Source organism: Manis javanica, chromosome 11, assembly GCF_040802235.1.
Source record: "Manis javanica isolate MJ-LG chromosome 11, MJ_LKY, whole genome shotgun sequence".
In the NCBI taxonomy this organism is placed as follows: domain Eukaryota; kingdom Metazoa; phylum Chordata; class Mammalia; order Pholidota; family Manidae; genus Manis; species Manis javanica.
Genome location: NC_133166.1, coordinates 26,978,048 through 27,046,710, shown reverse-complemented (window position 1 = coordinate 27,046,710; position 68,663 = coordinate 26,978,048). Strand labels below are relative to the sequence as shown.

The following is a 68,663-nucleotide window of genomic DNA, read 5'->3' as shown; positions in this document are numbered from 1 at the left end:
CGATCCATTACAATCCAGGGCCCTGTCCGTTCCCCATCACTGTTTGGACATTTGTTCCCCAGGTCCCTAAGCTTTAACTGCCAAATCCAAAGGTCTCTTAGCCTATCCTAGTTGACCTTCTGGTAGCATTGACACTGCTGACTCCCCACTACCTTTTGAAAATACAGGTCAGATCATGTCCTTATTGTCTAAAGAAACCCCCTTCACCTACTCTCTACTCTTTGCAGTCCTTTAGATGTTGTCCAGACTATCAGAGAACTGCCCTCTTCCTCCTCCCCTTCCTCCCTGCAATGCACCCACTTAGGCCACTGGATGACTCAATGACTTGAAGGCATCTTGCACACCCATGACTCCCTCCCTTGCTCATGTCAGTTTCTTAGCCTTGAATGTTTTTCACCAGCCTCCCACTGATAGCATCCCCCACCCCTCAAGTCCCAAACTTGTCTTCTGTATCTAGTGTCCTTCGAGACACAGATCAACTGCCCCCTTTTCTGTAAGACCATTCTGTAAGCTCATTGGAGTTAATCTCCTCTTGCTTTGACCCATGCATGTACGTCCCTTTCACATCTATTAGAACACTTTTTGCTTTCTGCCGTGTATTTTAATTATCTCCAAACATTCACTCTCACTCAACAAACATTTACAGAGGACTCCCTTTATGTCAGGCACTGGGGACAAAGAGATGAACCAACAAATTCCCTGCTATCTGAGAGCTCACAGCTTAGAGGAAAATTAGAGGAAATAAATAGATAATTGCCACATCGTGTGATAAGGAGTGAAGCTGAGGAATACACAAAATGCTGGAGGGACATTCGCAATGTCAGGCTAGACAAAAGGCTGACCCTACTCATTTGTGTCATTGTTTATTGGGAGATGGATTCTTCTTTTGGCCTTCATATCACAGACAGGTGGACCAGACAAAATTTAACTGAATTAAACTAGATTTAGTCACCCAAACCCATGGCCTCAGTATGAGGGAGACTGGAGCTTAAGACAGAGAGGGCAGGGACAGAGCCCTCAAGGTGGTGGGGAGGGAAAAGCCCAGGGCTGCAGCTCCCTCTTCCGCAGCCCCATACCTTTGCTGACTCTCGCCTTACCCTCTTCCTTGTTGCCCCTCCCCAAATTAAACTGTTTTCTCATAACAATAACCAATTTAATCAGAAGCTGTGGAAGGCAGTAAGTAAGTGCTATTTACAAGAGAGATCCCCAAACTAAACCCAGCACTGACGTTATTTGCAGAGCACAAAGCCAGTAAGGAGCTGGTTCAGAATAGAAGCCAAGTCTCCGGATCTGTAAAAGGCTTTGCCTCCTCCAGCTCCCTTGTCCCTCTCTCAGTCACAGGGCTGCCTCCTTCTCCCAATCAAATCTCAGTCTCAGTGCCTCTTCCTCCCTCTGTCTTACTCTCTCATGGCCTTTCTCTGTATTACTATGTTTAATTCTATCTCTCCCACCAGACTGAGCTTCCTGAGGACAGGGGCAATGTCCATCATGTTCTCCAGCATATCCTTACCGCTTGGCATAATGTCCCTGCATGGGAGGTGTTAATACATGCTTGCTAATGCATCTTGAATGAATCTCTGTCACTCTCCACACAAATGCACCCGCTTTGTCCTTCCTCATCCATCCTTCACCTCTGTGCCTCTGAAGCTACAGCATGTGCTCTCCTCTCTTCCTCTGTCTCTTTGGAGATACATGTTGGAGAGTCCTTAAGGATTTCAATGACAGGCTGTGATTTGGAGTGTGTTACTTTACTATTATATACAAACCATCTGAGTCTCATTTAGAAGCTGGGCCCCTCTGCAGGAAGGCTTATATGTGGCAAATTTGAGGGGCGTGTATATAGGGGAAAATCAAGAAACTATGGGAGGGAGATCTCTGTCAGAGAGGTCCTTGGACCCAGAAAAATAGAGTTGGTGGTCTATCTTGCACTCTGTGCCTCCTCCCAATCCACTGGCTGGCCTCCACACCCAGCCTCTCTCAGATCCTACTCTGTATGTCTCTCTTCAACTAGTTCTTGATTCTGTACTCAGACCTCAACTTAGTATAGCACTCTGAAGTGTTAAAAGCACATTTCTTATTCATTCACCCAGCTGATATGTCCCATGTGTATGTCCTTGAACTTGGTGGAGCACAAAGGTGAAAACCATGCCTATCTTTATGAAGTTCCCAGTCTGCATGGGGCTCCTGAAAACCAGAGGGCAAAGTTCCAGTATAAAAGGCCAGCAAATGTACAACACTTTGCTGTTTTACTGGGCATTCCCAGCTTTATCTTATTTCCAGCCACCACTGTCTCTCTGTCTCTGCTGTCAAATAGTTAGGAGGTTTGAAAAAGGCTAATTAAAAGCAATCTTAGAGCTAGGAGTCTGGGGAGAGGGTGGGAGGAATGAATAGGTGGAGCACAGGGAAATTTCAGGGCAGTGAAACTGTTTTGTATGGCACTTTGATGGTAGATAGATGCCATTATGTATTTGTCAAAACCCATAGAAGAGACAACACAAAGAGTGAACTCTAATGTAGACAGTGGAATTTGGTTGATAATGTATCACTGTTGGCTTATCAGTTGTAACAAATGCACCACACTAGTACAAGATGTTGAGAAGAAGGGAAACTGTGTGTGTGAGTTTGCATGTGGGAATTCCCTGTACTTTCTGTTCAATTTTCCTATAAACCTAAAACTGCTGTAAAAATAGTCAATTAATTTTTTAATAAGTCACCAAAAGCCCTCTCAGAATGAAGACTTGTATGTGGATGTGTGGGCATGTGTTTGCATGCATCCATGAGTGTGTGGGCATGTGTTTGTGTGCATCCATAAGTGTGTGTGTGTGTGTGTGTGTGTGTGTGTGTGTGTTTGTTGTGGTGGAATATGAGTCACGACAGTGGCTTCAGTGACTAGGAACCTAAGACAGGGGTGGAAGAATGGAGATGGCACCTGCTGGGGCACAGCCACTGGTACCCTGACAGTCTATCTGTGGGCACCAACCTGCTGAGGATGACAGGAGAGCAGAAATAAGACCAGGGGGCTCAGAAGACCAGGACAGTTCACTTCTGCTTTTAGACTCTAGAAGATCTGCATTTGTTCTGTCCAGAAGATGGCAGAGAAGTATGCGCACAGGAATCCAGAAAATGGACATGAAACAAAAAGGTTTTCTAAGACAGGACTCCATAGAGCACTGCCACTGCTGATGCTTCTGAGCCTGCCTCCCAGTGTGGGTTGGATCTGGTCGCTTATGGACACAGATATCAAAGCGGTAGCCGTGTCTCTGTGGTGAGCCAAGTGCATCCAGCTGATTGTAGATAAGGTGAATGGGGACGCCGACATGTCATTAGGTACTAACTGAGGGAGCAGAAGCAATAGGTAGGGAACATCCGAGGGAATACTGGGTAATACTTTAGTCTTTGAGATAATACCTGGGTGGGTGAGAGTAACACTTTGGTGGGCAATATCTGGAGAAGGGTAACAGCTATGTGTGTATAGGTAATGTCTGATTGAGGGTGGTTTATGTGTCACTTTAGGTAATATTGGAGGAAGTGTTGTAAGATTTGTTCCAATTTTAGTATATGTGCTGTGGAGTTGGGCACTTGTAACATTTGAATGAGCAAGGGCATTATTTGTAGATGTATCTGCAGTTAACATCTCCTTTTGTAGGAGTGGGTTACACTGAGGCCTGAATGTGAATGGGGGAATATCCAAATGATGATGGTAGTAACTGAGTGAGTGAAGTAATACCCCTATGAGTGGTATGGGTAAATTAGGTGAATATGGATGTGAGATGTTAACAAAATGTTAAGCAAAATGTCAGTCTGACTGCACAAAATAACTGAGCATGTGAGTGAACATAAGGAATACTTGGGTCTTTGTGAGTAATATCTGAATGTGTGAGAGTAATATCTGTTATTTTATGGGTAATATCTGGAGAAGGGTACTTAAGTGAGATGGGTAATATCTGATTGTTCATGGATAATAAAATGAAAGAGGGTGTGTTTGGTAACATCCAATGACTATGGGCAATATTAAGATGACTGTGAGTGACATCTGTTTTTTTGAGTATCATCTGAGTGAATATGGGTAACACTTGTGTCTGTGTGGATCATATCAGAATAATGTGGGTAACATCCAAATTTCTACCGGTAACACTAGACTAAGCCTTGTGCATGTTTCTGTGAATCTACTGTCTGAGTGAATGCGGTTATCAGAGTCTTTGTGGGTAACTCCTGACTGCTGGCTAACTCCTTACTGCTGGGTAACATCCAGCTGTGTGTGGGTAACAACATCCCGATGAGTGAGGTCACTGCGCATGCCTGTGCTCTGAATTATTCCATGTTCTGCTTCCTCAGGATCCTTCCTCTACTGACTACTGTCCCCACTGTCGCCTTTGCTTTAAGTTTTCCTCCCTCTTGGCCCACTCCCCGTCAACACTGAATGAATGAATACTTGTCTGTACTACATGTACACCCAAGAGGCAAAACCACCACACACACACACCCTTCCCTAACCCCATGCTGTCTCTGGAACTATTTTCTCTTCCTCTCCCTACCAAACTTCTGGAAAGTTTTGTCTACACACCCTGGTTCACTTTTCATAACCTCTTCCCCACAGGCCCAAACTTCAACCTATTGTAGTCAGGCCTTAACACCTACACCTCCTCCTGAGGACTCCCTTGTTATTGAATAGAAGAATGCTGTTCTGTTCTTATCTGACCTACATTGGCAGCATTTGACATCACTTTTCTCACTCGGCTTCAAACCTTTCCCTCACCTCTTGTCTCTCTGATGGCCTCATCTGGGTCTCCTTCATGGCTCTCCTTCCTCAGCCTGGCTCATAAACATTGGTCTTCTTCAGCTTCCTGTCCCAGGACCCCTTTTCCTTTCATCCTACACAATCTTTATATGATTTCAGCTATTCCCATGGTTTCTCTTACCTCTACTAGCAAAGACCTTCTAAGTTTGTATTTCCAGTTCAGACCTCTGCCCTAAATTCTAGACCACTGAATTCGGCAGTTTACTGGGCGCCCCCTCCTGGATATCTCACCAGCATTTAAACTCAGTGGGTTCCAAATTGAATTTATAATCTCCAGTTTCAAACCTGTTTCTGTTCCTTTGTTATCTTCTCATTATACAGCACCAACATCCATCTAATTATCCAGGCCAGAGTCCTGGATGTCATCCCTTGACCTCTTCCTCTCTCTCCATTTCTATTAAATTGCCAAGTTCCGTTGATTCCATTTCCAGGGGTGCCTCTCAAATCCATCCACTTCTCTCCATATCCAATGCCAGTACCTTGGTCTAAGCCAGCATCATCTTTCACTGAGAACAGTGTAATACAATAGCCTTCTAAAGTTTCCCACGAGCCCCAGGTCTTGTCCTCCAACCATCTTCTATACTACTGAACCAATCCTCTCAGTAACTCCCACTGCCCTCGGGATAAAATCCACACTCCTTAGCAAGGTCTGTAACACTCTTCATGAATCCCCTCAATTGCACATTACCCTGCGTGCTCATTTTCCTCTCTAACGGTGTATGATTCAGGCGCTCAGATTTAAACTTTGGACCCTTACACATACTGTTCCTCTGATTGGAATGCTTTTTGCCTTTTCTGACCCTTTACTTGGCTGGCTCTACCTCATCATTTCAATTTTTATTCAATTTATACTTCACCTTTTTGGGAGGCCCATTTTGATTCCCAAGGCTAGGCTAGAGAGGCTCCTTTTCTGTGTTCCCACAGCCCTCTCAAGGTACTCCCTACTTTGCTCTACAATTCCCTGCTTGTGTGTCTTCCCCACTAAATTGTGAGCTCCATGCAATAGGAACTGTGCCAGTTTGGGTGCTTGGCGCAATCTCTGGTTCAAGAAATGTTTCTTGAATGAAAGAATCGAAGTGAGAGTATATAATGACTGGTCTGAGAGAGCCTGCTTTACTTTGGGGGGTAAATAAAATTTGAATTACAATTTATTCCCATTTTCCCTTCTTGAACTTGGAATATTTTTCTTCTGCTTAACACTGTTCCCTCTCTTGGAATCCCACTCCATCCTTTTCTGCTTACTGAACTCCAACTTTAAGATCCAGCTCCCAGGTTCCCTCCTCTGTGAAGTCCTCAGACTCCATCTCCTTTGGGTGCCCACGACTGGAAACTTCTTGTGGGACTTCCCAAGCTAACTGTGATTTTTCCACTGGTTGGTTTCCCCTTTGCACTTGAATATAGATTGATAAGGGTCCACGCTGGGTTTCTTTCATCCCTATGCCTCAGCTACTTCCCAGATGCTACAATAGCTGGTGTCCAGTATGCATTTAAAGAATAGAAAGGTGCAGGAAAGGGACAAAATATATCTTGAGCCGATCAAGAAAATGCAGGTGTTGGCAGGTGGGAGGAGTGAAAGTCATTTTGGGGACTGGATGAATGGAAGTAGTCTGTGGGGGTGGGGAGGACATGGTGGCAAGGCTTCATGTGAGTAATGAAGGGGCGGCCAGGTTCTAGGAGGACGAAACCTAAGGAGAGGCAGGTTGGAGGGGGCTCAGAAGGGACTTGGATACATTAATTGGAGCCACAGAGAGAGAAGAGAGAGCCTTGAGGAGAATGCCAACTTGGAAGGCAGGGCATTTAGGAGGGAAGTGGGGACAGGCAACTCTAGGGAGTGGCCCCCAACATCTGCCTAATGCAGGTTTGAGGATCTCGTTTGGGGAGGCTGGGGGATGGGATGGGGGACACAGGGGATTTTAACTCTGATTCCTCATTCAGGCCTTCCAGATGCTCATCTCCCAACCAACCAGGCCCCTTCTTTTACCCAATCTTGCCTTCTTTTCTCTCTTTCCTTTCCCGCTGTGGCTCCGTGAACTGGATGGCAAAGGAAAAGAGGGACCTGGAAGGCCTGGCAGAGGAGGTCCTTGCCTCCCCACTGTCTGTGGGTTGGGGAGGGTGATGTGTCTGGGGGGGGGGGGGTTACCAGGAGCTCTGGGTGGGGCCCGGGACCAGGGAGCGAAGGGGCTCTGACCAGCTATTGTGTGGCTGTGAGGGAGTTCTACTAGCTGCGGGGACAAATGTGTTGGGGAGCTGGGTGGGGACTGGGGGACTACTATGAGGGGAGGGTGTGGGCGTTTGTGGGCGCGGTGGGGGCCCTATTAGTGTTGTGGGGTGCGGTTTGAAGGAGCTTGTGGAGGGGGGCTGAGGAGGCACCCACCTCGTGTCCCGGCTCCGCGGATGCGAGGGGGCTCGCAGCTGAGGTTACCGGTGCCGCTGCTGTTGAGAAGGGCCCCCCGCGGGCGGCACAGGAAAGCCGCCGGCCCGGGTCCGGACCCGTGCTCGCTCCGGTTCAGCTTGAGCAGCTCCATGGCCCCAACCCAGCGGCCGGTGCCTCTGCGCGGCCGGGCGGGCTCCCGCGGCGGCTCCACCTGCTCACACCGCGATTCCGGCTGAGGCCCCCGCCCCGCCTGGTCCCCGCCCACGACCGCGGCCCCGGCGCCTCCACGGCTCCTCGCCCGCCCCGCCTCGGCTCGCGCCCCTTCCCAGCGGGGGGCCGCCTCCGTCCCACCAGGTGACTCTCCGCCCCCTCCCCCGCCCAGGACTTACTCGCCCGCCGTGTGACCGACTGCCCAGGCTCGCCCCTCCCTCGGTCTCCGTCTCCTCTTAGAGATTTCCTTCCCGCCCCCTCCTCTCCACCGCGGTCCTGGGTTCCGCGGACTTCTTGCGAGTGTGCGCGTGTGTGTGTGCGCGCGCTGGTGCGGGTGGGGAGAGGGGGGAAGAGGGTGGGGTACAGCGAGGCTGCCGGGGGTCCAGCATCTTTCCCTGGTGGGTCAGGGGGCATGGAGGCGGCAACCGAGACGGGGGACGCTTGCAGGGTCACTGGCTGCAGCGCCGATGCCTTCGCCCGCGCGCGGTTCCCATACTGTGCCGCAGCAGCCGCAGTGAGCGCGACACTACCGCTACCGTAGTTCCTTGCAGCTCCTCGCCGCGGGGCTGGGGCAGCCCCTGCCTTGTCTCCGCACCCTCCAGCTCCTGCCGCAGGCCCAACACCCACTTTTCCATCCAGTGCTCCCAAGGAACCCTCCGCAGCGAGCAGGGAGAGGCGGGCAGCATTCGTCTCCGGGGAGCCCTGGCAGGCAAAAAAGGCTACGGAGAGGAAGAGTAAGACTTGGGTGTGAGGGCGGCCGGGTTAACGGCGAGAAATGCCTAGGGTAAACGCGGCAAGGTGCGGTGAGGGTTGGGTATGGTTGCAATCCCCGCCCAGCGCAGGCAGAGGAGCGGAGCAGGCGGCTGGCTTTCCTCGTGGTCTCCAGGCAGCACCCACCCTCACCTGATACACTAACTTCCCGTTTGCTCTCAGCGCAGGTGGAGCAGCCTGTGTGGGGCGTCAGGTTCCCACGGGTGGGGGCCAGAAGGGGGCTGGATCACTAGGATGCGGCGGGCATAAAGCCGAGGGGGCCATGCACTGGACACTAAGGTGCGTTCAGCCACTGCTAGTATTTCAGTCCTGTTCGTTATCCATTCTCCTCCATTCCAAGCAAACTCCAGTATGACCCGAAATTCCGTTTTCTGGTCCTCAGCTGCAGCTGCCAGAGGTGGGAGCATCAGTCAAAGAACAGATTAGGGTGGAGATGAGGTCTGAGCTATGGGGAATTCAGAAAGCACTATCTAATCAGTCATTTGGATAGGACCTAGTCCAGCTAGCACTGAGTTTATAGGGGCTGGGGTGTTGAGGGACGGTTTAAGTCTGAGTCAGCCACCTCCCCCTGTCCCCTTCCTCCTGGCACTGTCTGCCTTCCCCATCACGGAGCCCTGGACCAGAGGGGCCTGGTTTGCTGTTTGCACAACTCCAGCACAGGTGGCACCTTGGATAACCTGATGGACTTTTCCCACACTGGATGACGGTAGAGTGGGGGCCCAGGGAGCAAAGGAAATCTAGGGTAGAGGTAAGTGGAAATAGGAGAACTAGACAGGCATTCACTTATTCAACAAAGTATTTGCCAGGTATAGGGGCTGTGTGGCATTCAATACAGTCTGTGCCTGAGTATCTCCTACTCTAGCAGGGGGCAATGACAGGTAAGCTGATAATTACAACATAAGGTTGTAAGTGCATCCACCAAGATTCACAAACCAGAAATTTAGGAATCATGCTATATGCCTTACTCCCTTATGTTCCTTCTTTCCTGTGGTGGAGGCTGTGATGAAAATCCCAGATGCTTTTTTAAAAATGAAGGATTTATCCTCCAGGTGCCGAGAACACTGCTGGGAGACAGGCCTCAACTGCAGCCCCTTTCAGAGTTACCAGAGCTGAAGAAAGCTGGCTCATCCAGGTCATGTTCCCTTTCTGGGGCATCCTGCAGCCAGTGACTGCTCAGCACAGAGGTCTAAAGGTACAGCCCTCTCATCCCAACTCTGAAAGACATTCACGGCTTGTCATGGGGGCGACTGAGGTCTTTGTCAGGACTGAATCACTACTCAGTTTCTCCCTTCATCCTCTCTTTTGCACAGGTGTTGACTTTGGGAACACCCCTTAGTAAACATCCTCCACAGTACTCTGTCTTAGGTCTGCTTCCTGGGGAATGGAACTGCCTCATTCCCAAATTCCTAGACTTTAATCCTGAAGTCCTGTTGATTTTAGCTATTGAATGTTCTTTGTATCAGTTGGCTTGTCTCTCCACTGACATTCCCTACTGTTCCTTAGTTTCCCAAGTGGTCCATCACATTTTGCTGATGCCTCTTCACGTACATCCTCTACCTTATAGCCAGAGTGATATGTTCAGAATACAAATCTGATTATACCACTGTTCTGACCTTTGCTTTTGATATGGAGAAAATCTTTCAGCACGGTCTATGAAGCCTGCCTGGTCTGGCACTTACTGACCTCTCTAACCACCTTTTTTCAAGTTACTATGCTTCTTCTTCTCTACACTGTAGACACACTGGCCTTTTTTTAGTCTATTTTTTTGTATATACATCTTCCAGTTACATGGCTTTTGCACATGCTTGCTGGAAGCTTTCCTTGCTCATTTAATTCACTCCTACTCATCCTTCTGATCTTAGCTCAAGGTCTCAACATTTCTCAGGGATGTTTTTTCTGGCTTCCCCTCCTGTGGTAGGCAGAATTATTTGATGACCCACAATGATTCTCTTATATAATCACCATTCCTTGAGGGTCAGTGGAACCTCTAAATAAGGTGAGGTGCTACTTCCATGATAATATACCAGAAGGGATTTTGCAGATGGAATTAACGTTACTAATCAGTTGATCTCAAGATAAAGAAATTGTCCAACTAGTACTAACTCAATCATATGAGTTTACTCTGGTTGGCAGCAGAAGAGGAAATCAGAGGGATCTGAAGAATAAACAGGATTTGACACTGTTGCTAGCTTGAAGATGGAGGAGGCCATGTCACAAGGAGTATGGTTGGCTGTGGCTGACTTGAGGAAGGAGGGGGACGCAGAGCAAATACCTGAGAGTAGCTTCCAGCAGAGAGCAATCTCTGGCTGATAGCCTGCGAGAAAAAAGGGGCTCTGGTCCTACAAATCCGAGGAACTAGATTGTGCTAATGGCAAGAATGAACTTGGAAGCAGATTTCCCTCCCAGAGTGTCCAGAGGGGAATTTAGTCTAGCAGACATCTGACTTCAGTTTGGTGACACCCTTGATGGAAAACCCAGATGCCCTGTACCGGACTTCTGGCTTACAGTCTGTGAGGTAATAAATGGATATTGTTTTAAGCCACCAAATTCATGGTAATTTATTATAGTAGCAGTAGAAAACTAACATGCTTCTTATCTCAGGAGGTAGCAATTGCACACCATTGCAAGACAAGCAAGGAAGAATTGGGAGCATTGGAAATTGGTTAGGATTTAGAAAGATCTGGAGAGATGGCAGTGGCAACTGGTGTGGAGAACGATTTAAGGGGTGAGACCGAGTGAGAATCCATGACAGTAATTCAGGTGACTGATGACAGTAGCTTAAACTAAGTCATGGAGGTAGTGGAGAAGAGGGATCTAAGAAGGATTTAGAAAATAGACAGAATATAGAGACTATTCCCATGTGGGAGGTGAGGCAGAAGGGTGAGATTAAAATGAATAAGGTTTCTGGAAACTTAGGATAGGAACTGTTTGATGATCACTTAGTATGTTCCAATCACGTCACATTTAATCTTCACAAAGAACTGTACATTTAAGTCCAATATTATCAATCACTGTTTTTAGATTTTTAAAAAAACTGGCTCAGAAAGAGTTTAAGTAACTTGCCCAAAGCCACAAAGTTTTTAGGCAAAAAAGCCACAATTCAAAGCCAGGGATTTTGCAAATCAGAATTCAAGTGCTGATACTATGCTGCTTCCTGGAATGAGTGGAAGTTTTAGTAATTTCTCTGATCTCTTTTTTTTTCTCATTTATACAATATTCTTTTCAAATTTTCTTGACCCATAAAATCTCTAATCTCATTTCCCATGATGCACACACACACACACACACACACACATACACACACACCCCATCCTTTACTCACAATAAATAACCCAGCTTCCCACTTCATAGAGAAAACAGTCATCTTCAGACAGCAACGCCCACCTGCGAATCTGTTCCATTTTGGACATGCTAAATTTCAGATGCTGTTAAGACATCTAAACAGGAAGTAGTGTAAACCCTAGAATTAATGAGAGTGTTAAGTAAGAGGAAATGAGGAATCAGGTCAGAAGTCAAGAAGAGACCATTATTTGAAGGCTGGCTAGAGAATGACCAGCCTGTTAAAGAGACCAAGAGGAGCAGACAGAGGTGGGAGGAAAAAAGGCAAGCAAAGTATCCTAAAAGGGAAGGCAGAGGAGGTTGAAGGAGAACGTGTTAAACGGGTTCAAGTGCTTCCTCTGCATCAAGAAAAATGAGGACTGAGAAATGTACAGAGTTCAGTGACCTGAAGATTGTAGGCAACCTTGGAAGGAGACTTTGGTGAGGTTGTGGAGGCAGAGGATAGACTGAGTATTCTGAAAACTAAATGTGGTGGGAGGAAATGAAGCAAGTGAATTTAGGCAAGTGTTTTAGAAGAATAGTTATTAAAGAAAGGAAACAGGTAGTAACTAGAGGGAGATGCAGAATGACTTTTTTTTAAGATATAGGAACTAGAATAATTTTTTTGGGCAGATGGAATTACTCCAATATATTGAAAAGACTAAAGGTATAGGAGATAAAGAGAGAGAGAGAAAGAAAAGTTATTTATGAATGCAAGATTCCTGAGAAGGCAGAGAGGTATGGAATCTGGAACAAGCAGAGAGGGTTCTAGCTTAGGATAGGAGTAGAGATGCAATGTAAGAGGGAGTAAAAGAGAATAATTATAGATGAAAATAAGTCATGGCAAACCAGATAATTATTTTCTATACTCTTTTGCAGTTAACTGTGGCTTTATGACTATCTTCTGAGCAGTGGTTGTGGCTGGAAGTGCTAAGTGCAGTTTCTAGATCAAGCTCTTAAAAGGAGAGGAGTGGATTCTTTCTTCCTCATTGCCCTTTCCTGCAAGCTAAACATGAATGTGAGGGTAAGCCATCTTCAGTCATGCAGTGAGGGTAACACACTCGGCATGGTAGATGACAAGATGAAAGGAACCTGGGTCCCCTATGCTTTCAGGCCATTTTACCACCCCATGTTCTCCTGCTTGAAAAATAAGGAAATTATGATTTTAAGGCCCTACAGTTTTTTCTCCCTCTTGTCCTAGCAACTTGATCTGTATTTTAATTAAGACAGTGGATGTGTAGATTTGGTGGGAACTGCTGTCTGATAGCTTCTGTTGTCTCTATGATGTTGGAGATCAGGTTATCAGTGAGTGGGATGTGTATGTGTGTGTGTATGAGTGGGCAGGATTGACATTTTAGGAGTGAAGATGGTTTAAGAAAACCATGTAATGGGAAAGTGGACACTGCAGGAATGTAGTAAGATAATTAGGAAAGTATTGAGGGCCCACTTAAGTGTTTGGTGCCCTTGAATTTCTAGTGGTAACAGTTTCTCCAGAAGAGCTCAGATATTTGGATACAAGCATGGAGAATATTGATGGTTCAGTTCATCCAAAGTTGAGACTTTACAGACTGGGTGGGATGGAAAAACAAAGGGATTCGGGTGATCTCATGGGTCATGAAATCTCAGCTGGACATGGAGAAGACAGAACTGTGAGGTAGTGAGAAAGTCTAACATGACTCATAGGCAGGCTTCAGAAGATCGTTGGTTGTCACAATGAGAAGGGAAGGAGCTAGTGCGCTGAATGTATGAGTGCCCATTGAGCAAGGGGTCTGTGGGGAGTGAGGAAGCAGCATCGGTGAGTGCAGGGGACCCCAAGTCTGCATGCATGCATTCTGAGAGGATGAGAACTCACCCCTTTCTGCAGAGGGTGTACTGTCCTTAAAGGACTGCTGGTTTTAACTAACACAGGAGTTGGGAGAGTGTTCAAAGAAGTTGCGGCTTTAAGAGTTGGCTTATGTTGGAAAAGGAGTTAGAGAGGACAGAGGTCCTCTGAGCTTTCCTTAACCATGGTAACTTTTACAAGTACTTGGCCTATAATTGCCCTTTTGCTTGTTTGTATTCCAAGGGCCTGGCTCCTGTCCTTTTCTCCAACAGGTTCTCAAACCACTCTCTGCACTACTCACATTACTTACTTTCTCTTTTGTGTATGTTCAAGAACCTTGAGTTGCTTATAATTCATGGTTCATTCCATATAGCTCGTCACCCTTGTATCTTGCTCACGTTCTCCCCTCTAACTAAATGTAGATGGGCAGTGGGAGGTGAGGGACAGGAGATGGTGGGTATAGATTGTTTCAAGAAGGTGGCTTATAAAGAGGAGAAAAAAAGCAAATAAAAGGTACCATGAGGAAGGGGGACATATCATGAGCAGAGGAGGGGATGAAAATGCTGTGCTAAGAGGGTTGAAGCTCATTTCTCAAAATCAGGAAATTCCATCTATTCCAGGGGTTAAGCCAGCATTTGGAGAGAATAGGATTGCTCAGGACCAGGAAACTGGCAGACTCTAGATCAGAGCAAGGAGAGAACTGCAAAGTCAGTGTGGGAAGCCAGAGGAAGGAGACCTGGACCCTTGTCCCAGAGCAAGAAACCCAAGGGGCCCAGAAGGCAAATGCAAGATGTCCTGAAGCAGGGATGAGCTCCATCCCGAGTGAAGCTGCCTCTCTTACTCCAGCTGGACTTGCCAAGGTTGCCAGGTTTTTGTGTTTTGGTGTGTGTGTGTGTATTTTGCAGGTGAGTGCCAGCCCACCTAGCTCAACTCTTGTAGGTAGAACAATTTACCTTTTCCTTGGGGAAGTCTCATCACCCAGCCACTGCCCCACTGGCCCTTACATGGGCACATGATCCTTCTTTCAATATTCTGTATCACAGCTGAGATAAGAGGAACGTTTAAACAACATTTCAGTAAATGTTCAGGGGAAACAACGTAAGAGGGGAATATAGTGCCTACCGCACAGCCAGATAACCTGCTCTATTAGGTATTACTCATTCTAGGTATCCACAGTGGTCACACACACAGTGGTGTGGGGGCCATGGGACAGGCTCCTCCTCCAGCGCCCCTGGCTCTGGCACACTCCCTCCCTGATGTTGGGAGGGAGACCCGGCACAGGTTAGTCCTTGGGGTGCCCGCTCACCCGCCAGCTCAGTGCTCCCTCTGTGGCCGATTAGGTTGACTTCTCCCCACATATTTCAAGGCCTCCTCCTGGTGTTTCTGTCATGTGTAGATAGGCTTCTTCGCTGAGATCCTGCCCACGTACTCCCTGCCCACATAGAGGCCCTTTACTTGGGATCATTAAACAAAGAGGGAGCAGGCTGCGAAGACAGACGTGCCAGAGCCAGAGCAGGCAGAGATAGTGAGCAGTGGAAAGAAACCAGGAAAAGGCCTTGTCTTCCAGAGCCTGGGTCCAGAGTGGGTAAAGCAGAGCCCATACCCAGCAGCTGGTTCCCCCTGGATGGTTTCAGACATGGGCTCTCACAGGTAAGCCAAGAGGGTCCAGGATCTCCCTGTCACTGGAAAGCTAAAGAAGCCACAGGAAGGCTCACCCAGGAAGCCACCAGAGAGAGCTCCTGTGAGAGCACATGTGAGTTACTAGCCTCCAGGCCCTATGGGACCTCCCGGTACATGGCAGGCCAAGGACAGCAGGCCGAGGTGCTGAAACTGGAAGGCAATGCCAGAGAGGGCCTGTGTTCTGGGTGAGAAGTACAAGGGATTTTCAAGCTGTAGAGGACGGTAGTCCTGAATGCTCACAGGTATTCAGTGCTGCTATTTATTCCCAATAGGGCTGCCTCAGGCTTGTCAGGACTTCCTCTGTAATGTTGCTCAGCATCACCACTGCTACAATTCAGTCTTTGTTAACAAATCTGAACAAGGATTTTCACACACTAGTCAAGACCACAATTCTATCCCTAAAATTCCATTTCTCTCGGTTTTCTCTAGCTCCGCAAGGCCAGGCAATCCTGAGGCTTGGGAGGGAGCTGGAAGGAGAGCCCTGTGGAAGGGAGCAGGGGACAGGAGAGCCCCATGCCCTCTGCTGGCTAGGCCTGGCATTGCGAGTAACGCGCAGACGGCCAGGGCCAAGCAGGGCCAATAGCCTGTGGCCCAGGGCCCTCAAAGTCACCCCAGCTGCTAGAGGAATAGGATTATGATTATAGCTACTATTCATTATCAATCAGTTGCTACCTGTCAGGCACTGGTAGGCAGTTTACATTCATTATCTAACTTGCATTTTAATTCTCCAAGCATTTCTTTCAACAACCCAGAAAGACTTTGTAGGAGACTGAGAGTCCCGCAGCTAATAAGTGATGTTTGAGAATGAACATTTGACTCTGATTGGCTCCAAGATGTTTCCCAGTTACTGTGCTTTTAGGCCAGCCTAATACTCCCTATGCCTCTGAACCCAGCTCCAACCGGGCCTGACCCTCGATCTCTGATCCTAGCCTCAAGCCAAACCCTAGCTTCAGCCTCAAGTTATGATCCATCCACCCACCTTGCTTTCTGCTCCTGGCTCCTAGTGTTTGCATTAGATCTTTCCCTGGGTTGTATAGCCCTTCTCCTGATGAATCTGATTTTCTCCGCAGCTTGATACTTTATTTCCATCTGTCTTTGGGGCTAGCAGCCAAACCTCAGAACGAAAAGGGTAAAGTGGGGGAGGGCCCAAGAAGCTTCTGTAGGGGAGTAGCTTACTGGGAACAGTGAGGAGGAGTGTACATCCCAAATCTTAGCCAGGCAGAGGCAGCCTGAGTTTGGTGACCCAAGGAGAGAAGTGGGCCCTAGGTCCTGTCGGAGGGAGACAGCTCAGCCAGAAGCGCTGGGCTTTCAGCAGGAGGGCCCATGGACAGTTCTTGACATCCTCTAGGGATGTAGCAGTGATGTGGAAAGTCCTGCCCTCCTTCCCCGCTGCACATGTGCAGATGGGAGAGCTGGAACTGGCAGGCAGCTCTCCCCTAGAGCACTGGGTGGTCCCTGGTCTTTGGCTGCAGAGATCACACATCAACCAAGCCCAGCACACTGGGCAGGCTTGCTGGTGATTCACAAGATTTGCTTCACATGACTGGCTTCTTTCCCCCTGGTTACCACTGTTACTGCTTGCAACAGTCATATTCAGGAAAGGAAGGAGTTTGCCTGGCCTCAGCTTCAGCTAAGGTAGTTCCATTTCTTATCTCCCTAAAAGAAACAGCAAGACAGACCTAGGTTTCCTTCCATGTGACTTAGGAACCCAGTGATATTGGGTAAGTTATTTAATCTCCCAGAGCCTTGTTTCTCTCATTTCAAAATGGGATAATAATAGCATCTTTTTCATATACTTGTAAGGATTAATTGAGACAATGCACTTAGCTCGGGACGTGGCATAAAAGAGCATCTCAATACATCATATCTAATATTTTTAGTTGCTCTGTGGGCTTCAGTTTCCTGACTTGGAAAAGTGAGCATGATAATAATTTAAATTTCTTAACACTGTCATAAGAGGTAATGTGTAAGGTAGTTATGAATGATTCCATAACACGTATGTAAAAAATTGGGTATTTCTTTGATTTTCTAAATCAGACAATTCTCATCTAAGCTTTTAACCACCTACCTTATGGAAGATTTAATCTCACTTGTGTTTTGTGGCTTTCTATCCCCTCTCTTTCCCCCAGTTTAGCATCTTACAAAAGTTTCTGGGTGTTTAATATTGAACAGAATATCTGGTATGGAGGGTGGGGATGGGGGGAGGCCTGGGCCTTCAGACTGTGCTAAGTACGGTTTGTACATTGTTCAAGCCTGTGCTTCCCCTAAGGGGTGCTGCTGAGATTCCACTGCCTGTTTGAGTGTAAGTGATCATTCTCCAGTTTACAGAGATTCAATGTGTGTGGCTGCCCTGCTTTCCTCCCCAGAAACTATGTGATAGGTAGAATTTTGTCTCCCATTACATGTGCCTTCTGGTGTTTTCCCCTTGATTATGGCAAAAGGGACTTCGCAGATAGAATGAAGATTAATAATCAGCTAACCTTAAAATATATTATCCTGGATTATCTGAATGGGATTACCTAATCACATAAGCCCTAAAAGGCAGAGATCTTTCTCAGCCTTGTAATAGAAGGGGGAATAAGGGATTTGAAGAATGAGAAAGATTTAACATGCCTTTGTTAGTCTGAAGATGAAGGGACCACATGTAAAGGAAATAAGGACCCCAGTCCTATAACCAAAAGGAATTGAAGTCTTCTGACAACCTGTATGATCTTGGAAGCTGAATCCTGCAGCACCTCCAGAAAAGAGCCCAGCCCAGCTGACACTTTGATTTTGGCCTTGGGAGGCTCTGGAGAGAGGGCTCAGTTGAGCCACACTGTGAGGGGATTTTGTACAGAACTGTGAGATGATACATGGGTGCTGTTTTAAGCTGTTAAATTTGTGGTGATACAAATAGCAATTACTGTGGTAATTACAGTAGCAAAAGAAAATTAATGTAATGCTCAAGAATTCCATTCCTTTTCTTAGTCCTGGGGAATCTCTCCTTAGGTTTAGAAGCTTCTTTGTCAACTGTAAGCCTTCATAGACAACTGGGAGCCTTGGTTTCCCACAAACAAAAGCGAGGACAGGGAGTTTCTGAAAATTTCTATTTTTGATGCTGCAATTCAAAAAGTTTTAAGTCTAGGGATATAAAGATTTACTTTCTTATGAAGGGAGGAAGGATAAAATGAACAAAACCCAAATAGTCTCTCAATGAACTTTCCTGCCACGTATGTATTTAGCCTAGTACTTAATACACAGTAACTAATATTCTTTAGACCAAAAAATTACTTTATTATTACTTTTCTTTTTTCCAGAAACTTAAAATTGTGTTCCCTTCTGCCCATTTTGACCAGACTCTATCCAGCTTGATCCCAAATTGTCAAAACATGTCTTTCATGCAATGATGGAAATCACTCCACAACTGGAGTTACTGGTATTCAGGCAGTCTTCTGGTGTGGCTCTACCATAAGGAATTTGATCTCCTCATTGTGGAACTGCAATAGCAGAGCAAACTGTACATATGGCCCCAAAGCATTTTGTTTCTGCATCCAGGATAGGGAAGATGGCCAATTACCACCTACCTTGTGCTGAAGACCAGGATTCTATGGGGTGGCAGGGGCCACCTGTTCTAAGAGAGCCTTCTCTTGGGACAGGTGCACACATTGTAGTGTGTCAATGTAAATCTTATTCTTAGCTCCCTATATCCATCAGGTTCCACCAAAATGGCCTTTATAACATACCTACCCATTACATCTCAATATGATTTGAGAGCACAGATGGTAGGAAAACCTCCTGAATAAGAAACTAACACACATCTTCCTCCAGCACTGGACCTGTGTCTGCTTCAACTTCCATTTCTTTGGTTGCCAAATATATATTTGGGTACCTACTATGTGCCAGGCTACTAAAGTTTAGGCTTTAAGGATACAGAAGGAACAAGACAGACCCAGTGCCAGCCCTACAGATCTCTCATTTTTGTGAGGAGGAGATCACAAAATAAACACATATTTTAAAATGATTTAATATGCAATGATCCTTGTAGTCTCTACTAACACCTTGACTCCAGCCACAGCGTCGGTTCCTATGGCTACTGAAGAAAGTTTTATTTCAAGGCCTGCATGTCTGAATGCATCTGTGTTACCTGCATCCATCATATCTAAAAGGGTGGTCAACTTTGAGGACACCAACAGTTCTGGGGGAATGTCTCCATAACTACACAGATCCTCCCACATATCCTGCCCTCACAGCACTGAGGGTCCTACCGTACCCTATACTGTCTTGTGGCACTTGTAATAATCATTCTCAATATTCTCTAACTAATGCTTCGGCATCTTGAAATCATGAACCAAACTAATAGCCACAGTTGTTTACATCTCTTCTGTGGTCCAGCTTTCACAGGTGCTTGAAAGTCATATTACAAACCCTTTAACCAAGTTCCAAATTCTGTTTCACTTCGTACCCAGTAGGGAATGTCCCCACCTAAAAACTATCCACCTCTATAGTAACAAAGGCTTGCTGCCCCTGTTTTCCCCTTGTTCCTTCTGTCTTCTGACCAACCTGGTGCTTCCCTGTGTGGCCCTGCATGGTGCAATGTTCACCCTCCTCTGTGGACTGTAGGTAATAAATTCTTTCAATGGCATTGACCTCTCTGTGTTGTCACTCAGTCATACTGACAAATTAAATCTGAGATACATTTTAAAACACCACCTGGCACAGCTCAGGCCCAAAGTCTGGTCAGGCTCGGGAGGAGGTAAAGTTGTGACCAAGGTGAATATGATTCAGAAATGACATCAGACTCCTCCCTATAGACCCCAGAACACCTTCTCTGTCCTAAAGCTGCAGACTTCCTTCTAAGTATGCCAAATTACTCCAAGTCTCTCCAAACACTCATCTCCAGTTATCTTCAGCCATGACATTCCACACCTCCTAGTGTCTATTCTCTACCCTTTCTTTTGGAATACTGTACAGAGAAAGGGGGGCTGGCTTTCTGGCAGCACCAAGGCCAGCACCAATGACTGGCATAGTAGGACAGAGCCAGGTGAGTGGTCCTGGGAACTAGTCTCCCCTTGGAATCAGTCCTGAACACAATATTGCCCTGCTCCAGGCTCCAGGGCTGGGCCAGAGGGAGGGAAAATGAGCAGAGGTATCTTCCCTGGCCCATTAAGATCAGAGACCTCAGAGATCACAAAGTCAAGGGTACATATGCTGGTATGAGATGCAGTGGTCAGTGTGTGTATGTGAATATATGAATCTTTGAAGAATTGTGCACACTTACAGCAGTGTAATGCATAAACCTGCTTCACCTTGGCTTAGTATTGATTCTCAACTCAGTCAGTACCCCAGCCTCTTTGAGTCCAACCTACCAGCTACTACACAGCCCATGCCCCTTGCCCCTGACTCAGAATTTAGACATTGGCTTTGCCTTTTCCCATCAGCCCCATAAATGCTTAGTGAGGAGGCAAATACTTTATTGAAGTGCAACTTGCAGGGTACACTCGTGAACCTCCCATTTAAGGGGCACTTAAAGGACATCTTAGAACAAGAGGGCCCTGGGTGTGTTTTTGTGTGTTCACCTCTGTGTGTCTGTTGGTGTGTGACTGTCATTATGTGTGTGTTTATCAGGTACATGACTGAATGTGTATATTATGTGCCTATAGAACATACCTATGGGAGAAAGCATGTGTGATCTGAGAATGGGAACTCCAGAGCATTTTATATAGAGCACAGTCTTGGGATCAGTATGTGTATGTGCAACTGTGTGTGTGTCTGTGCTGGTGAATGGGGATGAATATGTGCTGTACTCTTACATTTCTAGATGGGCATCTATAGACCCAATTCACTCTATCACTGCTATCTAGTGGATAAGATGGCAGAGTTTCTGCAGGTAGGATTTCCTACAACTCTGGATTCACTTGGGGGTGGGAGTCCCAGAGATAGGAATGGGGTCACTCTGGGCCTGGAAGTCCCTCCTGGTCAGCCCTGCCTTCCCTTGGAAGTTCCCTCCCCAGGCTCGTCCTCATCGTCAGCCTCAGCCAGTTCCTCAGGCATTGGCCACTCTCGTGTCTGCCACTCTAGCCGTTCGATGCGATAAGCGATCTTAAGTGCGCTGGACTCCAGCTCAGCCAAGAGGCGGGCGAACTTGGTCTGCAGATCATCGAGTTGATTGTCCAGACCTTGTAGCCGGGACTCCGTGGCCTCCTGGAGGGCTATCTCAGCTGCCTCAGCATTTACATCCAACTTGTTCATTTTGAGCAGGATCTCACGGCCCTTTTCTTCCATGACCGTCTGGGCCTGTGGGTACTCGCTCAGCACTTCCCGCAGGTCCTCCTTGCTCAGGCAAAACAGGTCTGAGTAACCTAGACTCTTGATGTTGGCTGTGCGGCGGTTCCCGGACATGTTTCCTGTGGCCCGTGGGCAGATACATGGGAGGACAGTCAGGGTGGGTGTGAGGGGCATTTCACAATTGAACCAGGACCCCACCTCCATAATTGTGCTTCTGACCCTTTCTTTCTGGCTCATTAATTCTTTCATTCCTTGATATACTGGGGACTAGGCCTTGTGCTTGGTGGGGATCAGTTACGTGCCTCCAAGCAGTCAGTGTAGAGAGAGATAGTTAATCAGATAGTTATGTAACAGAGTATCTGGTGCAGTGTAGATGTGTGCATCCGGTACTGTGGGAAGGCAGGCAAAGAGCCCGTAACAAGCTGTAAGGCAGTGTTTAGGGAAGTGACGCCTGAATGAGAGGAGGTGAGGGCAAGGGGCATCTAGGAAGAGCAAGGAGCAAGAGCAGAGAGAAGGATGTAGGAGAGAGTTAGGTGGGTGCAGAAAGCACTAAGCAGTCCAGAGTGGCTAAAGTGGGGTGCGAGGAGACTAGGAAGAGGAGAGAGCTGGGTCACACTGGCTCTTGTAAGCCATGGCAGGGAGTTCAGACCTTATGCTGAGGGCAGTGGGAAATTCCTGAAATATTTTCAGCAGGGAGCTATGTGGTATCATTGCATTTTAGAAAGATATTGGTGGGGAAAAACTAGGCCAAATACCACAAAATCTCAGAGCTAGAAGGGGCAAGGGAGCTATCATTTGTTGAACACTTGCTATATGCCAGGCCCTGCACTGGAAGCCTTACCAGGTAGCTCATATAATCCTCACAGATAACTCTGAGTTTTAGTATCATCCTCATTGAAGGTGTGGAATCTGAGGCCTAAAGAAGGCAAGTAGACACTGGTCCACTGCATGTAGTATGTGAAGCCTGAGGGGTCCTTGGAGGTCAAATGTGAGGCCTTTAGAGCCTCTAGAGAGTGAGATCCCAGGCTGAGAGCGCATCTGGCCTCAGCCAGTGGTGACTGCTCACCCCCTTCCAGGTTTTCTCATTTCTTGGGGCCTCAGCATCTTTTCCTGAGATTACTGCTACTACACAGGCAGTAAGAGGAAAAAAGGCAGTGTACAGTGCCTGGCCTGGCCCGGAGCTGATGGACTCAATGGCAATTCCCTCCTTCTGTCTTCCTTTCCATTTGCTGTGAGAAAATTGTTTCTCATACTGACTCCAAGTGTGTGTACTTACTACCCATGTGACCTTGGACAGCTTCCCAAATCTCTCTGTATTCCAAATTCCTTATGTTTAAAAGGTGGATAATAATTCTAACTTCATAGAGTTGCTGTGAGACTTTAATGAGTTGGTACATGTGAAACACTTAGAACACTTAAAACAGGGTGTGTTGTAACTATGCAATAAATATTAACTATTATAATAATTGCTGTCTCTGTCACTTTCCACTGGTCTGCTGGTGCCTCTGGTTGCTACCCACAGAGGAGGTCTACTTTCTCTTCCAAGGGCTCACCCTGCTCATTGACCTTAGCTCAGTTTCTCAGGGAACAGACCCTCCAGGTCCTGCTTCTCTCCTGAGCTGTCTAAGGACTCAGACCTGAGTCTGTAGGACCCAAAGAACCATCTGGTCTCAGTACAGGGTTCTGCTGTCCCCATCCCCTCCACCCATTTGTCCCAGGAACAAATGTTGGGGTTCTCACCTTTGATGTTGATGATGCTGATCTCCCCAAAGTAGAGCCCTGCCCCAAGCACGGCATACTGTGTGACACCATCATCAGCCACCACTGCCAGCTGACCCTCACGGATGATGTACATCTCTCGGCCAATGTCACCCTTGCGGCAGACATATTCGCCTGGTGAGTAGGTCTGGGGCTGCAGCTTCAGCACCAGCTCCTCCAGCAGGCTGGCCTCACAGTTCTGGAAGATCTGCACCCGGCTCAGAGTAGACAGGTGTACAGACACAGCCACTTCTGCCCGCAACCGCTCAGGCAAGTGCTGTAGGATGGCTACCTCATTGGTCATCTTCTTGTTGATCTGTAGGTGCTGGTACCTTGGGGCAAAGGGGACACAGTTCTTCATCAGCCCCCTACATGCCTGCATCTATTCCTTCCATCAGGGCTCAGCTTAGTTTCAGCCAAGAGCAGGAGTCATGGGAATACCTGACAGTTGGCTGATGAATATCCTCAGCCCACAATCTGCTGGTCACAGATAGGTTTCAACCTCTTCTGTCTTACCTAGCTAAGGACTAAAAGCCTCTACCAGTTGACAATGAATAAGATACTCCTTACCTCCTGTCAGACTCTACCCTAGCCACCAGTCAGTGCTGTCTTGTGCCATCCTACTGAGGTTTACTTCAGTCACAAAGCCCTGTCTCTAAGGCCCTCTCCTCTCGCTCCCCAGCTTGGTGGAGTCCACAGTATGGATGACTATGACATAGGCAACCATCTTGTTGGCCATTTCCTGGGGGAATTGATCTTTTCAACTTACCCCTTCCAGGGCCTTCTGAGCCCTACCAGGCGGTGGCAGTTTCCATTTCCTGGCTTCAAGGTTGTCCTTGATACAGGAGCACCCCTCCCTATCAGTCTCTACCCAGCGCCTCCGCCTAAGTCCAGATCCAGTTAGAGGAAGACATCCTTTTCCAAGCCCCGCCCAGTGAATTCCAGCCCCGCCCTAGTGAATGCCGTATCTTGACTGCCCTGCCTGGCTTCCCGGGCAGTAAGAACCCAGCCACCTTCCTCAGACTGTGTCAAATATAGCTCTCCTTGCCCAGGTCTTGGGCCCCAGCATCCTCACCAGTCAATAACGCGCCGCTCCAGCCGGCGGTTGACGTGCTGCAGCTTCATGTACCTCTTCACCAGCGCGTGGTCCGGGTAGAAGGCTGCGTCTGCAGTGTTCATGTTGTAGATGACGGAGCTCATGCTGCCCATGATGGTGGCGAAGCCCATGACGGCCAGCAGGAAGTCGCCCACCATGAACAGGTACTCCTCCTCCTGTGCCGGCAGCGGCGTGTCGCCCACGGTGGTCAGGATCAGCGTGGAGAAGTAGAAGCTGTAGAGGTACTGGCGCCGCAGGCGCTCAAAGCCAGGCTGCGCCGGGTCCGGGTACACCCAGGCGTCACGCCCAAAGCCCAGGTACCGGGACAGGGCAAAGTATAGGCAACTGTTCCAGTGGATAACGACAAAAATGTAAAGCATCAGCTTGGCAATGCGAAAGGCGTTTGGATAAGCTGTGCGGGTCTCTGTGCGGTCAAACGCCTCAAAGAGGCGGGGCACACGCAGAAAGCGGTTCAGCCTCAGTGTGGGTGTGTGCAGGCCCAGCTGCACATAGGCCACGTCGGTGGGCATCAGGGAAGCCAGGTCCAAGAAGAAGCTCCAGGTGCTCACATAACGACTTGAGATCCTACCCTTGTCCACCACCAGAATGCCCTGCTCCAAGAATCCTGTGGAGAGGGTGGGGCAGACAGGCTGAGTCAGCTGTGGGATGACAGGTTTGGGACTGGCAAGGTGTCTTCCTGCTTCAGTAATAAGGGTGCAGTGGGTAAACTAGTGTAGGACGGGGGACAGTCATGGAGACAGGGTGGAGGTGGGCATCACCCTGCTTCAGGGTTTCTGGGGAGAGCATAGGGATGTTGTCAAACCAAAACGGTAGGTGAAGGTGCTATCAGGGAGGGGAACACTTTCTTGTTAAGAGGTGGCTTATGGAACAAAGGCACATGCAACAAAGGGTTAGTCCTGGGCTCACTGACCTGTGTGGAAGTGCACCACGATGTCCAGTAAGTACAGTAGGTCACTCATGTAGTCCAGCACTAACCAGGCCACCAGATAACTGTGTTGCAAGTCGGGGAAGCAGGCTCTGCATGGTGGGGACAGAAGGATTGGCTTAGGGGCACCCTCGGTGTGAGGTGGTCTCTCCAAGCTACTCAGCACTCTGTCCTGGTCCCTCACATAGGAACTGCCCCTCTCCCTGGTCTCACTTTTTAGCCCTTATTCTCTGCTTGAGTCTCTTCCCTTAGCTCCCTGACAAACCTGCACACAATGATGATGAGGTTATACATTACTGGGAAGACCATCGTGTTCAGCCACCAGTAGTAGTAATCCCCAGATGGGTCCAGGATGGGCAGCGACTTCCTGTGGGCAAGAGGGAAGTCATGCTTCATTTATTCACCAGACATTCCATGTTGAGTTTATCATTGGTGGCACCAAGGGAAATCAGTCTCCATCCAGTGAGGTGGACAGATGACGCAGGGAACCCGGCTCTCTCACCTGGCCTTGGCAGGGGCTGGGGGGTTGGACTCTGTCGTCTTTACTTTGCTGTCCTGGCTCATGGTTCTGTGGCCTGGTGCCTGGGTGTGAGATATCTGGGGCCTCTGCCTGTAGGTGGCTTCAGGAGGTGGGGGCTACTGCCTGCCTGCTGGAAGAGCTGCCCTTGGTCTCGGGCTGCAACTCCTATGTCTTTGGTTCCTGTAGCTCTTAGCAACACAACCAGGGCCAGCCACTACTGAAGGGGCGGAGGCAGTGTGGCTCCAGCGCCCCGCCCTGTCTCCCAGGGCCTGGGCTTACACCTACCCGGCTAAACATCTCTAATAAGGTCCCTGGAGAAGATGGGGGTGCACACCTCAGAGGTCAGGCTGGGCCTTGTCTCTCCCCCATCCTAAGCTGAACTACATAGGCACCCTGTAAGTCAGGAGACCTGGGTGCCAATGTAGGCTCAGGTGCTCATTATATTTTACTTTGTGCAAGTTCTGGGCCTGAGCCTCACTATTTATTCATTTAACAACTATTTACTGAATGGCTCATTTGTGTTAGCTACTGAACTAATCTCCAGGGACAAAGAATGCCTGTCATACCAGATGTGAGCTCTGTTTGCACTATCTGCACCTTTATCTAAATTGCACCCTCTTACCTCATTCCTGCTGGATGATTGCAATGGGGCCGTTTTCTGGGGGCTTTGCCCCTATTCCCTTCCTGTCCCCTCTAGTACCTGATCCCACCAGCTTAGTCCATGAAGATCCTCAACTTCCTACAATTTTCCATTTCTGTGAACATGATTAAATTCTTCCATACCAAACAAACAAAAGACTGAAAAATTCTCCCTTGGCTTGACGTCCCTTTTACTACTGTCATGTTTCTCAGTCAACAAGTCATAATCAGAACACCTGCTATGTGCCAGGACAATATTGTGCTAAATTTTGGGGTTAAAAGATGAATGAAATATACTCCCTGACTTCCAGAATCTCACAGTCTGGTAGGGGAAATAAGTAGATAGGAAATTACACATCAGTCTGATGAGTACTCTATAAGGTGGATACACAAAGGGCTATTCTAGAACATAAGATGGCTCCCAACTGATCCTGGGTTCTGTAGGATGTATAGGAGTTAGTCAAATACAGAGATGGGTGGATGAAGAACACTAGAGGCAAAGTGCATAGAGTGAACAAAGGCAAAGAGACTTCAAATAGCATGGGTGACCAGAAGAACACTTATTGGTTTTTGCAGAGAATCTGAGGGGCTAGTGGTAAAGATAAGGTTTGAATGGTAGAAAAAGGACAGCTTTATCTTAAGGCAATGGAGAACTTGTGAAGCATTTTGCACAATTAAGTGATAAGGTCAGATATGTGTTTTGGAGAGTTGCATGGAAAAAACATCTATTGTCACCAACATTTTATTTTATTTTTTTGGAGTCCTCTTTTTCCATGGCTGCTGTGACACCATCATTTCTTTCTCTTTTTTTAACTTTCTTCTTAGATTCTTGCATAAGCCCCTCTACCCCTCTCTTCTGTGTTGGTGTTTTTAGGACTCTTTCATAGACTGCTTTCTCTTTCCATCCTCCTGACTCTTTCTGACCAGTCTTGGTCACTCACAGGATTCTCTTTCCCATTTAATAATTCCCAAGAACTCTCTCTGAGCTACCACTAATTGCTCGCTGGGTGATGTCCACATCTGTATATCTCACAGTCACTTTCATCCCATTGATTCTATAACAGAGCTCATTATCTTCTCCTATCTGCTTTTTCTCTTAAAATCCCTATCCCTGGCCTAGCAGCCAGAACATATAGCACTAGTCTTTACTATTATTACTATCATTATTATCACTGTATGACATTGTCGCAGTTTAAAAAAAGTCACAAATTCTTTGACACTTTCCCCTGTGACTATTTCAGTCAACAGAGTACAGCAGGAGTGAAGTTGTGTGACTTCTGAGGCTAGATTGTAAGGCTACGCAGCTTCCTTCTGGTTCTCTCAGAATGCTCGTTGTCTGGAAGGTCCCTCTCAGGATACTCCCTCTTGGAACCTAGCAGCTGCCCTGTGGGAAGCCCAAGCCACAAGGAGCATTCATGCCTCTGTATTCTGTTTGACAGTCCAAGCTGAGTTCACCCTTTGAGTTGTCTCAGTCCAATCATCAGACATACGAGTGAAGAAGCCTCCAGATGATTCCAGCCACCAGCTTCAAGTCACCCCAAGGCATGCAAGTTTCCTAGATGAGGTCCTAGACATCATAGAACAGAGGTACACCATTCCAGCTGTGTTTTGATTGAAATCCTAGAATCTGTGAGCATAATAAAATGGCAATTGTTTTATTCCACCAAGTTTGGCATGATTTGTTGCACAGCATAGTAACATACATATAGAAAAGTGCACATACAGCTTGATGACTTTCAGGAAGTGAACACACCCGTGTACCAGCATTCACCTCAGAAGTCCCTTCTGCCTCCTGCCAGTCAATGTTTTTCCAAAGGAAATCACTAACCTGACTTCTAATACCATAGTTCAGTTTTTCCTGGGTTTAGGCTTATATAAACTAAGCACCAGTTTTCCATCCTTTCCCTTATATTCTATTTATACTCATCTAATCATCAAGCCCTGGTCCTCTGCCTTTTAATGCCCATATGCCTATCTCTCTGCATCCTTACTTGGGCCTTATCAATCTGACCATGTATAAAATTCTTAATAGTTCTCTATTATTCCAAGGATAAAATCTAAACTCTTTAACATTGCCTACACAGCTCACTAGTACTTGACCTGTCTGTGCCTTCAGCCTCATCTCACAATGTTTCCCTTGCATGTTCTCTAGGTTCCAGATAAGGTGTGTTGATTGTGTTTCCGAGAGCACCTGCCGCAGGTTCATTCTTCCTTGACTTGGTATGTGCTGATCCTTTGGGTTGAAACTTCCATTTTTTTTTCTTTTTAAATACTTTTTATTTTGAATTAATTTTAGGCTTACAGAAAAGTTGCAAAAACAGTACAGAAAGTCCTTACCCATGTTCCCCTGTTATCGTCTTATATAACCAGAGTACAATGATCAAAACCAGGGAATTAACATTAGTGCAATGTTTTCAGTTAAACGACAGACTTTATCTGAAACTTCCATTTCTCTTAGTTATCTGACTCTTGCTTGTCTCTCAAGACTCTGCTCAGACATTTCCTACATGGAAGACTTCCCTAAGCTCCCTCGCCCTTCTTTCCCCTCATTTTCTGTACTCACAAATCATGCTAACTGCCCCTCCTTGATGGCACTTATCACGGTATGTTGGAACTGTCTGGCTAAAGGGCTGAGGTCCTGGAGGGCAGAGACCGGTTCTAATAGATCTGGAATCCTGCCTGACATGGAGGTGCATATTCCATGTTCGTTAAATGACTGAACAAACAAGTGTCCGAGGGATTACTGGGAAGCAGGTGTTGGGGGAGCAAAGGAAGAGCCGTCATTGCCGGTACTATACAAGTCAAGTGCGCAGGTGGATCAAAACTGAGCTAACTGGTTCGCAGTCAGCCGTCTCCCGCTCAGCTTTTCCGCAGGCGGCTCCTACCTACTCACTCCTCCCTTCAGATCTATCCTTTCGTGCTATCCCCGCCTGTTTCCTCGCTCACCCGTCCACTCCAAGCACCGCCCGGGACCCGTGGCCCCGCCCCACCACAGCTAATTCCTCAACTCCATCTCTCCCCTAAGCCCCTTCCTCTGAGCGTTCTCTTCCTCTTAAAGTCACTCAGTAGGTCCCGCCTTCTGCCCCCTGGTTCGACCTTTCCTCTTCAGGCTCCGCCTTCTTCCCCCTCCCCCCCGCTCCCTGGAGGTCTTTCCTTATGACACGCCGGAGTCCTCCAGAGGGGCGGGGTTTACAGACCGAGGGGGCGGAACCTGGGGGGGAAGAGGCGGTACTCCTCCGGCTGAAGTCTGTAGGCGACCCCGCCCCTGCGTTCGGCCGTTGCCAGGAAACAAGCATCGACGCTCCGGCTTTGGCCTGGCTCAGCCAATGAGCTGGCACGCTACTGCCCAGCGGCGCGTCGCTGGGCGGTTACGTGTGGTGCGCGGGGGCGCGGGTTGCGTGTGGCGCGGGGCGGGGCGCGGCTGGTGCGCCTGAGGAGTGATGGCGGAGGCCTGAACTCACCTAGCGTCGCCGCTGCGATCGGCCTGGTCAGGGTCGGGTTCTGTGAGTGAGCAGTGAGTTTGGGCTGGAGGGCTGGGGCTCAGGGGCTGGGGAGCGACGGCACCGGGTTTGGTGACTGAACTGATTTTGAGTGGACAGGTGAGGAGCTGGCATGTGATGAGGGGCCGGGCGTGAGTTTCCAAGGTAGAGGCGCAGGGTGAGAGCCTCGGGATGAACGGGTAAGCCAGCAGCTGGGCTGTGTGAGAGGTTGGGGTGCCTTCTGAGGGACCAAGGGGAAGGCACCTGTGAACAAGGTTTACTGAGGGGCTCGGTCACCTGTGGGCAGGGGTGAGGGACAGCCCTGGGACCAGGGGGAAGGGGAAGGGCTAACGCGGGAGCGTGCAGGCCGGTGGGGAAGTGGTGAGGGAGCTAAGGACGGGGGGGTGGGAGGAAGGAATGTGGTTGTGAGGCTTGGATAAGGCCGAGAGGTTGGTTCTGGAGTCTCCTTCCATGGACTGTCCTGCCTAGTGAGAGCAGTAGTTTTAGACTGAGTAGGAGAGCTTGAGGGAAGTGTCGTGCACCTGGCTCTACATATTTTGGAGGACAAAAAGGTATCGCAGAGCGATAGTAACAGTGATAATGAAGATCGGTTTTGAGGCTTAGTCTTCAACATAGTGATCACCTTAATCCTGTTCCCTCAAGTTCCTCCTTGGGACAGCCAACTTGAAGATGGTCCCGAGGGCGTGGAGGATTTTTGACTATTAGTATGTGTTCTCTACATCTTCTGGGTAACTTTCCGCCGCTGCCGCTCCTCACCTATGCTGAGCTGTGGGCCCCTGATGGTTGGCATCCATATTGAACTAACTAATTTCAGTTACCAATTCTACTTGCATGGAAGTCACGTGGTTCCTTACATAAAACACTATATTTAGGCTCCCAAAGAGGATAGTTTTTGTCATTTTCTTACAGTTAAAAAGAACAAACAAAAAGCCCAAAACTATGGAGGTAAATTTATGTGCATAACTGCTCACATTTAAAACAATACATGTTTGATGAGTTGATTTGCTGTAAGTGAACACCTGTGAAACATTACCACTCTCAAGAAACTGAACATTTATACCAGCCCCAAAAGATTTTTCTCGTCCTTTTGCAACTCATTTCTTTGCAATGACATGTTATTGGGTTCACTTTATGAGCATTTTACAGGGCCCCTTCTCTCTGCCACATGAAAAGTTTGGAAGTCCTAGAGAGCTGTGTTGGCACTCAGTGATAATGGTCACCTTCACACCACTAAATTTTCCTCTCTACTGACAGTCTTCCACTAGCCTAGAGACCTTCTGCAACCTCAGGAAGCATTAGGCCTTTCCCTTCCAGATTATTCTGAGAATTCGGGGCAATCCAAGTCCCCATCTGTTCCAGAGTCTCAGCCTCAGAACCACATATTCTGCCCCATGGTATGTTTTCATTACTTCTCTCTGGAGGTCAAGCAGGTTTTCATGCTGGTGGGATCCTTGGCAACCTGCCCAGAAGGTCAGAGCCCTACAGAACCTATATGTATCACAACAGGGTTTAGAGCAGTGATTTCTAAACACTAGGCCGAAGTTGGTGCCAGTTCATGATAGTTTTCATCCATCCCTTGTGGAAGGAGAGAAAGACAACATATGAAACGTAAGTTTTTTATAAAGATAAATTTATTCTGATTATCATTCCTATTTTGCTGTTAAAGTGCTCTTTCACTGATGAAATAATGGTGACAATTGGTGGTGGGTTTTTAAGAAATGGTCTTATTTGCCAAAATAAAAAGTAACAAACCTGTTTTTTAATTCTTTAAAAATTGTTTCTACAAAAATTGGTTTGTGAAATTTAGAGTGATGATGGTGTGGCTATTATGTTGAGGAAGCATGTGTTTATACAGCAATTCTATATAACTTCTGACACCTGAACAGCATTCATGCAATCTCAAGATTTTACTGGATTTACGTAGATACTTTGTGAACTAGGTAAGGGAAGGCATTGTTGGTTCATAGATGAGGAATCAAATTCAGAAACCAGAGGTCACATAGTTATAAAGTGGCAAAGCTGTACCCCAAATTTGGTCTCTTGAGAGTGAGCGTGACTTGGGGAAAGAAGGTTTGTAGTGAAGAGTGAAGATGGTGTGGACTAAATGTCACATGGTCTGTAGGAAGGGTTGTGGTGACAGAGAGGACATCATACTGGCAAAAAGCATTTTTTGTGATTTGTAATAATTTTATTTCCAGAAGGAATTAAAGAGTCTTTGAGGGTGACATAGGGATGAGAGCTCTGTTTAATATTGTGGCGGTGACATAGGGACAGGTATACATAATAGCTGGATCACATTGTGACAGTGCTAGGATTAAGTCAAGTTATCAGAGGGTTCTTAGGGACTGTCCAAAATCTTGGTTGTTTCAGAGAAAGCACTAGGTTTGATAAGCTTATTGTTTGCTGCACTGAACTCTGTTGAAATAGTAGTGCATTAAGTATAAGGAATTTTGACTTAGGACAGATACAGCTGGGTGGTATATCTGAAAAGATGAAATATGAGGATGATGCTGTAGAGATAGACACGTGTTTGGGGTGCTGTGTGCTACCATTTATACCATGTCTGCTATGTGCCCGGCACTATGCTAAAGTGCTGGGAGAACAAATCCATTCATTCATATATTTATTTACTTAATCATTCAGGAAATACGTCTTCAGCATATAGTTTGCCCTTGTGATGCTCACATTTTGTGATATACCAAGATAAATCAGACATGGTCTTCTGAGGTCTCAGGAATTCTCAGTCTGGTTGGGAGAAACAGATACATGAAAAGATAATTTCAATTTAGAGAATGTGAACTATAAAAATCCATCATAATGAGGTGATGCTTCTCTATCTAGTCTCAGTCTCTCCCTGTACTCCAGTCATGTGTATTCAGTGATTTACTGTGTATCTCCACAGAGAGCACAAAACTTAACATGCCCAAGAGGGAATTTGTTGTCTTTGCTCTGAAAGCTGGCTTTTGTACCATATGCTGTATTGCCATCCAGGCAGGACCTAAGTGTCATCTTACGTCCTTTCTGCTCCTTCACCTTTGGTATTTAATCAGTCACTAAAATCTTAATACAGTTCCTTCTAAAATATCTTCTCATCATCTCCACTGCTATGTCTTCACTGTTAAAACTTTAGTTTACTTCCTCATGTCTTATTTGGATTTTGCCCACCACCAACAGTCTCCTGCATTTAAACTTGTTCTTTTCTAGTCAATCCCTAGAATGATCATTCCAAAAATACAGATTTGATCATTGAACTCCTCTGCTTAAAAACGTTTCTCTCTTTGTGTTCTGTTAGGACAACATCCAAATGGTTTAGTATGGCACCATTTGGCCTCAGCTCACCTCTCCAGCCTCATCTCCTGCCACTCCCCAATCTGTGCTCTAGCTTGAATAAATTGTTCACAGTTCCCAAACAAATATGTTACTTTTTTGAGCCTTGGAATCTTTTTAATAGCTGCTGCTCTTACCAGGAATGCCTTTTCTTCTCTGCCCAGTGAACTTTGCTTATCCTTTAGGATCTAGTTCAGTTTTACCTCCTCTTTGGTATCTTCTTTGTCATCCTCACCCAGGAGGGGTGTAGATAACCATGTATGACATGGGAATTTGCTGTTATGAAAGGAAGTTACTGTGTGATTGGAGTTCATGTTGTGAATTACAAGGGCCCTGCTGGCATCAGGGGAGGAGAGTCCCTGCTAGAAGTAGAGGTGGTCCTAGGGAGAGGGGAGGGAGTGAGTTGGGACCATACACTGATAACCCATTTGTCTTATGCGTAGAGGCTGAAGGATAGTCAAACAAGAGGATATGTGTAAGCAGAGCTCTAGATTGATAGGCTCCTATAAGGTGGGTCCTTCCCCCCACCCCCCTTTTGTTTTCCTATGAGGTTTTAATCAGATCTTCCTCTTTCAGTATTTCATTTCATCCATGCTTCTTATGTCAGCAATCAATCATCTTGCCTAGGAAGAGAGAGAAACCCCAGGACTTTACTGGCCTGTTCTTGGAAGGTCATTTTCTCTGTCTGCTGTAGGTGTTTCAGGTGTATCCCTGCTTCCAGCCCCCTCCCTTTTTTGCCTCTCCCAGGTCAAAGGTTCACAGTGAGTCTGAGCCACTTCCTGCTCTGTGCCTGCTGTTCTGAGGTTGGTGGGACACCCTTCCTGACTGTGCTTGTAGGGCTGTGAATTGGGCCTTAAGGTGAGTGCCTTGACCTTGTCCCCTTGTGGGCCTGAAAGATCAGCTTCTGCTTCCTGTTTTCACCCTGTGGCTGAGCCTGAAGGTAAATCTGGGAACAGCTGTCTGCTTTTTTCCAGACTTTGCAGTGGAAGGAAAGGGCATGGTAATAGGATGGTGATTCCATTCTCTTCTTTTTCTTGTTCTGAGCTTTGCAGGGTTAACAGAGAGTGAGAAGTCTTAAGTAGGGGATGGGAATACCAACCTAGGTCCTTCTTTTTATGTTTTAGTGGTATGCAAAGAGGGCCCAGGTTGTGTTGGCTTTTTGCATTCTGCAATTGAATTCAGCCTGTTCCTTCTCTTTGAGGTCTTTGAAAAGAGGTGAATAGTGGGGAGGTGAGGAAAGGTCCTGGAGGCCAGTTGCCTTGGGGTCTCTGAGCAGCGCCATTTGTTGTTCAAGCAGTGGAGCAGAGGTGGGCACCCCAGTTGTATTGCAAGGTGGGAGCTGTTTTTTAATCTTTGAAATGTTTTCAACATATTAAGGCCTTACTTTGCTGAGACTGAATGCTTGGCCTTTCTTCAACTTAGCAGGGTATGAGTGTGAGGTGGAAATGAGGGTTGTGTTAGATCAGGTTAGCTCTCTCTTCTCAGTCAGAGATTAGGGTAACTTGATCAAACAGGACCAGGAGAGGGAAGGTGGAAAGGTAAACATCATTTACAGAGCACCTGCTTTATGCCTGGAGTGCTACATAAGTTAACCTATTTAATTCTGGAAACAGTAGCAATACTTATTTCCTTAGGAATTTATAGATGAAGAACCTGAGGCTCTCATATGTGAAGTGATTTATTTGAGGTCACATGGCTGGAAAATAGTGGACTGAGATTCCCACCTTTGTTTGAGGGACTGAGGAGCTCATGCTTTACCTACTGCTTTGTGTTGCTGTTATGTGACTTTGGGCCCTTTGTTTTCAGTCCTCAAATGGGATATGATTGAGAAAGCCACCTGTAACCAGTAATACCGTTGTTTCACTTAGGGTCCTTGTAGGTAGCAGATGGTACAAATCAGGTGTGTGAAGAATTTAATACATTTAATAAAGGGAATATTTATTTACAAAGGTTTGGGTACAATTTAAGTTAACTAACAAGGGGTAATTCAATACCCCATGGGCTAATAACAGTGAGAGGGCTAGTAACAGGGGAGGCTGCCTTCCAGCATTCTCAGCTGTTGGCTTTGCCTTCCCCGGCACATGCCTGTTTGGGACCATAGGTACCTGGTAAGACCTTAGGTACTTACCTTTTCCAGTGTACTGCTTCTGCCAATAGCTACTAGTTGGAGTGACTGTGTTTGATGGCTTTTAGGAAACCATGTTGGAAAGACTGGGCATCCATTCTGTGGCTCTCACTACCTTCTCACCCTTTTGCTTCTCCCCACCCTGACTCTCTGGTGATGGAGGGTTGGGTGGGTTGATGGTGGGAGAACATGTTAGCTTCCCTGTTTCAGATTTCAGATTTCCCTGAAGTGGCACCCATCCTTTATCTATTACTGTTTTCCTCCTTTCTCAGAGAAAGTGGTATACTTTTTCTCAGATTAATCCTGTACCTGATTTTTCTGTCATCCCCCTCTTATTTATACGTAATCTGTTACTTCCTTGCTATTTCTTTTCCTCACTTGACAAACACCTTGAGGCTCCCCATCCTGAATAAAACAAAAGCAAGCAATACAAACTCTCCCTTGATCCCCCACTCCCATCCCAGTTTCTTTAAGCTATTATCCTATTTTCATCCTCCATGTAACTAAATTTCCTGAATTTGCAGTTATACTTCGCTGACTCCTAGTCATGCTTTAACTACTTACTTTCCTAAGTTTGTCTAAAATTTGCTAAAACCGATTGACCATTTTCAATTCTTATCCTACTTAATTTCTCTGTAGACTGTACATTACAGGCAACTTTCAGTTTCTTGAAACTTCCTTTCCTTGATTTCTAGATTATTATCTCTTGGAGTTCTCCTTCTATTTCTGGATACCTTCACAGTCTTCACAGACTCTTTGTCCTCTGCTTTCCTGAACCCTGGTGTTCCCTAAGGTGTCACTCTTGGTCCTTTCATGGTCTGCTGATATCTTTGGGTGATTCCATCTCCTTCCATAGGCTCACCTACCACCTATCAGCTGGTGACTCCTGGATTTATATCTCTAGTCTTGATTTCACTCTTGAGCTCAATTATAATATTCCTATAGTTGACCCTTGAATAATGTGGGGATTAGGAATGCCAACCCATTGCAGTTGGAAATCTATATAAAATAACTTTTGACTCTCCAAAAACTTAACTGCTAGTAGCCTACTCTTGACTGGAAACCTTACTGATAATATTAATAGTTGATTGAAACGTATTTTATATCTTATATGCATTATATACTGTATTATTAGAGTAAGCTAGAGAAAAGAAAATGGTTTTTCAAATTGTTGCAGATGTCCAAAAATTTTTCCAATATAGTTACTGAAAAAAAATTCACATGTAAGTGGACCCACACAGTTCAAGCCAGTGTCGTTCAAGGGTCAACTATACTTGCTTTCTGGACATCATGGATATCCTGTAGGTGTCTCAAAGCTTCACATGTTCACAACTATCCTCTTCTTCTCTTCTAAAACATGGTTCCCTTTGTTATGTGTTCCTAGTCTGTTGGTGGCATTGTCTTCCTCTGTGTCTCCTATTCTTCATATTAGGGTCTTCTCTTATCCTCCATTCATTTGTCAGGTCTTGTTGCTTCTCCTTCATGGTTAAGTTAAATCTGGAGGCAGATTATCTGCATTTGCACCCCAGTCTTGCCACTTGCTAGCTGGCTCACTTTGACAATTTATTTAACTTTTCTAGGCTTTGATTTTCTCATGTAACAAATGGAAATAATAGTCCATCTTGGTTTAAATGAGAGGTTTAAATGTGAGGTTTAATGAGCCACTACATGTGCTTAGAACAAAGCCTGCTCATAGTAAGTGTGTGTTCAGTATATGTTAGCTATTACGATTATTTTTAATTCAGCATCCAGCTCCACAAGCATTTTTGAATAACACTGGGATTTCACAGAAGAATGAATGATTTCTTTTTTTGTCAAGGATCTTGCTAGTATTGGCAGCGATATTATGGGTGTAAATAATTTCAGTATCACATTAAGATATGCTAAGATACAGATGAATCTTAGATTTATCTCTGTTAATCCTGCTCTTAGCACATTAGTTCATACCATCCTTTTTTTTCTTTAATGGGCTATTGAAACCTGTTCTTATAAATTGTCCACTGCCATCTGTCTCTCACTGCTCCACCTTATACTGCTATCTGACATATTTTTAAAGGAAGATTTTGTCTTATTTCCTTGTTTAAAAATCTCCTTTGTCTCTAGGGTGTCAATAGATATAACCCAAATTCCTTAGCATGATATTCAGTGATATTTATAAACTTCATCCTCATTTACCCTTCAAATCAATATCCTATCTATCTTCTCTAAGTAGGCTGTCATTAAACCACAGCAATAGTCTATGCTTCAAGTTTCTTGTGCTCTTTCATAGTGCCGTATCTTTGTGTGTACTGTTTTTGATACTGTTTTCTCTCTGCTCTCTTAGTGGCCAGTATCTCATTGTTAAAAACTGAAGTCAGCTGTCCCCTCTTACAGTCTCCCAGGCAGTAGTTGCTTTCCCTCCTTGTCCCTGTGACACTTTTGTAAATACCTCTGTTTATGGTATTCATTGGAGTTTTTGTTTTTGCTTTTCCCCAACTGCTTTTATCCATCTTTGTATTTCCACTGCTTAATTAGCAGAGTGGCCAGTACTTTGTCAGTATGGATTGAGCAATGAAACGAGTGAGCCCAACCTGCTGTTAAGGACTGGCCCCATCCTTTGTAAGACTGCCTCCTGTTCTGCAGAAGGTTTCCTTCAGCATGGTTGTTACCTTCTTCCTTTTGTTTTGAGCAGGTAATGGTGAGAAAGAGTATCTGGGTGGAAGAGGATGGTGGTTAATATAACCCAAGTGCAAAGCGTGAAGCTGTTGCCAGGTTTCTGGGTTCCTTCAACCCTTGTTGAATATGAAGAGGAAGGACAACTGAACCACATCTTTCCTCTGAAGTTTTTACTCTTGTGAGAGACAATACTGCTGAGAGGGTGGGAGGTGTGATGGAGAAGGAACTGAGCCGCAGCCTAGGCCAATGGCTATTTTGGTACTTATTCCCTCTCCCTAGTGAGGCTGTTATGTCATTCTCCCCAGGAATGAGTGCTGGGTATATCTGACAGGAGTGGGATATGTGGGAGTGTGTGTATGGTAGTGTATCCATGTGTCCCTTGATGGAGTGAAAATTGTTCTGCCCTTTTGGTTGGCTCTGGATTTCCACCTAAGTATTCAGCCAGTTAGGGGTCTCTTTGCCCATCCTACTGAGGGGGCTTCTAGGGAGGGACCTGTGAAAGGTAGAAAAAAATTTCTTCCTCATCAATCCCAGAGGGCTGGAGTCAGATCAAGACTGGGTTTCTTGATTGTATGTTTATATATTTGTTCGTTCGTTCGTTCGTTTGTTCATTCATTCATTCATTCATTCATTCATTCATTCATTCATTCATTCACTTAAGCATTCATACATTCAACAAGTATTTATTGAGTCCCTAGGCACTGTTCTGTGTATTGAAGATACAACAGTTAACAAAACAGACAAACTCTGCCCTTAATGAGTTTACGTTCTAGTGGGGAAGATAGACAAATGAAAAGCAAATAAATATTTTTGGAGAGTGAAAACTGCTAAGAACAAAGGATCAGGAAGCTAGTGAGTGAAGGTGATAAGATGTGCTATTTAGATAGAATTAAGTCAGGCCTCTAGAGGAGATAGCATTTGAAAATAACTGAGTGATGCAAGCAGTGTGAAGATGTGGAGAAGAGCACTGCAGGCAGAGGGAACAGAAAGTAGTCAAGAAAGCAGGCCTTGAGTAAACAATGAGTGAGGAGGAGGCTGCCAGTAGGTTCTACCGATTAGATTATATAGTGCCTTAGAGGCCAAGGTAAGGGATTTGGGCTATTACTAGTGTGCTAGGAAATCACTGGAGGGTGTTCAGCAGAGGAGAGATGTAATATAATTTAGGTTTAAAAAACATCACTGTAGTTGCTGTGTGGAGAATAGACTCTCGGGGCAAGACTGGAAGCACGGAGACTGATTGGAAGCTACTGCAATGGTGAGGCATGTCTTGAGGGTATAGATGGTAGTGTTTGCTGATGAACTGAATATTGGAAGTAAGAACAAGAAGAAAGAAGGATAATGCTCAGGTTTTTGGCCTGAGCATGTAGGTGAGTGTTGGTATCATTGAGATGGAGAAGGCTGGGGGGAATAATGGGTTTGGTGGTAAAAATGAGTGCTGTTTTAGACATGTTAAGTTTAAGATGCTGACTGTGTGTGCATGTGTGTGGAGTTTTCAGTGGAGTGGTGGTTCTGAGTTCTTCCTGCTGGGGAGTGGAGAGAGGCAAACTTCTGTTAATCTCTTCCGCTCTCACTCTTTGAATTAGGTTTGCAAGTCTGGACTGGGCAGTGACCTCTGGGCTCGCCACTCCAGCCTGGTGTATATCCTCTGGCTCCATGGCCAACTACTGGCTCCTACAGACCGGATGAAGCAGACTAGAGACACAAGTGGAGAAAGCCTCCAGCTGGCAATTTCTCAGAGTGTAGTCCTCTGGCTGCTGGCCGGGCCCAGCCTGCCTCATGGAGAGGATGAACTGGCTAAGCAGACTGGCCTCCCGAGGTCCTGGGCACCGTGTACCTCAAGGGGCTAGTCTGCAGACCCCTGTCATGGCTGATCCTGAGACCTGCCTCATGGTCTTCAAGAATCACTGGTCGCAGGTAGGAGTCTATAAGCCAAAAGGGCCTAGTCTACTGGTTGCCTGCTCCTTGCCTTTGTGTTCTCTCACCATCCCATTTAGTTACCTTGTCATCTTAGATTCCTTCTATCTTCTGTCATTTCTCCCGAGGTGGTGCGAATCCTGGAGCGGCAAGGCCCTCGGGCAGCTCCTGGGGGTGCAGATGATCTCAGTGCTGTGTGCAACCACACTTATCAGATGCTGACACTTCTGGCAGAGGATCGTGCAGTCCCCTCAGCCCCCACAGCCCCTGGGCCCCTGCTGGAGTTTGCACTGCGCGAGGATCTGCTAACCCGTTTGTTGGCATGGCAGCTTCAGTGGGATGACTTTGGGGATGGGGTTGAGGAACGGCGGGCTGAGCAACTGAAACTATTTGAGATGCTAGTGAGTGAAGCTCGCCAGCCGCTGTTGAGGCATGGTCCAGTTCGTGAGGCTCTGCTGACCTTGCTGGATGCCTGTGGCTGCCCTGTGCCCAGTAGCCCAGCACTGGATGAAGGCCTGGTGCTACTTCTCAGCCAGCTGTGTGTGTGTCTGGCCCGGGAGCCTTCATTGCTCGAGCTCTTCCTGCAGCCACCTCCTGAGCCTGGAGCTGCCCCCCGTCTTCTCCTCTTTTCTCGCCTTGTCCCCTTCGTCCATCGAGAGGGCACCCTGGGCCAGCAGGCCCGTGATGCCCTACTCTTGCTCATGGCTCTGTCAGCTGGGAGCCCCACTGTGGGCCGCTACATCGCAGATCACTCTTACTTCTGTCCGGTCAGCACCTCCTGGGGTGGGGGTAGGGTAGGGTATGGTGTGTAGATACTGGGTAGCACCTTGCTATCAAGGAGATATGGATGGGCTGTATACCAGCACCCTGTCCTTCAGGAAGTAGGCCCCTGGGTTTGAAAGCAGTACCTGGAGTTAGGGTGGGGATAAAGATGGGCTCAGGTGGGTATGGCAGGTACTAAGGCTTTTCATGGGTCAGTGTCCCAGGTGATGTCCTGGCACGTTGAATAACTAACTTTCTGCTCAGGTAATACCTCTTTCCCCTACTCCCATCAAAATTCTGGGTTAATAGCTCCCCTGTGCCCCTTTTCTGTATTGTCTGAGCCTTTGGTAACCTATCCTTGGGGATGGCCCTCAGGTGCTGGCCACAGGGTTGAGTGCCCTGTACTCCTCGCTGCCTCGAAAGATTGAGGTTCCAGGGGATGATTGGCACTGCCTGCGACGGGAGGACTGGCTGGGAGTGCCAGCCCTTGCACTCTTCATGAGTTCCCTTGAGTTCTGCAATGCAGTCATTCAGGTGGGACTGGGGTTTGCAGGAGGTCTGGTCAAAGGGGGTGCATTCCCTGGAGTTCTGCTCTTTTGTCATTTTGGGGTTGGGGGCCCTACTGGTATTGTACCATTCATTCTACTCCCTTCCATACAGTGGTCCCCCTCAGAACCCTCCTTCCTCTCTCTTGCATCCCTACAGGTGGCTCACCCTCTGGTACAGAAGCAATTAGTTGATTATATCCATAATGGATTTCTGGTTCCTGTCATGGGCCCTGCCCTGCACAAGGTGAGAGTCATGGATGGCAAGGCAGATTAGGGGATCAGGCTGAGGGGTGGTAACCTCACTGCTAGAACCAGTGTGGGGAGGCAGTGGTCTGGGTACTCTTCCCTTTTTCCTTGTCTGCTCCTGGTTCCTCCTTGGAATTAAGAGAAAATGACTCGTTGTATGTGCAGAGAAGCCGTAAATACTGCCCCTTCCTTTATTCTAGACCTCTGTGGAGGAGATGATTGCCAGTACTGCCTATCTGGAGCTTTTCCTACGGAGTATATCAGAGCCTGCCCTGCTCCGAACTTTTCTGCGATTCTTGCTGTTGCACCGGCATGACACCCACACCATCCTTGACACCCTTGTTGCCCGTATTGGCAGCAACTCCCGGGTATGACCCTTACCTCTATCTTGGCTTACCAGGGTGAGCTGTCTTCTCTCTCTGACCTCTGTTCTGGGAGGGTTTCCTGCCCTTTTTGGTTTTTGTCTCCAGCAGTCATTTCAAACTTAGGTGGCATTTGCTTTCTAATATTAAACTTTTAACCATTTTGGTTACAGATTTTAGTATTTTAATCTACTCCTCTGCTTTTGTAATACATGAATCTAGAGCACAGTTACCTTCTCTGGCTGACTTGGGCTGTTCTTCATGACTGTAGGTTTTGCCATTGTGCTCTACTGGTAATGTAACATTGGCCTGAGGTTCTCTGCAGTTGTGTATTGCTCTGTGGCCTGTGTGGGAGACACTAGATCACTTGTTGCGGTTTCGTATCTGCTTTGATAGGTGACCCAGTGGCTGCTGGTATGCTTGCCTTTTCTCCCTCTTGTATTTGCTGCATTTGAACTGCTGTGACCTGGGGCACCCATCCATCCACCCACCCACCTACTTACATACCTTCGTTCTGAACATTTTTACTCAGTGTTTACTATGTGCTGTACTATTTTCTGGTACTGAGAACCTAATGGTAAATGAGATAGACATGGTTGCTGAATTCATGGAGCTTCCTTTAGAGAGGAGGTAAACAAGCAAACATGTTAATAAAATAATTGAAAATTTGGTCATTGCTATGAGAAAACCAAACAGCATGCTTAGAAAATAATTGGGTGGTCAAAAAAAAAAACTGAGGTAGTGACATTGAGCCGAGACCTAAAGATTATGAGGGATTTAAGTCTGTTGAAGAACAAGTGGAAGAACATTATAGGCAGAGGGTGCAACTGCTAAGGACATCAAATGGGGCCTAACTTAATGTAGTTGAGGAAAGAAGGACCACTGTGGCTGGAGGCATAGTGAGCAAGGAGCAGGTAGGAGGGAAATCAGAGTAGAGAATGGGCAGGGTTCAGATCGTGCATGGCCTTGTATACCATGGTAAGAAGTTTGGACTTTAACCAATAGAAATGTAAATACCATAGGAGTAAGTAGTTTCCAAGTAATAAAGATCTGAAGTTTTTCTAGGGGACTAAAGCATTAGTTTAGCCATGGACTTTATGGCATTTAGTTTGGTTCTGGAACCATTTTTGTTTCCTCCTTCTATTACAAATAATTGAAGGTCCCTGGGTCCTTGTGTTTAAAATCAAATTTCTTGGATCACTAAGGGTTCTAGAAAACTTTCTAGGTAATTGAGGTACCTGGTAGTTGGCTTCCAGGTAGGTAAGGTTTCTGGATAGCTATGTTTTCTTTTTTTTTTTGAGATTTTTTTATTAAAATTTTTTTTTTATTAAGGTATGATTGATATACACTCTTATGAAGGTTTCACATGAAAAAACAGTGTTACTACATTTACCCATATTATCAAGTCCCCACCCATTCCTCAATGCAGTCACTCCATCAGTGCAGCAAGCTGCCAGAGATCCACTATGTTGGATAGCTATGTTTTCTATAGGAGATGTTTCTGTATAACTAAGTTGGGGTATGATGAGATATTCCAGGCTGACTCTGATTAGACCAGTGTTTCTGAATCAGGCGTATACTTCAGAATTTGAAAATGATGACAGCTATGATGGATTCTAGGCTCTGCTGTAGATCTCTCGTATTATAATCTTTGGGCGTAGGTCCAGAACATGTGTATTTTTATAATGTTCCAAAAAGTAATTATGATACATGCCTTGGATTAAGAACTATTGCTGAAAACAAGTAGGGAATAGATGTTAAGGCTTTAATTTTAAAAAGATACGAAAGGAGTTCTTTTCTCACTATGCCCAGGTAAGAACATGGTCTTATATCTCTTTGCCTCATGGACTGTCCTATTCATGTTTTGGGACAGTTGATTTCCTTCTTGAGGTTGATTTTTTTTCCTGTGTTGTGCACTATCCATCTTGCTTTTGTCTTAATCTTCTTTGATTCTCCCTCATTATTTTTTTAGCATTTATTTCTGTTAATTTTGTATTTGGTCCTTTGGTCTCACACACCATGTTCTTGGGCTATTTCTTCCTGATTCCTGGTTCTTGGAGGAACCAGATCTCTAATTTCAGGATGCCTGTATTGGATGTGTAGTCACTTTCCTTTCCACTCTTTGTCTGTTTTAGGCTTGATTTTGAATTTCTTTTGCCTGGCTTTTTGCTTAAAGTGAATCATGCTGGCTAACCAGTCTCTGTGCCTGACAATCTGTATTAGTTTCCTATAGCTGTCATAATAAATTACTACAAGCGTACTACCTTAAAACAAAAATATATTAACTACAGTTCTTTATGTCATATGTCATGGATCCCACCAGACTGAAATCAAAATGTCAGTGGAGCTCCTTTCTGGAGGCCCTAGGAGTGGCTGTGTTTCCTTGATCATTAGGATTGTTGGTGGGTTGTTTCATAGGACTGAGATTGCCGTTTTCTTGCTGGCCGTAAGTTGAGGATTCTTCCCAGCTCCTAGAGGCCAATCAGATTCCTTGGCTTATGGTCCCTTCATCTTCAAAGCCATACATCGTGGATTGAGTCCCTCTCATGCTTCACATCAGTCTTCCTTCTTGTTTTTGACCCAGCTGGAAAAAGTTCTCTGCTTTTAAGTACTTGTGATCTGATTGGGCTTACCTGGATAATCCAGGATACTCTCACTCTCTCAAATTCTGTAACCTAACCTTAATTGTACCTTCAAAGTATCTTTTGCCCCACAAGGTAAAATATTTGCAGATTTGGGAGATTAGGAATTGGACATCTTTGGGGTGCTATTTTTCCACCTGCCACACAACTTTTGAGGAAGTCTGAGTGTTTGCATTGCTAGTTAAAATGGCCATTTAGAATAAACCTCCTGAACATCCATGCTGTCCAAAATGGTATCCATGGATTCGCCACTGTGGTTGGCTTTTGATTCTCCCATAGTCAATTAGCAAATGATGAGCACCTGTACTGTGCAGGTAGTATTCTAAACTAAGCTCTGGTAGTTGCCTTTGGGGGGCCCAGGGTGCATTTGCCATAAGGGAAGTACAGAGAAGGTGCTTGTGGGGATGCAGAGGAGTGGGGAGAGCCTACCTATGTGTGTTCTCTCTGCCCAGCCAGAGACCACTACCCTTTTTACTTTTCTAAAACAGAAGGTTTTCCTTATTCCGGACACACCTAGTTTTTCCTTTTCCTGTCAGCTGCCCTTGAGCTTTTCTTTATCCTACCTCCTGAGAGAGACTGATGTTGGCAGGTGACACAGCGCCCCATTCACAGCCCCACCCACTTCCCAGCTGGGCTGCAGCAGATCCCCTCTGGCTCTTTGTTGGTAGGCCTATACCCTTCCTGTGCTGTTGCCCTCTCTGCAGAGGACATTCACTTAGTCTGTCACTTACTCATTTCAGTATTTCCTAGGGTCTCTTTTTATGGTAGTCATTCCATTTAAGTATTGCTGGAGTCTGTGCTAATGAGTACATATAGCCAATCTGTTGACATCTGTATGGTTTGTAGAAATACACTGAACCTGACACATGGTTCAGTCCTGTCTGTTAATAGCAAAGTCTTTCCTACAAAGGTTGTGTGATAATTTGTTTAATACTTGAATAACTGTTATGTGCCAGACCTTGTGCACTGTTCTCTGGGAGTGGTTGGTTGGGCCTGGGGCTGTGGGGTGGGTGGTTCCCATTGGGTAAATGGAGGGTAGTGAGCTCTTACGGTGACTCCCTCCCTCCTCCCCCACCCCCCAGCTCTGCATGGTCTCTCTGAGTCTCTTCAGGACCCTCCTGAATCTCAGTTGTGAGGATGTCCTGCTGCAGCTGGTTCTCAGGTACCTGTTGGGGCAGGGCTGAGGGATGGCTGGTCTGGAACTCCCCAGGGCCCTCAGGGCTTGTGCATTGCTGGGGCCATGGGCAGTGCTGGGGTTGTTAATGAGTTTTCTCTTGGAGCCTGGCTTAGCCATGTAGCTCCATTGGCCTGATGTTTTCCCAAGTCCTGTCCTTCCTTCCTGATCTATTCTGTGTCCCTTTTCTGCTGTCATGTCCAGGTATCTTGTCCCTTGTAACCATGTGATGCTGAGCCAGAAGCCAGCTGTGCGCGATGTGGACCTATATGGACGAGCAGCGGACAAGTTTCTATCCCTAATCCCACGTTGTTGTCGGCACCATGCCCCCAGCCCACCCCGTCCAGAGCATGCCTCGTGGGCACGAGGTGGGCCTACCAGAGAGGCAGGGAGAAGGGAGGACACCACGGGTATGGCCTGGGTTCTGGGGAAGCCTAGCAAGAAGGTGGGGTTAGGGTGGGAGGAGGGAGGTGGCCATGAGTGTCACTCAATCTCTTGGGAGGTTGATGAGGGGTCTTGCAGGCTGGCTTTTTACTCCATCAAAGGAATTGTAGCTTCTGAGTAAAGCTGCTTGTCTTCTTCATTCCAGTCCTGTACTTTTCCTGTTTCCATTGTTTCTTTGGTGTTGGTGGTAATGAGGGGGCGTTGTGGATGACAAAAAGCTTTATTTGGAGGCTGGGGAGTCAGCTGTCTGAAATGGTCCCATGTTTTAGCTACTCCATTGCTTTCTCTCTCAGTCTCCCCAGGTGTCTTACCCCTCTTCCTGTACCTCTGTCTCTTTGATCTCTCAACGTTTTTTCCCCTTTACAGGCCCTGGAAGCCCCAGTGTTGATTCTTCTTCTGTGGTGACAGTGCCCCGGCCGTCCACGCCATCTCGTCTGGCCCTCTTCCTCAGACAGCAGAGCCTGGGCGGCTCTGAGTCTCCAACCCCAGCCCCTCGCTCACCAGGGCTTGCTGCATCCCCAGCCTCCAGCCCTGGCCGATGGCCCAGCCCTATGGAGGAGCCTGGTGAGCTGGAAGACAATTACCTGGAGTATCTGCGTGAGGCGCGTCGTGGTGTGGACCGCTGTGTCCGAGCCTGCCGTACCTGGTCTGCCCCCTATGATGGCGAGCGGCCCCCTCCTGAGCCCAGTCCTGTTGGCTCCCGGACTAAGAAACGCAGCCTGTTAACTGAGGAGGACAGGGACAATGTGGGAGATGGGGAGGAGGAAGAGCTGGGGGTTGGGGGGCTTGCTGGGGGTGCAGGGGAGGGCCCCGGCCACCTGCCCCCTCTCCAGCTCAATGGGGTGCCAGGACTGTGGCCTGAAGGGGCCAAGAAGGTTTGTCGGGTGCCACAGGGGGGAGCTGGGGAACTGCTAGAGGGTGTCTCTGAGGGCATGGCAGGACTAGAGGGCTTTGGGCAGGAGCTCCGTGAGCTGGAGGTGGCATTGAGCAATGGTGGGGCTAGCTCAGAGCCCCCCCTTGAGCCTCCGCTACCTCTTGAGGAGGAGGAGGCCTTTGAGAGTTTCACTTGTCCCCCTGAGCCCCCTGGCCCCTTCCTCAGCAGCCCTTTGAGGACTCTCAACCAGCTGCCAAGCCAGCCTTTCACTGGTAAGCTATTCAGCCTAGGCCTTCTCCTTTGTGTAGTCTTTGCATGTTCTCAACATGTTTGTGCTGATTTCTGAGACTTCTTGGCTATGTCATTTCTGTGTACTTGCCTCGCTCCTTACCATTTTGCTTGGGTCCCATCCAGATACATACCATATCATACTTGTGTCTCTATGTCTTCCATGCTTGTGCTGGTTTGAGTATTGACTTATGTCTGAGCCTTATATGTCTGTCCTATATGCATGTTCTTCCTTTTACCCAGTCTGGGCATTTTGGGATTTGTGATCAGGATATTCTGTGTTTGGTGTTGCCTGGTGAATCGCAGCAGCATACCTGAACCATGTGGAAGACACACGTGATGTCCTGCATGTGAGGCACCTGTAAACCAGGCTGTTCCCACCAGTATGTCCGTCTGGGTGCTGGGCCTCCTGTCAACTCTTGTGTGGCCCAGGGTCAGTTCTGGTATTCTTCCTCTTCTCAGCCCTGGCTTCCTTTCTCCAGCTGCTTCAGAGACTCAGTTTCTCCTGTTCCCCATCCTTGTGCCATGACAACCTAGTAAAATGTTCTTAAAGATTTACAGTTAGTAGTAAGGAATGAAGCAGATAGAGTGAGGCAGATACACCATTGACAGCAAAGACAAAGCATGGCCTTGAGCTGCCTGGTCTCCCTGGAAGACCCTGGAGCTAGACCTGACTTGAGTCATTGGGCTAACTCCTCTTTGTTTTTGTTTGAGAGCAAGCTCTACCCAGCCCAGCCCTCATCTACCTGTCACCTTTACTCCACATCCTGTGCTGGAGAAAAAGAAACAAAGAAAACCCTCCTCTGGGAAGCAGTGTAGTCCTTTGGACGAGACATACCTTGAGTTAGTGTCCCATCTGTGTCATTGGTGCATGTAAATCACTTACTATGATGCTGGTACATTGGGAGAACTCAACACACAGTAACTTTGAACAGGATTATCATCTCGGGTGCATAGCAGTTACAAGTTGACCAGGGCAACCACCCATCTTCTTGTGGTTTGTAGTCAGGTGAATCATACCTTGATTAGTACTTATCCTAACTTGGCCTGGGATATGCTGCCAGTCTGCTGGCACAGCATTCAGGGCTTCTGTTTTGATCATGACAACAACTCCTTGCAGACTACAGAAAATGCATCTTTCCATTTATATAGGCTTTGTTCCTTCCAACTCAGCACCACTAGAAGGTGGTATGCAGGTGTTACCACATTCTTTGCATTAATTGAAACTGTACTTTTTCTCTGTAAATTCATTGGAGTTTTTAAAATTTTCTCTTGCAAGGAAGCCCCAGGAAATGAGAGGAACAGGACAAAGTTGTGGGGAGCTTAGGTCCCTGTTAAGCTAGAGTTGTTTTGGAGCTCAGGCTAGTCATGTGCATCTGGAGTAGAGAATGTTCTAGGATCTTTCTTAGGATTCACTGTCTCTTTCCCTTTGTTGTTCTTCTCATTGCATAGTGAGCTCTCAGGTATACTACTTTCCCCCACCAATCCTTGATCAGACATACTGTGGTGGTTCTAGCATCCTCGTGCTGCTGATCTGGCTCAGGTGAGGCCAGATTGTCCAGTAGCTCATTCTGATTCCTTCTGTTACCTTCTTTCGCACCAGAGAGCCTGCCCTGAATCAGTTTTCTCTTTGTTCTACAGATTCTCTTCCACCTTCTTGGTTCCCTGCTTCTGAACAGAGCTGATTTCTTTTTTTGGTCCTCCCAAGATTCCTCCCCAGATTCCTCCCCAGCTTTAGCATGGCCCATGTAGCCACCTTTGCCTTTGCTGTGTTTCCTTCTTGCTGTCTTTCTGATGCAGGTCTAGTGTTTCCCTCTCTCTTGTGTGTAGCCTGATTCTTCTTTTGGTCCTAATAACTTTCTTGTTCTTTCTTCTATTGTGCCTTTTGAGTGAAGATTTTTAAAAAGCTGAGGAATATTTTAGCTATGTAGCTTATAGTTATTATTGAATACTTAGAATTTGCTAGATTTTGGGCTAAATGCTTTATAAGAGTATCTGGATCCTCTTAATAACCTTTTGAGGTGGGTATGTTTTCTTATTTTACCAAGTAGGAAACTATGCTTGGAGAGTTTTAATCCGTCTGATAAATTAGTAAAGCTGAAAATTGAAGCCAGGTCTGTGTGACTCCAGAGCCTACTGTCTGGCTCTTCAGCACGAGTTTAGAGCTGGCATCTGGACCCTTGTGGGCCCATGTGGTGTTTGCCATTTTATCTCCTCCAGAATAGATGGTCACAGGATATTTAAACATATCCAGAGACTAACAGAAATGATTCTCATCTAGTGGGGGGAATCTCTTGTTCTTGGGAGGAATGCGTGCTATGTGCATTGTGTTCAGGTCTTGTATCCTTGTGCCCACCCCTCAGGCCCCTTCATGGCTGTGCTCTTTGCCAAACTTGAGAATATGCTGCAGAACTCCGTCTATGTCAACTTCCTGCTGACGGGGCTGGTGGCCCAGCTGGCCTGTCACCCCCAGCCCCTGCTCCGCTCTTTCCTGCTCAACACCAACATGGTCTTCCAGCCCAGTGTCAAGTCCCTGCTGCAGGTGTGCGATGCATGCATGCATGGGTGCGTCCAGGCTCCATGGTGGGCCAGGCCCGCAGCTGGAGTGGCCCTGAGGGGGGCTGGGAACAGGCCCAGTGGGACTAGAAAGGACTTTGTCAGTTTAGAGCTGCTCAGGCATGTCATGAAGTTGTGCTTCATAGGTGCTGGGCTCTGTGAAGAATAAGATCGAGAGCTTTGCCGCCTCCCAGGAGGACTTCCCAGCACTGCTATCCAAAGCCAAGAAGTACCTCATTGCCCGTAGCAAGTTGGACTGGGCTGAGGGCCCTGCAGCAGGACCTGCCTCTCGCCGCTCTGATCCCCTAGGTGAGGTATACTCCACACCCATTTTCCCACCCTCCACAGGCAGCTCATTAGCCCAGGTTAATTGAGCTGTTATTAAAGTTGAGGCTTTGTGTTGGGAACCGGGAAAAATGAGTCTGGATGCTTGTCTTTAAGCTTCTGGTTAGAAGATAAAACATAGTTTTGTGCACTTAAGAGCCAAATCAGCAGTTCCAGCAAAAACTGCTCTAGGAGTTGGAGGTAGGCAAGGGCACAGAGTACACTCTAGGTTGAGATATTGTCACAGCTTGGTAAAAGATGTAGCATTTGACATGGGCCTTGAGAGATGGGTAGGAATTAGATAGGCAAAGAGTGGAATGGCTTTATCCTTTTGTTCAGGGGACAGCATGAACTATTTAGTTGTAGCAGGAGAGTTAGAAAGTGGTAAGACAGTTGGTAGTAAGGCTGGCCAGAGCAGAAGTTTCTCAGAGTATATGCTGTGCTGGGTAGAAGTTGTGATCTTTTAGTCAGTGAGAAACCATTGGAACAACTTAGATTTGAGAGTGGAGAGATAAGTATGTTAGTTCACTTGCTAGGTGAGTTGGAGCTAGGAGAAAATGCAGTCAGGAAAACAGTCAGGAGGCTTCTGTAGTAATGCAGATTGACCTTTAAAGCTTGAATTAGAACAGTAGACACAGAACAGAAGGATCTGTTAAGGTGAAAATAGCAAGGAAGTATTGGTAGGATTTGGTGAGTGGTTGTAGGGTAAAAGAAGGAAGAATTAAATATGGCCATGCAGTTCTAGATCTCGATCTTTTGTCAGCAAGTATCTGAGCACTTGCCAATGTGGTAGGCACTGTCTTTGGTATAGAGGACTCAGGGAGGTACAAGACGAGATCTCAGCTTTCAAAAAGCTGATAGTCTAGAGAGAGCAGAGAGAGGAATATCATAACTGAGGGAACAAGATCCCAAAAGTGGTGGAAGTAGTGCGACCCAGAGCACCAGGAAAGGATTAGCTTTGAACAAGGTGGGTTTTTTCCCCTAAAACCCTTTGAGGCAGATGAGGAAATAAGTACCAGTGCAGTATGGAGAGGAAGGTTAGGGAATTGAAGTCATCCTTTATTTGCTAATCGAAGTAGGAGGCAAATAAGATGCTGAGAACAAGTGGGCAGGAATACTATGGGGGCTTAGGGAGAAAACTATAGGGACTGGGATGAGCATACCAGGAGAGTTATGATACAGCTCTGAAGACTCAGCTCAGGTTCCTCAGCATGATTTCCTCGGGTCCAGTACTGTGACTGTTCTTGCTTCCGCAGTCCCTTACTGTGTTCACTGTGGAGGACCCAGCAATCCAAATATAAATAAGATGGAGGCTATGCTCTTAAGATAGAGGCTTAAGCTCACAGACTAGTGTATGAAGTAGAAGGCCTGTGAACAAGTTACTACAATGTGATGTGATAAGGGTAGTAACATGGGAAGTCATTGGAGGGAAAATCAGAGAAGGTTTGCCAGAGAGGTGGGGCTAGTGAAATTAAGCCAAGGATAAAAACAGTGGGGTGAGCAGAATTAAGGCAGAGGGAACTGTAGAAGCATGGAAGAGCCTGGAGGGTTTCAGGAAGAGCAGAGAGGTATGTATGCAAAAGGATGGTGGGTGTACAGAGTTTTGAGAAGAGGTTGGAGGAGGTATAGTGAGCCTGGTTGCGAAGGGTTCTGAGTGCCAAATAGATGCCAAGCACCTCTCTGTAGTAGTACGTAGAGGTAGAGAATGGGAACCATAATATGAGCTGCTGACTAGATCCCTGGAGTCTAGGTTATAGATGTTGGACATAGATCCAGAGCCAGGAATCCAGGCAGCAAATTAGAGGAGGAAGGTCAATATTTTAAATGATTCACTTGAGTTTAAGCTGACATTAAGTTGTCTGGCCACAACCAGTGGGAAGGTGACCAGTGGGAAGTGGTGGCATAGGAGAGTAGACCTTGGAGTACCAGAGTGGGAGAGAAGTGATAAAGTCCTTAAACTATGATTGAATATATAGTCCATGCAGGTACTGAAGGAGCACAGGATATGGGTCAGGTGTTAGAGATAGATGGAGGGAAGGTGGAAGTGGTAACTCTAGTTCAGGAGGGTGACGGAAAGCATGAAGTAAGGACTGGGGAGAAATAGCTTGGTAGAGTAGTGACTGGGGAGGAGTACTAAGAGAATCCCGCAGGGTGAGGGGCCACAGCGAAGGAAGGGGTCTTGGCGGGGAAGGAAGTGGCTGGAGTGTTAACTGAGAAGACTGAGGATGATGGCTGGGTGGGTGGTGAGGCTGGATAGGGGGAAGAAGCTGGGCAGGCAGCGTTTTGGTGTTAGCATCGAGAAGTCCATGAACCAAGTGGGTGGGAAAATCTCCCCCAGACCAAGGGCGTTCTCCTGACCCAGCACCCTCACGATACCCCTGTTTATTCCTAGTGAAGAGCCGGAGGCCATCCTTGGGGGAGTTGCTCCTGCGACACGCACACAGTCCAACCAGGGCCCGGCAGGTGGCACAGTTGGTTCTTCAGCCTGGGAGAGACAGCACGGGCCTTGGCCTAGGTGGGGGCTCCCCTGGGGCTTCAACTCCAGTTCTGCCCCCCCGGGGTGGGGCCCCTGAACATCAAGGTGAGGCTCTGCGAGTCAAGAATGCCGTCTACTGTGCAGTCATTTTCCCCGAGTTTCTCAAGGAGTTGGCTGCCATCTCCCAGGCCCATGCTGTCACCTCGCCTTTCCTGTTGGATACTTCAGAGGAGGGCTCTGGCCTTCCCATCTCAGGCTTCGGGCCCCTCAGTCCTTAACTTTGTTCCATGGACAATCATGGCCTTGAGTGGCCTGGCTGGGGCCTGGGTGCAGGCTCCTTTTTATGTTTGGAGGTGGTGGCAAGAAGACTTTTTAATTTATTTCCGATGAATGTTTTATGGAGAACTTGTTGCAATATGTATAAAAGGGAAATCTCTATTCTGTGCTCATTCTTCTTTCCACCCCTTTTTCTATGAGGCTGGGGCCCCAAGAAGGTTGTACATAGGTGGGGAGGTGGTTGGAGTATTTTCTGTCTGGTGATGACATTGATGCTTAGGTTTCAAGGTGCTTCTTAACCCTTAGAGGGTGAGGGGTCATGAAGCCTAGGGAAAAAGTAGGGACTCTCCTTCTTTAGACCCCAGAAGGAAGAAACAGTATGGGCTCAGGATGGTTTGGGGGAGCAGCAGCTGATGTTTATTGGGGATCAATCCCTGTGCCAGAATTTGGGGGTTTTGACCCCTGCATGTTCTGCCTCAACTTCAGTCGTCGCTGTTGTACTCTGAAGACAGGCCCTGCAGCAGGGGCAGGGACATGGAGTGCCGGTCAGGGTCCCTAGGACCCACGCCCTGGGCTCCTGGTGGGGAACCGCGGGGGTTGAAGAGCCAGTTCTCTGCCAGGATTGGGGATAGTCACAGCTTGACTTGTGCCCTGGTCTGTCTGCTTTCCTGGTCCCTCCCTCTGGTGTTGTGCTATGCCCACCCATCACCAGGACCATGCTTCCATCTCACCTCCCCCGGCTCTCTCACTCTGACCCCCGCTTATGGTCCAGTGTGGAGTTGCAGGTGCCCCACACATTCCTGGGCTATACTCCCCATGCCCTCTCCCCCTCCACCTTACCTATCCCTCTCATCTTCATTACCCTTAGCAGTACCTGACAACATCTGGGACCCCCTTCAGAAGGGGTTTCAGCCTTTGTAGGAGAATCTGGTGAGTCTGTTCTCTGGCCCTTCCTGGGGAGGTGGTGTTGGTGAGGCTAGGACAGACGGGGTTATATCAGCAACTTTGAGGGTATTGGCTGGGGCTTGAGTTGGGGCCAGAGGTGGCATGGTGTTGAAGTTGGGTCTAACCCATTTGGCCCCGTGGGGCAGTGGGTCCTTGGTCAGGGGCTTCTGTGGTCCTACCACTCCTTTGGGCTGCAGTGAAAACTTGAGGCAGGAGAAGGCAATAGGCAGCGACCGTTGTAACCGGAGCTGCTGGGCCTCATGGGCTGTAGGTAGCAGCCCTCGCTGCAGCCAGGAACAGGAGAAGACCTGGTAGATGACATAGATGCTGTGGTGCTTCGGAGCCAGGGAAGAGTCTGATGTAGGCTCACTTGCCCTGGTGGCAGCAGCAGGAAGGTCACCTTCTTGCACAGGCCACCCATGTGCAGGCGGATCTGGCGGGGCTGCCCATCCAACAGTCGCATTTCTTCATAGGCTGTCTCTGCTCGGCCATTTGGTGAGTATTCCTAAGTGCAGTGGGCACAGGCAATGTCAGACCCTGTCTGCTCCAGGAGGTTTGGTAGCAGCCCCACTGGTTGTAGCACCCACTGGCCCTGCCAACCTGGTAAAGGTAGGCGGGTGTGGCCTGCGCGGGACTGTTTAACTAGCACACCCAGTAGGTCATAGCAGGCTGCATCTGACAGGAAAGGCACTGCCACTACATTGGGCCCAAAGTGCTCCTTGATAACCTGCAGGTGGCCAGTTTATAGGTCAGGAACTGAGTTAGGGAAAGGAGTTACCTGATAGCCTTCTCTCTGTTGACCCTCCAACTGTTCACTGGTTGATAGTATCTCTACAACTGCTCAGACTGTTAGGCCTCTTACTTACCTCCCAGTTCCCTCCTGTAGCAAAACCTTGAATGTCTCCTATGTTCCAGACTCTGTTAAAAGACTCATAAAATAATGAAAGTTTGTCCTTGACCTAATAATAGGTTGTCCTAAAGAGCTCAGTCTAATGGAGAGACAAAAATGTAAACAGTAGTCAGCTCAGTAAGAAAGTAAGGTGTGGAGGAGACAAGAAGTAATATAACAGACTTTGTCTTTGACAGGAAAGGAACCAAGAAGGTTTCTAGGTGGTAATACTTGAGCTTTGAAGGAATTAGGTAGGAGAATGGTCAATCCAGGCAGAGGGTAGAGTCAGTGGAAAAAATCTAAATTTACAAACTAAGATGGGTACATTCAGGAACATGTAATTTCATATTGCTTAAATGTAGTGTATGAAGAAGGACACAGGAACTAGATTATAAAAGGTCTTGAGGGTAGCTAAGTGATGGGGAATTTTGTCCTGAGGGCAGTGGGAAGCCACTTGAAGGGCTCTGGCTAGGAGGGGCAGGATCAGAAAGGCATTTTTGAAAGCTAATTTTGATAGGAAGACATAAATAAGGAGAGAGAGATCAGTTAAGAATATTGTAATACTTCAGGGAGGATGAGGTGAGGCCTTGAACTAAAATAGTGGGGGAAGATACTTAGGTTGTAAAATTAATAGAACTTGGTCACTTAATGGGTATGGGAAAAGGAATCCTGAAAGATTATTCTTAGGTAATTGATTAGATGGTTGATGTCATTAACCAAGAATGGTTATTCAAAAGTAGATTTGGAATGTCCATTCTTAAAACTAACTATAACTCCTTAGTATATACACTTCCTGCTGTAGCTGCAGGGCATAGTTCTTTTAGCTATTAGAGGCCTCAAATGCTAGTTCAGTATGCTTTTAGGGATTCCAGTTCCTCTTGGTTTTGTCCTTTTCTTGGCCTTTTGGGCTTGGTAACCACTTCTGGAAAGTTAAACATTGTGACCAACTGGGAAACCCTGTAGAATTCTCTCTAGTAATTGTACTTAGGCATGATCTCGACTCGTCCAGGATACTATTGGGTGAGACTTCTGTTAGGGAGCTCGCAAAATTCCCTCTTTGGGTCCCTTTCATCTTTGAGACCTGTTCTTAAAATGCTGTATGCTCTGTTCCCCTCCCCAGGCACTAATCCCCACATGTCTGAGTCCCTACTGATGGCATTGCCCACTCTGCAGGCTTTCTGATAGAATTCCCTAGTGGTCCCTTAAGGCTGATCTGTTTTTGCTACACAAAGCTGTTTGAGAAGTACTGTCCCTTAGCATAAGAGGAGGGTAGCTAACTGATGGAGTTCTGTCTGTACTTAGCTTTTTGTCACCTAGCTAGGGAAATAACCGGTGTTCTTTTTGATCTGCATGGAAGAATTTTACATCATTCCTTGTCCTTTGCTTCACTGAGACATGGAACACTTTCTTTTGGGTGGGGCCTCCGGCTGAAGAACAGAGCTCTAAGAAGGGCCAGTTGGGTTGCAGGGGTGAGAGCAGAGCACTGGTGGGTAGGCATTTTTGTGTAGAATGTTTTGCTCCATGACAATGAAAGCATGGTCACCTAGCTTAACTTCAGAATCCTACTCTAGCTGCTTTTTTGGTGCCTGGGGTCCTATATAAATAAGACAAATGGGAGTGTGTCCCATAGAGGTCCCTCTAATAGGAATGTGACATTTAAAATACCTGGTTCTTAGGGTCCAAATTTCTGCTCAAATGTGAATCTCTGACTTAACTAGAGACTCTTGCCCAGAATATAGCATGAATTTGCCATGGGCATTTATTAGGTAGCTCCTCTTTATTATGCTTGAGAGCCCTGGTGATTATCCTAAAATAGGAAAAATAAGGCGCTCAGGTCTATGCTAGGGTGACTGTTCTGGTAGAGTCACCATTTGAAACCACTACCTGTTCCCACTCCACTTTTACTTCTGGGTGAAAGTTCTGTGGAACTTACAGGTCTGCAAATTTTGATGTCTTAGGGGCAGCCCAGGAAATTGATGGTATGGAAGATTATCTTCCTGGATATTCCCTGGCTAGTTTGAATTCTGAATTCAAAGCTCTTAAGCCACATTCTGTTTACCCAGATGTGTACAAAGTGCCCAATGAACTGTCAGCAGTTCTAGAGAGGAATGGTGTCCTCACTCAATGGTGTCCTTGAATTTGCCACACACTGCCAGTGGTTTACCCTGCATGTCTCTACCCTGAGTTTCCTCACAATTTTTCATTTAAATAGGACAGGGAGTTTTTCTGATACTCAGAGATGGAGTAGCTTTCTATCAGGTGAAGACCCCATTTAATTTCAACCAAATTTTTATTGATCCAAGCTAAGACCAAGCTTCTACACTGCCGAACCCAGGCCCTCTAGTACTCGGGCTCTCCTGTTTCTGGTTCCCTGGGAAGCTGACCTTTGTGGTTGAGCAGCTGCTCCATTTTGAATGGGATCTACATGCTATTAAAGCTGCCTTGAGTTTGATAGGCAGTACTTTAAGATGGTTGTTTGAAACTTGGTGGGCTGCCTTCTATGAATGCTTTAAGTTCACCCTCCTTCAGATCATAGAACCAGAAACTGATCCCTAAATTCTCCAACCTCAGAAATTACTGGCCGTTGAGATTTGGTGGGATTTCTTGGATACTTGGAACTCAGATCCAGCTGAGATCTGCCTGCTCCTGGCAATCTATTTTTTTTGGCTCAAAACCCAAATTTCTCATTCGGGAAGTTTCTCATTCGTGGAAGTTAAGGCAGAGGGAATGTCTGTGAAGAGCTCAAAATAACTCCCAGCTTCTTTGGAAAGTTTAAAAGGTCTTTCATGATTAGCCCCTGTATCTCTGACCTCATTCTCACTACTGCTCTTGGAACTCTGCTCTGGAGGACTATTTATAGTTCACAAACAGCTGTCTTTCTTTTTCTCCTCCTGGATTTTGCATGTGTTCTACCTTTAATTTGTATACTGTTCATTCACCCAACCCACCTACCTACCACTCATGATCTCATTCAGGTGTTTATTATGCACCATTTATGAATCAGGTATTCCTCTACCCTCTATGTGTGAATAACTCCTACTAGTCTAGCTAGAGGTCAGTGTCTCCAGGGAATCTTCCTGACCTAAGTCCTACCTCTGACTGTGCACACCTCTTTACTTTTACAGCTCCCTGTTGCTTTTCAAGGGAACTTGATGTCTTTGAGATTGTGACTAAGTTGGACAGTGTGTGCAGAGCAGTCAGTGCAGTGCCTTGCAGGTGAGCTCTAAGTAAAGTTAGTTATTCTTGCCTTCAGGCTTCCGCCCCTCTGCCCATGAGCTTATCAGACCCAGCGAGGTCACACTTCTGTTACTTCCTTCTTAGCCCTCTTACACTATCTACCTTATGCTTGATGAGCATCCAGGTGGTATCAACTTCATCCAGTGTTAGCAGGTGGGGGATACCATCCAACATGGTGAGGTGTGAGAGGGGTCAGGCAGGGCAGTGGCTGCTGCAGGAACCCTGAGCTGCCCAGAGAACTAAAGCCCAGGCCTTAGGCTGTGACCTACTGCAGCATGAGGTCATAGAGGTTCTGCTGGCTGAGGGGTCCTTGGGTGGGGAGAGGGCAGGCATTTCCTTAGCTTCACTCCAGTCCGTGGTCTTGCATCACCTATTATTCTGCTTTAGGGGAGGAAAATGCAGGTATTCATCAGGGTGAGTGTGTGAGGGTGTGTGTAGTTCTTGGTCTGAGTTCTTTAAGGAAACAGGATTAGGCCTCTCCTCCCTTCAGCAGCCTTCTTTAAGCAATTTGCTCTGCTATCTTGTAAGCTGCAGATGGCTTCGTGAACTTGGATCAGGGTCCTGAAGGACATACAGGAGAAGTATAGATCAGGACTTAAACTGAGAACCAAGCAGGTGTTCTCAACCTTGGGTATACTTAGGAATTACCTGGGAGCTTTAAAAATTAGTGATGCCTAAATCCTGCCCCCAGAGGTTCTGATTTAATCCGTCAGGAGTGTGTCTAGATACCAGGATTTCTAAAAGCCCCTCAGGCAATTCTAATGTGCAGCCTAGGTTGAAACCCATTGTTAGTGAGTGGGTTACACTTGGAGTGAAAGCCAGGTGTGTGTGTAGGAGGGTGCCCTGCTGAGGTGACAACATGGAGGATGAGAATGTAATTGGGATAGTGCTGCCTAGTAACTAGAAAGCACTTTCAGGAAGCCAGAATATCCAGGTAAATTTGAGGAAATTTGTCTTCATGCTTCACTCCCTGTCCTAGGCTGATCTGTGATCTAGTAAGTACTCTCCTAGTGTAGCACTAGTCTGTAGGATTTCCCCTGAATCTCTGTCCAGAGATCTCAACCTGGTGTTTTGCAGAAGAAGAGCGTTTTTTCCCCAGAGAAGAACCACTCTAGAGAGCTTTTCCAATAGCTGCTCTTCTACTCCATCTCTGATCTATCTAAATAGTCTTTCATTGAGTCCCTCTAGAAAATCTCCCATGTGCCCAGGAAGCCTCTTTTGGGGTGGGGAACAACCTTCCCTAACCCAGCCCAGCAGGTATAGCTATCTCACAAAGGGCCATTGTCTGAGCTGGGAGGGATAGCATAAGTATGGGGTACAGGGAAGGGTCCTACAGAAGAGAGTGTTGCTAAGAAGAGTTCCTAAAGGATATGTAACTGGCCTCAGCAGAGGGCAGATCTCCTTAGACAGAGCTAAGGGTATGGGTGCCAGGTCTTTGAGCAAAGGGGCCTGTGTTCTAGAAGGGGAATTAATATCAAATATATGTTGAACTCTTATGTGTTAGCGGCTGTGACAAACACTTTGAATGCATTATCTTACTACCTTTAGTAACCTCTTGAAGTACTATTATTTCCCCATTTTACAAGTGAATTAATAGGCTCAGGGAGATTAAATAAATTGTTGCAAGGCTTACAGTGAGTCAGTGGAGGATCTGGGATTCAAAGCCAGGTCTGCCTGTTTCCAGCTTGAACCACTAAACTGTGGTTAGCAAGGGGGGGCATCCTTCTGCTCGCCTGCGTGTGTGGTATGAGAGGTGTGTGCTAGATGCAAGTGCAGAGTGGTGTGGGGAGGAAATAGGCAGGAGAAGGGGAGTGCTGCAAGAGAGCAAACCAGAAACCCCAACCTTCTTGCTAAGACAAGTGCAACCAAGTCTATTCCTCTTAATGTCCCTTCATCACATTTTTTTATGGTGGTTGACAAGGAGAGGTCACCTGGTGTAGTGTATAGTTGGCCCCTCTCTTCCCTCCAGAGAGGAACTCTGAGATGACAGGGAGAGAAGAGAGACATGCACAAGGAAGGACAAGAGACCACAGACATGGGACGAAACTGGCAGTACAGGGAGACAGAGCTGCAGAGGCGCAGAGGCAGAGTTATTGACAAGCAGGCAGAGAACGATGCACATCCTATCCTGAGGAGCTTCCAGAGTTGGGGGGTGAGGGTTGATGGGCTTTTGGTGTAGCTGGGTGATGATCTTGTTTGGGTTTTGTTTGTAAAGGGAACTCAGATGGGAAATGGGTTCCTGATGGGCTCTTCAGCCAGAAGCCCCTACCTTCTGTCTTCTCCCTTTTGCTGCCTGATTATCATGATTCTCTAGGCTCCCTGAATTCCACCCTGCCATATCCTGACATTAGGTAAGCTTGTCTTTCCCTTGGGTCACAGAGTCTGAGACTGAAAGTTGCTGAAGGAAAACAGATGACAACTGAGTTCTGGATGGAGCTGATGAGCCCCAGGGCTGGGCTGATGGGCCCATATCCTGCTCGTGGGGTTTACTTTCAGTGTTGCATGTTCTGGGGTGTCCCTGGGAAAAAAAGACATAGATTATCTGCAGCATGTGAGGGGTGACCAGAGGGGAGAGTATGAAGGGAATAATCAGGTGGGGGCTGATGACCCAGAGAACATGAGGTTCTCTGCAGGGTCTCTAGATCAGTACAGAATAGTGTTGATAGCAAAGACTTCAGTGATAGAAAGTCCAAACAAGTCTCTATTTCTCTCAGGCTATGGGGATAATCATTCAAGGTTCCTAATTTGGAACCGTTTGGGACAGATGTGTTTTGTAATTCAGAATTTTTCAATTTTAGGAAGGGAATATAGTGCCTTTATCATGTATAAAGGAATACCCCAGTGAGATTCAGTGCCCTACAGTCACACACATGAGTATTTCTGCATTCTATGAATATTCACACCAAGATAAATAAATACTATCAATATAATTGTGATGTTTCAGGTCAGGTTTTGGGCCAAAATGATGAAAAAACTTATTTCTTCAGAGATGTTTTTTATTTTGGGTTATGGGCTTACAAGTGTTCTCAGGTTGTGTGGAGTAAAGCCGATAAAGCCTTCTGAACACATCACATGGTCAGTACGTCTACAGTCTCAATCCTAAACAATACAGATGTCCAAGGGGGTGGGTTTTGGCTTGAAGAAAGAAATGTCTTAGATGAACAGTGTACAGCTTTGCTATCAGCTGCCTTGGGGAGTTGTGCACAACAGGGAGCGAAGATGCCTTAGAAGAGAGGCTTCCTGTGGTGGGATGGTGACAACTCATTGCTTATGAACATTGGCAGCATAGGATTTCCCTTTTTGTGTACCAGAGGGGAATGACAAAAACAGTGTGTATGGGTGTGTATGTGTGACAGGACTGTCACATATGCCTTTCTTTATAATAAAGTTGTAATAAATATCTTACTGCATACATCTTTGTTCACATCTCTATTTTGTTAGATAGATTTATTGAAGAGGAATGCCCAAGAGAAGTATCTTAAAGACTTGTGATCCGTTAGCATTAGGATTTTGTCATAATTTTCCACAAAGGCATTGCCTGGAAAGGGCTTTTTAACTCAGAACTTCATGAAAAAGATTAGTCTTGAGAATGACTGAGGACCTACACGCTATTTGAGGAAAATGTAGATTTCCTTCTCGTCCACCTGGCTTCAGTGTGACAACACCTGAAAATTATGCAGAGCTTCTGGGCCATTTCTTCAGTTCTTTGCAGTGAGAACCTGGTGAGAGCCCATGTGACCCTGGACAGGGCATCACCTGCTTTTCCAGATTGGCAGCCTCTTCTGTGAAGTAGCCCTATTGCTTGGCCCAGCTGTCTGTGCTAAGTGGTCAGCATGGCACCTGGCTTCAGGTCTTCACAGCTAACTCCCAGACCTGAGGTTCAGACAGTTCCTGGAGAGCTCAGGTCTGCCTGCACAGCCTGCAGTTTTTTCTGACCTCATAACAGTGACTCTCTGCCTTCTGTGTGAGAATTATACTGGTTCTGGACTCCATGCTGTTGTGAAAGAGCTTTTGTGCAATGTCCTTTCCAGTGTGGAGTCAGCTGAAAGCCATCCCCCTGTTGGGCAACACCATGATACTGCCTTTGCAATAACTGTGCTGGCAGCCACAGCAATGTTAAATACTCTTATTCCATCCTACCGCACCAACATCACAGGCTTCTAGTGATGTTGGCTAGGACAGGTGGGAGCGCTGAGGAGGATTCCATTTAAGAATTCTACGTTTCTGTCTGAGGATGCACAAAAGGGCAGATTGGTAGGAGACCACAGTGACGCTGGACCTCAGGCAAGGTGGTCAAGTGGTTACAGTGATTTTCTGGGCTATCAAACTTGCTTCAGTTGGACCCCTGACCCCTGAAGCTGCAAGCCCAGGAGAAGTTCTAGCCATTAGTTCTTGAGACTTTGGCAGGGGTAGAGGGAATAATGATTCCACATGAGACCAAATGGATTCTATGAATTGGAAATATCTTACAGATTGGTGTCCTGGACAACATTGGGACCCCGAGGCACATTATCCAGAGTCTCAGAAGGTGGGGGATAAACCTCTAACTCCTTTCCTAAGGACAGGCTGAAAATAACATGGCTCCAGGAATAGAGAGGGCTGTGATCCCAGATAAATACTTGTCTCCAGAGGCAATGTCACTCTTCCCAGAGCCTCAGATCCAGGATTTATAGAGGAGCTTTTGTCTGAGAACTTGGGCAGACTTGTTCTTCTCAGGGGAAGAGCGCAGTTCTGTTTAAGTTAAATCTTGTGTGCTATGATCCTATGACAATTCCTGATCTCCTTTTAATTTCCCACGCATGATAATATGTAGCCCCCTGACTCTTCCCAAGCAGGATACATGTCTACGCCAAAATTTACAGATGCTAGTGGTACACATAGTAGGGGTTTCACAGCAAATATCTATTGAGAGATTATCAGTCCCATGCAGCTAATGGGACAAAAATGACAATCCATACCTCCAGGCCCCAGTCTGTCTTCTGAATGCCTCCCACCTCCATTCCCAAGCTCCATTGTTTCCACTGCCCATTAGAATTGGCTTTTTCTGAACATGAAGGTTTCCAGAAGCCGATCCCTGATCTGCTTGGTGCGGATCCCATAGATGAGAGGGTTGAGGGCAGGTGGCAGCAGCAAATAGATATTAGAGAGAAGGATGTGCACCGGCTTTGGGACAGTGTTACGACCAAAGCGGTGTGTGAGGTAGGAGAAGAGACCAGGTACGTAGAAGGCCAGAATGACACAGATATGGGAGCTACATGTACCAAAGGCCTTGGCACGGGCCTCCCAGGTAGGTAGCCTGAGCACAGTGTGGGCAATGAGCCCATAAGAGCCAGAGATGCCTAGAATATCTATCCCTGACACAGCCAGCGAAAGAGCCAGCCCATACAAGTTGTTGGCCTGTGTGTCCCCCACCACCAGCTCCACCACTGCCATGTGTGCACAGTAGGCATGGTCTATGCTCTTGGCTCGGAAGTGCTCAAATCGTGCCACCAGCAGAGGGAAAGGCACAACAATAGCCACAGCTCTCAGGGCCAGTGTTATAGCTGCATGGACCACACGGGCTTTGGTGACTAGGATTGGGTAGTGCAGTGGGCGGCCTATTGCCACAGCACGATCACAGGCCATGGCCAGGAGCACACCAGATTCCACGGCAGTCAGTGTGTGGACAAAGAACATCTGGACGAGGCAGGTGGCGTATGGCACAGGCCGGGGCCCAAGCCACAGCACAGCCAGCAGTCCTGGGCCTACGGACGTGGCTAAGGCCAGGTCTGTGGCTGCCAGTGTGGCCAGGAGTAGAAATACAGGCTGTTGCAGTGTGGAATCTGTCTGCACCACTGCCAGCAGTGCTCCATTGCCCATCAGGGCCAGCAGATACATGGGCCCAAAGACCAGTGTCAGCCAGGCCTGGGCACCCCCTAGCCCTGGGATGCCAGTCAGTATGAAAAAGGCTGGGCGTGGGAGGGTGGTGTTGAGCTGTGAAGCTTCTGCCATCCTGGGAGAGGTGGCAAAACTTTAGGACTCATGGGGCATGTCTCCTGATAGGGGAAGGACAAAGGAAGAGGTTTTGGGGGTGTCACAGTGGCACAGAACCATCCATGGGATATGTGTAGGGGTACTGCAGGGCTAGGGGAACACAAGGTTATGACCTTTGGTTGGGGTTTTGGATGGATAATCAAATCACAACCCTGGTTAGGATGGGAAAGTCCTTTGTGCCTGAAGGATCATGAGTGTTGTAGGGGGCAAAATGGGGGACTGATAGTGAGGAAGGGGTGCTCACTGCTGCAGTGGATGGTACAGCTAGAGTTCTCCAGTTGGAGGTCACTTGAGAGTGGGGTTGAGATGAATATTCTTCTTTGGGGTCTGAGGAGAGTCAGTCCAGTCTCTGTAGCCAGGAGAGAAAGCCTGTGCTGGGTGGGGATCCAGCCTTAGGCTGGTCCTGTCCCTGACTGTGCATCCTTAGGCAGAACCCAGGGCCTCAGCTTCCTCAGCTCTACAGTGCAGTGGTGTGGGGTGGGCACAATGATCTTAAGTGCCATCCAGTTTTCACAGTCTGGGCACTAGCCCTCCAAGAAGGGGGATAATAGAAAGGGAGCAACAGGAGGAGGAGGCGATGGGAACTGGGGTGAAGCTGGAAGCTGATGTGATGGGAGAACACCTGGTGGGTTTTGGGGATGCTTACGTTATTCTTGGTGCTGAAGTAGTGAACTTGAACACGGGCTGGACAGTTGCAGCTGGGCCTGGGAAGCCATGGAAAAAGATAGTAGCAAAAAAAGGAACTTCTTTGTCTCCTCTCCTTCTTCACAATCCAGAAGGGGTCCCACTAGAGTCTCATTCCTGGGGTGCCAGACGCAGTGGAGGGGACAGAGAAGGAGGAAATGGTACTCAACCCAGAGTAGCAGCCGCAAGAGGAAAAAGCATCTCTGATGTTGGAGAAGGCAGAGTGAGGAGAACTGGTTCCTCCTGGAATCCAGCCCATGGCAGAAGCTTACCCAGCCTTGCGTGGGTGCTGACAGAGGAGGAAAGCAAGAACAGAAGCCTGGCTGGGGAGGGTTCTGCGCACTGCACCGCCTGCTGGCAGATGTTCTTCCCTTTGCCCGCCTGGCGGGCCCTTTTGTGGCCATTCTGCCTGCTTCCCTCAGCACCCTTCCCCCGCCCACCTGTGCCGCATTAACTCTTCCCTGCGGGCTTTGTTCCCTGCTGATCTATGACTCAGGAAGTCGAATAAGGAGGTAGAAGGGAAGGTATCAGGAGAGAGACTGATGGGAATGAACAATGTGAGGAGGAGGAGCACTTCCTCTGGTAGGTCTTTGCTGACTCCCTAAAGTCTGGAGAAAATACCTTGCTTCATTCTGTAGTAGCCCTGGACCCCTCTTTTGTAATTACTCCTCTCTCTTTCCCCATTAGACTGAGTTACAAGCAGTATTATTAGCCCAGTATCTCCACTCTCATCATAATGCCTGGCATGTAGTTGTCTATGAATAAGTATTTCTTGTAATTGTAGGATAGAACTGCTGGCTCAAACAGGATTTGCTGAGTAACAGGGGCTCCTGCATTTTCAAGAGCCTTAGGTATCCATGGAGATGAGAAAGAATTACCATCAACTATGAGTCTACTGAGTGCGATTCTTTCTGCTATAAAGAGACATATTCTAAAAACCATCACACCGTGCAAGGTAAAGCAATAAAAAACACGGAGCTTATGGGAAAAATGGGAGTAGGGGCACGACATTCAAAAACTTCATCAGCGACCACATTTTAAAAAGGTGAGGAACCTAATAAAAATGGTAGTACCGTTTTACACGTGTTAAATGGTTAGAAAGTATACAAATACAATAAATACGACGCTTCAGTTTTGCTTGCGGAAGTGAGCCTCGGATGCAGCTTGTGAATTACCCGGAAGTGGCCGGAGAGACCACAGTAGTCTCTGCTTACCTACTGTCCCGCTCCCGCGGTTTCAGGTACCTGCGCAACCCCAGCAGGAAGTAGGTGATCCTCCTCCTGAGGATCGTCAGAAGGTCAGTAGCAGCTAATGCTGTGTCACACTGTTTACGCCACCCCCCTGGGTGAGTACAGTACAATGAGGTATTTTGAGACAGCACATTCAAGTAACTTCTATTATAGTATATTATTATAATTCTTCTCTTTTATTATAATTTATTGTTCTTGATCTGTTACTGTGCCTAGTTGATAAACTTTATCATGGGTGTGTATGTATAGGAAAAAAACGTAGTATATATAGGGTTCGGTACTGTCGGAAGTTTCAGGCATCCATGGGGGGCCTTGGAATGTATCCCTAGTGGATAAGGGGGACTACTCTAAAATTGGGTGGAATGTTGTAACACCAGATGTGGAGGGGTGTGGTTCATAATACAAATGATGATAGATGTTTGAGGTGCACACAAGTGTGCGTGTTGGGTTTTCTTACCCAGCTCGGTTCAGCTGGGTGTGGTTTTCTGCATTCACCTAATTTCTCAGGTGAAATGACTCAAAAGCAAACACGAAATTCACATGATGCTCTGTTCTCTAATGCATTAATTGGTTGGTACAAATTTGTATTTAAAAACCAGCGTTAAGGCAGAATTGATTGAATCTCTTTTGTGCCCAGCCCTGTGCCATGTGGTGAGGACACAGTGGCATTAACCCTGATGCCTTCAAGGAGCTCAGTGTCTAGTGGACATAGTGATGCAAGCATTTGTTGGAGGGCTATTAAAGTAAATCCATTAATTGAGGCCAGTACCAGATATGGTGGGAGCACAGAAAGGAGCCTCTCCCTCTTCCTGGGGATTCAGGGATGTCTTCTTGGAATTATAGTAATGGCTACAGTCCTGTGGAGTTTCCTATATGCAGGCAGTGCTCAAAGCCCTACCCTCACAGCATGCATTTGCAGTGGGTAAAATTCTTTCTCTCACTTTACAAAGTACTAAGGCACAAAGAAAATAAGTAACTTACCCAAGGTCACACAGCTAATAAATAGCAGTTAGGTTACTAACTTGGCCTGGCTCCAGTATCCTTACTCTTAGCCACTACTTCAAACATTTCTGCTGAGATTTAGCACATGAGTAGTAGTTTTCTAGGATAGCTGGGACAAAAGGCATCTGTTCCTGGAAGGAGGCATTCAGCAGACTTTGGGATTGGCAGGCGGTCCTAGTATTGCTGACTGGGGAGATGTAGAAGGAGCTGCAATTGCTTGGCAGTAGGTGGTGATCTCTCATCCGCTCAGGGAGGAGAGGAGCATTTGGGAGGTGGGAGCAGTGGGTTGAGAGGTATGAATACCATTGCATTCAAATGGCCTTAAGAGAACACTAATGGGACTTTTGGCTGACATGTCTATTCTGGGCACTAAGTGTACAAATTGTTCATAAGATAAATCACAGATCCCTTAAGTCCAACAAAACCGAAGTCATTAAGTTCCTGCAAATCTGCTGTGTTCTGTGTTTCCCACTCTCCAGTACTCCAGCATGTACTGGGAGAAATCATTGACTTGTCACTATAAAGTTTCGTAGTTGGTCCACCAGGCCTCAGTCCAGCATTATAGGAGCTCTCTGAACACATAGGGGGCCACCTGGCTGGTCTTTCCCTGTGACGTTGTCTGTTAGAGAAGGGGATCTGACAATACACCTATGATTTGTGGGGCTGTATACCAGAACTTGATCCCCAGAGGTGAATGCCAGCCCTCTTTGGGGAGAAGAGATGGAGTGGGAGGAGGAGGGGAAGTTCACTGGATCTTTCAGTTGCTTCTGGACTGGCATGAGAAATAGGATAGGAGGTTTGGGAACCAACCCTAATTTTCTCACTTTTTTCACTAATGCAGCTACCACCAACACCTGCTATAGAACAGTGTTCCCAGAGGTCAACTTACGTCAATGTGGACCTTGTGTCTATGGTTTTCTGCATACAGTGACCAATGAGCAGTGATATGTAAGAGTAAATTATCCATTTACACAATAGATTACAGATCAGAAAATTTTGGGTCCTAGTGCTCCATTCAACACTGAATTCTCTTCTAGAAACCTCCCTCCCAAGGCCAGCTCTTAATTGTTAAGTCTCAATTTCCAGGTTGGTATAAGACACCTCCATGACCAGTAGCACCCCTATAGCCCAGGCTTCACTTTCCCTCAGTTTCTAGAGGGGCAGAGAGATTTTATAACCCCAAGGTAAGATCAGGTGGTCTATCCTATGAAAGTATGGAGGAAGTCATGGAGCCACTACACTACTCTGTCTTCTAGCTTCACTTCTTTCCTTTAGAGGCTCCATGAGAAGGTCTTTAATATTCCCTAAGTTCTGGAGCACTGGGGGTCCCCAATACCTAGGATAGTGGATGTTCTGGCACTGAGGTTCTATATTTGGGAGAAGTGTTTTCTCTCTATATTATAGTAGGATCTAGTAGAAGTCAGGATCTGGTAGGGGTATGAAATAGGTCAGATCTAGTTTTTATCAATTCTTCTGTAATATCATTTGCTTTCCTTATCTATTCCCCCCCCTCTACAATTGGGTCAGTCCTTTGGACTGATTATGTCTTTGACCATATATAGCAGCAACTCTAAAATTCTCTTGCATGGTGAGGTCACAGTTCTCATCCTTGCCTCCCAGACAATACTGTAAGACAGTAAGATTAAGTTAGGATCCTAAAACCCTGCTTAATTTACCCAATCATTCTTTACTTTCAAGGTGAGGCATGAAAGAGGCATTTTTTGACTAAGCTTCTCTAACCAACATTGGCTAAGGAGACCAGTGGGATGGTTTTTCAAAGACTTTTCTTGCACAAGATGAGTAGTGCCCTGTAAATGTTCTCTAGAATTTAGAAGGGAACTTCTGAATTGACTACCTTTGTTGGGGTAGTCAGCTACCATTCAAAAAATTAATTCCCTCAAGTTCTTTTCTGAGATAATAAGTAGCACCTTTAT

General features: G+C 46.9%; 5 protein-coding genes across 12 annotated transcripts in view; 1 reads left to right on the top strand and 4 right to left on the bottom strand.

The window, feature by feature from the left end:
• The window catches only part of CCKBR (cholecystokinin B receptor), an 11,448-nt gene extending 3,102 nt beyond the window's left edge, over window positions 1-8,346 (bottom strand). Inside the window, exons 1-2 of one of the 3 annotated variants that reach the window (XM_036996508.2) lie at window positions 7,562-8,346; window positions 7,173-7,383 (exon numbers count right to left, since the gene is read on the bottom strand). In XM_036996508.2, coding sequence (XP_036852403.2) covers window positions 7,173-7,323 — 151 coding nt within the window. In that variant the 5' untranslated portion in view covers window positions 7,324-7,383; window positions 7,562-8,346. Of the gene's footprint in view, window positions 1-7,172; window positions 7,465-7,561 lie in introns of those variants that run through there. The other 2 variants (XM_036996507.2, XM_017666870.3) reach the window with 2 other exon arrangements.
• Window positions 8,347-18,225: 9,879 nt separating this feature from the next.
• On the bottom strand, window positions 18,226-25,695 carry CNGA4 (cyclic nucleotide gated channel subunit alpha 4). The gene is made up of 6 exons (XM_073216083.1): window positions 25,540-25,695; window positions 25,303-25,404; window positions 25,023-25,129; window positions 24,071-24,716; window positions 22,978-23,327; window positions 18,226-21,356 (listed from the first exon to the last, which is right to left on the bottom strand). The coding sequence occupies exons 1-6, from the start codon at window positions 25,599-25,601 to the stop codon at window positions 20,929-20,931; spliced, it is 1,695 nt and encodes a 564-aa protein (XP_073072184.1). The 5' UTR covers window positions 25,602-25,695; the 3' UTR covers window positions 18,226-20,928.
• Window positions 25,696-29,600: 3,905 nt separating this feature from the next.
• Window positions 29,601-52,851, top strand: FHIP1B (FHF complex subunit HOOK interacting protein 1B). Of its 6 annotated transcripts, none has more exons than XR_001854082.3 (12): window positions 29,601-29,710; window positions 39,387-39,717; window positions 39,846-40,484; window positions 40,855-41,013; window positions 41,185-41,271; window positions 41,474-41,641; window positions 45,360-45,439; window positions 45,656-45,861; window positions 46,262-47,041; window positions 49,421-49,622; window positions 49,760-49,922; window positions 52,330-52,525. XR_001854082.3 is itself a non-coding variant. In XM_017666883.3 (12 exons), the coding sequence occupies exons 2-12, from the start codon at window positions 39,580-39,582 to the stop codon at window positions 52,689-52,691; spliced, it is 2,919 nt and encodes a 972-aa protein (XP_017522372.3). In that variant the 5' UTR covers window positions 29,601-29,710; window positions 39,387-39,579; the 3' UTR covers window positions 52,692-52,851. The 6 variants fall into 6 exon arrangements, 5 of the variants coding, with proteins under 5 accessions (XP_017522372.3, XP_017522373.3, XP_017522368.3 ...); XM_017666883.3 differs by having other exon boundaries at window positions 45,656-45,819; window positions 49,421-49,599; window positions 52,330-52,851; XM_017666884.3 differs by having other exon boundaries at window positions 46,262-46,459; window positions 49,421-49,599; window positions 52,330-52,851.
• Window positions 52,852-53,171: 320 nt separating this feature from the next.
• Window positions 53,172-57,934, bottom strand: C11H11orf42 (chromosome 11 C11orf42 homolog). Its single transcript, XM_036996472.2, is given in 4 exon segments — window positions 53,172-53,300; window positions 53,559-53,968; window positions 53,971-54,361; window positions 57,863-57,934. Coding segments are annotated over 4 exon segments (1,002 nt in total).
• A 4,854-nt stretch (window positions 57,935-62,788) lies between these two features.
• OR52W1 (olfactory receptor family 52 subfamily W member 1) lies at window positions 62,789-63,751 on the bottom strand. Its single transcript, XM_017666878.2, has one exon. It carries the CDS (start codon window positions 63,749-63,751, stop codon window positions 62,789-62,791), a length of 963 nt encoding a protein of 320 aa, XP_017522367.2.
• Between the last annotated feature and the right edge of the window lie 4,912 nt (window positions 63,752-68,663).

What these genes read in the sequence shown, in the direction of transcription:
- CNGA4 (XM_073216083.1), bottom strand. Translation starts at nt 25,601, where the DNA reads ATGAGCCAGGACAGCAAAGTAAAGACGACAGAGTCCAACCCCCCAGCC. An exon ending in CTCATCATCATTGTGTGCAG is followed by an intron (nt 25,130 to 25,302) that starts GTTTGTCAGGGA and finishes CCCACCATGCAG; the next exon opens with AGCCTGCTTCCCCGACTTGC. An exon ending in CGTGGTGCACTTCCACACAG is followed by an intron (nt 24,717 to 25,022) that starts GTCAGTGAGCCC and finishes CCCTCTCCACAG; the next exon opens with GATTCTTGGAGCAGGGCATT.
- FHIP1B (XM_017666879.3), top strand. Translation starts at nt 39,580, where the DNA reads ATGGAGAGGATGAACTGGCTAAGCAGACTGGCCTCCCGAGGTCCTGGG. An exon ending in ATCACTCTTACTTCTGTCCG is followed by an intron (nt 40,485 to 40,854) that starts GTCAGCACCTCC and finishes GATGGCCCTCAG; the next exon opens with GTGCTGGCCACAGGGTTGAG. An exon ending in GTGTCAAGTCCCTGCTGCAG is followed by an intron (nt 49,600 to 49,759) that starts GTGTGCGATGCA and finishes TGTGCTTCATAG; the next exon opens with GTGCTGGGCTCTGTGAAGAA.
- OR52W1 (XM_017666878.2), bottom strand. Translation starts at nt 63,751, where the DNA reads ATGGCAGAAGCTTCACAGCTCAACACCACCCTCCCACGCCCAGCCTTT.